Raw genomic sequence first — 72089 nt, 5'->3', positions numbered from 1 at the left:
AAAGACATCTGAGAGCTTTCAAGAGCAAATCCAACATCTGACACAAGCCTCATAAAACACCTTTGGAGTATTCCTGATCATGTCGTGAGAGATATTTTATGTCACCCCATAAAAGCTGCTTCTCGTAGAAAGCTCCTACATAATTTCGATTTCAAGTCATTCAAGACATCGTAACTCATTGATTGATGACTGACTGGGTTCAGGAAGGAGCAAAAGTTTTAGTCAAAAACCAATTACACATTTTTACTGTATTAACATAGAAAAGCGTATTGCAGTAACTCATACACTATCTAAGAGAATGAATTTTAATTAGTTTTCTACTTTTGTCTTGACATCATTCAAAGATTAAACACGTGTATGATTAACTGTAGTAACTTCCATCACGTATTTATCTCTAATGAAAGCTGACAGTGATTGTATGTTTGTGCAAATGACAATATACCCATCATATGTTTGGATTTAAATCATGCTTCCATTTAAACGAAGGAAATAGATGTTCTCTCTTATTAAAACTGAGACCTTCTCAGAATCTTATATCTATGAGTAAGATATTCTTTTTAGATTCTTTTTCAGAACTTCAAAGGAAATCTGTCACTGTGTAATCCCATACGTCAACACAATTTACAGGGAATAAAATCACTGATCATCAACATGTGGGTACCAAGTGTCACCACGCTATTGACACTTATAAAGGAACTACATAATCCATCTCATCATCATGAGGAAGTGATCGAAAGACCAGTGGAAAATTAATCGTCTTGTAGCAGTCAACAAATAAAAACTCTCCAATGAATTTCATCCGATACTGAAACTTCATCGGAGTATGGAATTATCACCTAGTGATCATATAAACTTTGACGCAACATATTGAACTTGGTGAAACCTGGTGGTGCAATGAGTTTCAAGAATCATCCAAGTGAGTACCAGTTTTTTTTTTAATATCACTTGTCATTTCGTGATTAGGATTTGTACAGTAACCGCAAGTCACATATTTATCACAGTATGTTTCCATTCAGATTTAATTAGAGATGGGAATTTATTACTTTTAAAAATCTTTTCCAAAATTTTAGTTTGTGATAGTTCTTTCTATGGGTGATATGCATATAAGTGAGATATTACTCTTTACTCAAGATTTTGAGATTAATCTCAAGGTTGTATGCATAAAATGCGAAACACTGTGACGTCATTTGAGTATAATCTCACAAGGGAACCTTCCGAAAATGATAGTTGCAGTGAAAGATGTGACCTATGCCAATTGAAAGAGCTGTAACAGAGATGCTCATTCCCAAAAAATTAGCTGCCCATAGCAATAGGTTCAAGCAGTGGCGGCGGTTGGACGTTAAAAGTGAGGGGGCAAGACATGATCTGAATATTTGTATATAAATGTTAGTTTTCCTGCTTGTTTCTAACATTTTGTTTGACGAAAGGTTGTATAGCTAATAGGATACTATATTTTCAGTTAAAATACCGTATATCGTATATAATAGTTTATTAAGTAAATTGAGAAGAACAACGCAAGTAGATACTAGCCCTTTGTACTCTTAAACAACGAAAGTGTAAGAAGAGATTTGATTCCTTGCTCATGAACATCTTAAAATTCTGTCTGGAAAATTGTGTGATCAGATTATTTAATAAATTTGCAAAACAAATAAATAGAAAGGATAATATTAATCATAGTAATGAATAATGATGCTTGTTTTGCAAAAGTTATAATGAAACTGAGGATTAATGAAAAACTTAATATTTAATTCCACACATGATATTAAATGTATGTTATTACTCTTAGAAAATGAAAGACAGTAAATACTACAAGCATATGCTACGACATTTAAAGAAATATTTACTTTTGCAACTTCTTGAAATATGTTCGTCGCCATTAGGTGCAGATTTCACTTTCTTGGAACACATCAAAACACAACAATACTTACAATCCACACTTCAGTTATACAAAATTAACTTAAAACCTAGAATTATGTTCAATTTATTAAATTTTATTGTATATACACTCGCATCCTTAAACACAACACTTCACTCGTATATTACACTACAAAACAATGGAAAAGGTAGAAGTTGTTTCTTATCACGCTCTTTTTAATCGATATTCCTTACTTTAGAAAGAAGAAAAGACATTTTAGGAACTGTCAATTTTTGTGCAATTAAAGAATAACTTGTGAAATAGGCCCTACTTTTTTGCATAATGTTCTTTCGATTAGCTTCAAAGCGGCTCACTAACATATCGAGCCCTTGTAAGAAGAAATGAAAGTATGCTGAAATTGTGCTCCAATAGGTTATATGGCAGCATTTTTTCCTATTAATCAGTAACACATACAAAATCGTTACATTTCCAAATGAAACTATATACATTAATTGGTTAGTTAAAAAAAGTGCGGGGGCAACTGCCCCCCTTTGCCCCCCCTAATCGCCGCCCATGGGTTCAAGAAATATAAGAGGTGGAAGTTCGGGAAACAGCAAGGTTGGACAAGGGGGGGAAAGTGCTAATTCCGCAAAAAAAAGGGGGGGCACGGCAAAATAAAATGCTGACAAGTGATATAGAAAGAGACTTGCCACAATAGGGAACAAATGAAGGCCACAAGTGGGGTTAACAGTGTTGCCAACTGCAATGAAAAGTACATGTTTTGCAAAGAGCATTATATGAAGTGAGTGCAATATTCAGTGTCAATCTGTCATGTAGAACATAAGATATGACGTGTATAATCAGTGGTGCAATCTAAGAAAAGAGAATAGAAAAAACAGAAGTACGAAAAATACGGAAAAGACGAAGTTGGCCATAATGCGGCACATTTGATCACGAGCTGTGCATATTGGAATGAACAAAACAAGAAGCACCAACTATGCAGGAAACCGACGTACCTAGAGTCGAAAAGAAAAACGAGTTCCAAAGTTGGCAGCACTGGCCATGAAACTCCAGACAATTCTAATATAGTTAGGCCACTCGCTTCACAAAAAGAAAATTCCGGCAACAGGCATTAGCCTTCGTATCATTTGTACATGTTCGTCCACATTGTATGTGAAATTGTTCGATGAGACAATGGTCCAAACAGAAGATATATTTGCAGTGAGCACAGCGGAATACTGCCAATCCGTCATACATGGTACAATGATCGCCTGCGAATGTTTCGAAACAGTACTCTAGAGGTGTCGGAACCTTTGGTGGTCTTTATATCACGTATCCACACCTGTAGAAAGCAAACATAATCAAAGGATTGATCTGCTGTGTGTTGCTGTCTGCAGTACTATCACCGCCTATATGATATATCCAGAGTGTCCCACCTAACTCTGCGACTGAAATAGTTTCAAAGCAAAAAAATGTGACACATCCAGTTGTGCAGGAATGTACCCACGTCATCGGGCAACAAACTTCTGTGAGACGCAAGTGCCCCCAAGTCCCCCAACATAGGGTCCCAGGGGCCAACTTCAAAATTTTAAATAGCACTATCGATTGAATTATATTTCTTTCGATAAATCTTGGAATATGCAACAATGCATATCAGAAATATTTACTATATGGGATTTCAAAATGGCCGCCAAAAATATCTGCTCGGTGACAAGAACAACGTGCATTTTTAAACCCGTGCTTCATATATCAAATGTTTCTTATAGACGGTGTTGTATCTATCCAGAGAAATATCATCCGCCCCCTGTTCCCATTTGAAATGTTGCGGTTAACCACTCGAGCCTTATGATAGGGGCTCTGGGGGACTTGCTTCTTACAAAGTTTTCTTGGTCCTCAAAATGAGTACATTGTTGTGCAATTGGATTTGCAACGTCTCTTTTCGCTTCGCAGCAATTTGAGATCACAATGTTCGATGCCAAGTTAAGACACAACATATATTTGTGGCGGCCATTTTGAAAAACATGCTTCATATGGCAAATGTTTCCTATAGGTGATGTTGCACATTCCATGGTCTATCGAGAGAGGTACCACTCGGTCCCTGTTGCCATTTGAAAGTTTGAAGTTGGCTCCTGGGGCCCTATGATGGGGATCCTGGGGGCACTTGCTTCTCACAGACTTTTATCCCCTCCTGACATTGGTACATTCCTGCACAACTGGATCCGTCACATTTTTGTTCGTTTCGCAAATCTTTCAGGTCACAAAGTTTGGTGGGACACCCTGTATATTCACACATACGACCCAACCATGACATAACGTTCACTACTTCTATTATCGGTTGTTGGCTCAACCTAACCATTTCATGTTCCCCGATTTGACATTGCCTCAATCATTCTAGCATTGATGCATTCTGAGTGATGCCTGTTTCCGGAATTTTCTTTTTGTGAAGCGAGTGGCCTAACTATATTAGAATTGTCTGAATATTCATGGCCAGTGTTGCCAACTTTGGAACTCGTTTCTCTTTTCGACTCTAGGTACGTCGGTTTCCTGCATAGTTGGTGCTTCTTGTTTTGTTCATTCCAATATGCACAGCTCGTGATCAAATGTGGCGCATTATGGCCAACTCCGTCTTTTCCGTATTTTTCGTACTTCTGTTTTTTCTATTTTCTTTTGTTAGATTGTACCACTGATTATACACGTCATATCTTACGTTCTACATGACAGATTGACACTGAATATTGCACTCACTTCATATAATGCTCTTTGCAAAACATGTACTTTTCATTGCAGTTGGCAACACTGTTAACCCCACTGGTGGCTTCATTTGTTCCCTATTGTGGTAAGTCTCTTTCTATACATCACTTGTCAGCATTGTATTTTGCCGTGACTTTTTTTTTTTTTTTTTTGGAATTAGCACTTTTCCCCCTTGTCCAACCTTGCTGTTTCCCGAACTTCCACCCCTTACATTTCTTGAACCTATTGCTTTGGGCAGCTAATTTTTTGGGAACGCTCATCTCTGTTACAGCTCTTTCAATTGGCATAGGTCACATCTTTCACTGCGACTATCATTTTCGGAAGGTTCCCTTGTCAGACATCTGAGTAAGTGCTCGAAACTTATGAATCATACTGTGATTTCTCATTTTTCCTATGCATAAAGTTAAGCATAATTTCAACTAGCTGAGATTAATCTACAAATTTCGTGAACCACCTCAATACCAGTCTCACTTGCCTCACAGTGTGAGAATGGATCAAAATGGTTAAATTTATGGATGTGGAGCCAAGAAGAAAAGTGTATAACGTTTGAGAGACTGTGATGAGTAGGACTATAAACGTCTATATATATCTCAAGAACAAAATTTACAATGAATGGCCCCACCATTTTCTTGCGGATGTACTGGAAACCAGAGGTGGGGCTCTGAATAATGATAAGATGATGAGTTGTAAGTACTGTACAACGTTTGTTGCAGATAATGAAAGCTGGAGCAGCTGGAGAAACAGCGCAGTGCCTACAATGGAAAAACTTATCATGTTACATTCTCAATGATACAATTTATAACATTCTTATTCGTACACCTGAATTTTGGAGAAAAAATGTAACATAAGTGTACTTTACGTTTATTATTTTTATATCTACTATGTGTATATGAGTAAAGGAGGTTTTGCTCATAAATTTCAATTTAAAAACTGATCCAAAATAGTTTTAAAAACTATCCAATAGTAATAATTAAAGAAAATCACCACGTTTTCATGCACCATTTCTATTCGTACATTAATATGATGTGTTCTTGTTAATCGTAAATAATATTATCATTCACAAGTATTCTTCGTTTTGTATTGAAGCAGGGTAGTGTAGGTGACTGTTGTTAGTGGTAGGTGCTGCGTGTGCTTTCCTTCGAACACCACGGATGGCAAGCAGAAGGAGCTGAGTTACAACCTAAAAGAGGTAATTATAAACTTAGCACTGAGAGGAAATTCTTTACGTCAAATAGCACGTACCGTTAATAGCTCGCACCTCCACTGTTCAATACATAGTACAAAAAATTCAGAGAGCAAGGTTCAACGAGGAATTTACCGAGTAAACCAAAGGAACATAAATTAAAAGCACGCGAAGAACATTTCATCCTTCAAAGAGTTCGAGAAAATCCCAAATTAAGTGTCCCCGAACTACGTCCATTAGTGGAAAATGTGTCCAGAAAGCAAATGTGTTACCAAACTGTCCAGCGTGTGTTGTGGAAACATGGGTATAGCGCGAAACAGGCCTTATGTAAGCAAGGAGAATCGCAAGAAGCGCCTTGCATTTACAAAAGAACATCGTGATAAGGATCAAGAATTTTGAGATAGTGTTATGTGGTCCAATGAGATGAAAATAAATCTTTTTGAGTCAGATGGAGTACGTAGGGTATGTAGAAAACCAAATACAGAGAATAATAATATGAACACACTCCCCACAGTTGAACATGGTGGTGGATCACTAATTGTTTAGGCCTGTATGTCATCGAAGAGAGTTGACTCCATCCAGTTTATTGATGGCATTATTGATATAAATGAATATTGCGAAATATTAAAGAACAATGTGAAGCAAAGTGCGCAAGAAATGGGTATACCTCCTGCCTACAGGTTTCAACAGGAGAATGAGAGTAAACACAAGGCTAGACTTAGCATGTCTTTGTTGATTTGGAATGTGCCGAAATTGCTGCAAACTCCACCTCAAAGCCCGGATTTAAACCCTGTTGAACATTTGTGGGCAGATTTGAAAAGGCACGTACGTATATAAACATAGTGTGAAATCAAAAGAGGAACTGAAACGTGTTGCGGAAGCAGGGTGGAATCAAATAAGCCCCGAAAAGTGCAAACACCTTCTAAGCTCGATAAAGACACGGGGCGGTATTCAGAGAGGATTCGTTAATCGAAGGTTAGTCACAGACTAGTTAGTAAGAATACTAACTCTTTACTAAGGAAGGTGCACTTTTTGGTAATCAGAATCAAATGTGAGTACAACTAAAATGATGATTTGCGTATGATTAACTTATATAGCCCTAATGCATCGGGTAAGAAAAGTAAATGTGGCAACTATGGAAAAGTACATCAGCGCATGCGTAGTCTGTAAAAATGAAAATATGAAATACGAAATGTTGTGTCTCACGCTAAACCGTGGGTAAAGGATTAGCCTTTGCTCTAGATTAATTAGTCACATGTGATTAACTTCGTCAAATACGACGTCCTAATCAGAGACTATGAATACAATTTTGATAACCATCCGTTAGTAACTCTGTAGTATAGCTTTAATCAGACTTCAAAAAGATTCTGCATAAGGCCCACGGTGTCTAGCAGTAATTGAGGCAAAGGGATATGGTACAAAATATTAGACCTACCAAGTTTGTGTTTTTCTTATGATTTCTTTATGATATAGTCTATGTACGAATAGAAAAGTTGCACGAAATCTGGGGTTCTCTCATTGTTTTTATTAATTAATATTTAATTTGATACGAATTAATTTTTCTATGTTTTTTTAGTTTGTGAATTCCTAATGTATCCAAATGTGACAATTAGCTAGCACAATATTGTAGTTTAATGGAGAAATTAAACATTTTGTTTGAAAAAAACAATGTGTACGAATAAGAATTTTAAAAATAAATATTTGGTCTAGGAATTAATTCGTGCGATTGGTACGCACATATTGAAGCTGTAGTACAAACACAAAATACATAAATACCTTAAGAAAAATATTGTCCATCGCTAGCCACCACTTTCGCCCATCTGTCAGGCAATGTACGGATTCCGTGGCGAAAGAAGTCCTCATCCTTGGAAGCGATCCAGTCAGAGACCCATGTTTCGATATCTTCTGAAGAAGTAAACCGCTGTCCAATCAAATCGTTGTTCATGCAATCGAACAAGTAGTAGTCCGAAGGAGCAACGTCTGGTGAATACGGCGGGTGGGGTAAAACTTCCCATCCGACATTTTCTAAATAGATTTTGACCGGTTTTGCGACATGTGGGCGAGCGTTATCATGTTGAACAATAAGTTTATCATGTCTGTTCTCCCATTCTGGTCGTGTTCTGGCCAGAGCTTGCTTCAAACGCATTAATTGTCGTCGATAACGTTCTCCATTCATAGTTTCACCCGGTTGCAGCAGCTCATAGTACACCACACCTTTCATATCCCACCATATGCACAGCATAACCTTTGCACAGTGAATATCTCGTTTTGGTTGTGATGGACCTGGTTCACCTGGTTTCACCCAGGCCTTTTTTCGTTTAGGGTTCTCGTAATGGATCCACTTCTCATCACCCGTAATAATTCGATGCAGAAACCCCTTTCTGCTCTGTCGTTGAAGCAGCAATTCGCAAATGGTTTTTCGTCTTTCAACGTCTCTGTCTTTCAATTCATGTGGAACCCAATGTGATATCTTTTGAATCATTCCCATGGCTTTCAAGCGTTTGGAGACTGTTGTTTGATCAACGCCTAATGCTGCTGCAAGTTGTTCCTGCGTTTGACACGAATCCTGCTCGAGCAATGCTGTCAATTCTTCGTCTTGAAATTTTTTTGGCTGTCCAGCTCGCTCTTGGTCTGCCAAGCCGAAATCACCACTTCTAAACCGTGCAAACCACTTCTGACACGTTCGCTCAGCTAGAGCATGGTCACCATACACTTCCACCAAAATACGATGACTTTCAGTCGCACTTTTCTGCATGTTAAAGTAATGCAGCAGGACACCCCGCAAAAACACTTTATCAGGCACAAATTGCGCCATGTTCACTTAACTACAAACTGGTGTTGTTGACGCTTTAATCCACTGCCCTATACTACGAACGATACGCGATGACAGGGGTTTGCAACACATGTGTGGATACACGGAACTGTGGGACGCTCCGTTCGTTGCGCCATCTCTTGTCCACCCGCACGAATTAATTCCTAGACCAAATATAATAAATAAATAAATGATGTTGTAGGGAGAAACCACTTCTTGTTCTTTACCAATTCATAATGGACACTATTTTAGGATCACCGGTGCCCCGTCCACTTCCAATTTCAACATATGCGCTCTAGTATAATCTATCTGTATGATTAGACGTAATTTTTTATGAGGAACAAAATTGCACTTGATCAGTTTTTTCTATTTCTTATAATTTTGGAGCTAGGCCTACTCATTTTTTTCTGCTTGTTTTAAAACTTTGACTTCCGTTCTTTAACCTCTTCTATATGTTTTCAGAAAACAGAAATAGGCAGTTTTTAATCCCAGGAAACCCCTAACACCGTTGCATGAGTTACCATTTCTGTTTTGTTTCCCCATCACAAATGAAATGTGTTCCCTTTTTATGTTTATATATATATAAAATTAAAAGTCACTGTGTTCGTCTTATATCTCTTGAACTGCCCGACCGATCCCGATCAAATGTTCAACATAAATGAGATTCGAGCCTGGGATAGCTTTTATCATTTCACTTTGACGGTGCAACTTAAGGGAGTGGGAGGGGATATATATAAAAATAATCGAAAATGACCGATATTAATATCGAATTTATAGCTTTCGGGGACGATGAGAACAGTGACACTTCCGATGCTGCTTAAACCCAAATTCAGCCCCGTAACTTGGAGGAAATATACAAAAAATGATCGAAAATGACCGATATTAGTTAAATCAAAATTTAGCCCCACAACTTGGGGAGGGAGAGGGGAAGATACATAAAAATTATCGAAAATGACATAAAAATTATCGGTATCGGAAAGCGCTTCAGTAATAGTACAAAGTAGCTGACTAACGGCACATATTACTAATTTTTCTTATTTTAACCCAAGGGAAGCGGGTAATTAACTCTAGTCCAATATTAATTGGCTCCTCAAACTTGAAGTAGAGTTGCGGCTGTATAGTGCTTAGAAGTTGGTTGTCACTGTTTTATGTTGCTGGAATATTCAAACGAAAATAGCCGTAGTGTAATCTCTATTCCAACAGAAAACAAAAATCTTGCTTTTGTGCTGGGTAAATAACGATACTGATTTTAATTTCATTTACATGTTTTCATTTGCTGCACACTTATGATTTCAAGATTTAGAGAAGGAAAGGAAACAAAGATTCCCGTCTTCATTACGTCATTTCTGTGTGAAACGTCATCAAAGCCAAGTTCACATGAGACGGAACTGCATGTCACAGCGAGAACAATTTCATTCCTATTCGTTCTTTTTATGCGTACGAATTACGAGTAAGAACTCACTTGTAGATTAATCTCTACTCACTAGTACTTAGTCATCTTTATGCATATAGCCCTATATCTTTAGAGGCTAATCTCATTTTCAATTTCACACATATTCACCTGTATAATTCTTCACATCCGTCCTTCTTTCCTATCAATGGAATCAGAGGGAGTAATTGCCCCATCAGATTGATATATGTATATATTTTAATCAACAATGTAACACTATTGCAAAAACGTGAAAAATTACTTATTCCTCCTTACAACCTTTCATTCCAAAATTTGAATTAAGGGTAGGTGAAGGGGTAGTCACTCTCTCACACGTAATTTCCCTGGCTGGTCAAAGGATAATTTCTTCTTTCCCAGGGAAATATTTGCTCTCATTTCAAATATAGGCCTATATCTTATATAAACAGTATATATCTGGAACACATTCGCTCTGTCGTAAGAAAGAGAGCCCGATTCGAATTCTGCCTCTCTCCCAAGCAAAACCTAGAATGATGTTACTGATCCCTATGAAAAAGAAATTTGTCGTCTTGGAAATGTTTTTTCAACAACTGTAAACACTGGCAAATTAAAATATTCAAAATATAATAAAATGGCAATTAATATTTATATCTAGACGAAAAATCTGCTGAGCTCGTCAAAGTAAAGAAGAATTTTACCGAGCTGGAAACTGATCTTTTTGTTTTGAAAAACCAGGGATTACTACGGAAACTATGGTTAAATACAGAGATGTGCGTCTACGCGTAAAAAACGATAGTTTACGTTTACGTGTCAACTATGCGTAGACAATGTAAACAATGTAGACTATGTAGAATATGTCAACAACACGTAATTTAATATGGCATCGTGAATAATAAAGGAGAATTCTTTTGTCGTTACCTTGAGAAATTGCGTACAAAATAAAATGCCTAGACCAGCGAATAGTAATTTTCGAATACTTAGTTTCGTCTTGATGAAGGAAAATGAAAAATATTATGCATTTTGTAAAATATGCAAGAAAAAATTGGCAAATACAGCATATTCAAGACTGAAAGCCCACAGGTGAGAATTAGTTTTGTAAATTTCATTATAAAAGCAGTGCTCGAAGTGGAAAATCTAAGGAAGTGGTATGTGCAGAGCAGATTAAATATACAGATTAGATAATTCCCTCTACTTTTTATATGTTAGTCGTTTCCCTAATCTTTCCCTGCACCGAAGCAAAACAACTGAATGAGGAAATATGAACAAACGAGCAACGAAATTCTTCCTTACATTTGATAGTGGTTGTCTACATAGTCTACACGGGAAAAGGTGTAATGTAGATTACGTATAGATTACAGTAGATAATCGCGTAGACGTAAAATTATAGTTTACGGCACATCACTGGTTAAATATAAACATAAAAGCTCTACCTGTTATCGTAGAAATCGTGGTATATGTGGACCAAGAAATAGAAGTCCTCTCTCGAAAATTATTGGCTTCAGAAATTTTAAAAAAAATATTAAAAAACATTATTTAAATTTATTGGATGTATTGTATTAATATTTCTTGTAAGTTTTACGGCATAGTTGATACCTTTTAGCATATACATTTTACCTGACAGATTGCACTTACGCATTTCAGACAGGAACACGAGCCTGGACTTAGCTTCTTTCCAAGTGTAGTAACATTAGAACTTATTAAAATGATAGAAAATGTCAGACTTTGTAAGAGATTTTTACAAAACATATTCAGATTTTCCAAGTTTGATTTCATTAAATCAACGACGATGTCTAATTATCAGGGCATGTGTTTACAGGATGTCTAGGATTGATTTTCTAAAGCATATTACACATAATAATATGATTATTAAACTTCCAAACTATGCTATATATACTGTGTCAGAAGTCTTATAGAACTAATGTCCGTCTATTTTCAGCGTTCCAAGACTTGGTTGCATCTTCTAAAATAACCCTATATTTAAACCGGAAAAGGTTGAAATCAGCCATTTTTGGTTACAGCGTTTTTCGCCGTAGAATGGAAAACGATTCAGCGTCTCAAGACAAGATATCGTGATTATCCACTACACACTATCAAAACAAGTGGTTCAAATTTACTATTACTTCCGGTTTCAACACTGATTTCCATAATTATATACTGATTTCCATACAGAGAGTTTCTAAAAGGAATTAATTTCAAAATAGGAGCATGCTATAATGGTTGTTAAATATAAGAAAACTGAAGCAATCTATTATCGGTATTTTCTGTGAGAAAAAGATATTTTAAACGTGACAGTCAGCCTTTTACATTTCCTCAATAACAAAACAATTAGAAAGATCCCAGTGCCTTACAGAACTCTTCCGCAACATCTACAGAACTTCTGGTGCAAATCGAAAGCATACGTATTTTGAAAATGGTAACGGAAGTGAAATAATTAAACGAAATAATTACAGTGAAATAATTACAGAATACAATAATTAAACGAAAATTGCTTAATAAGAATCCATACTGTTAACAATTGGTTTATTTTGCAAAAATATTATAAATTTGTACAGAATAATCTTTCTCAAACAATGTACATATTAACACACTTTCAGTCTGTTTGTCTTTTACATTTCGATTTCTCGTAGAAATATCTACAAAAGCAGATAAAGGAACCATAAAATCAATTGGTCTTGGTGTTATATAATATATAAGTGTTTTATGAGAAAACACATTTGAGGTATTGAAAGAATCATTGCATATGAGCACTGTAATTTGACGTACGCTAACAAAAAAATTGTATAACATTTAGTTTACCAAAGCATTTACCCTCACATTATTCAGCATAAAAATTCCAAACCTGAGCTTGAAGTTTGTAATACAGACTAAGAATAAATCGTAAAATGTTATTTTATAAACAATTATAGAACTAATCTTGAATTTATGTTTTAGATTAGGTATATGGAAGTTTATACTTCAAAATTGTTTATTTCGAGCTGTTCAATTGTCATATAAAAACATGATACACAGTATTTGTATTGTTTCCACATGGCACGCAAAACAACATTGTTCACATATTTTATATATAAAAAATACTATTACAAATATCAATACTAATTCATAGTCACTGCTGTACTATTGTTTCTTCAAACATCTACTTTATGAGTCATAATATACATTTATTATAGGTATAGGCCAATTCTGTCAGTTTCAAATAAAATAAAATAATGGAGAATAAATCAAAATTGCAAACTGGATTTTGTTTTACTGAAACATTTGAGTTGCATAATATATACATGCATTTTTGCTCAAGTAATAATTTCAGGGTAGAGACAATTTGATTTTCTTCTGAAATATGAATACGTTTTTCAGTTGTATTTAATAGAAAGAATTCTATCTAGCATTACACCGTGTTTCAAACAGAACGACCTGATTTTGGACGATAATAATTACGGAACATGGGACATGCCGGCAAAAAAATGAGTGTCGTTTGAATGGGCGTGGCCTAGAATCCCAGAAAATCGCCGTTAGATGTCAGTCAATGCGTCTTCTCAGTTTACAGTCAGTCAGAAGTAAGATGGCTTCCGCTCAACAGAAGGCGTTTTGTGTGCTGCAGTTTGCAAAGACCGAGTCAGTAATTTCAGTCCAGCGTGCTTTTCGTCGGCATTTTCGCATTGATCCGCCTACACCCAAAAACATTTATCGTCGGCGTTTTGGCGTTGATTCGCCTGCACCCGAAAATATTCGTCATTGGTATCGCCAATTCTACGAAGCAGAATGCTTGTATATGTCCAGGTCGACCTCGCACTTGCAAACTTTATGATGAATTTAGCTATCGCCTGGGTGTTGTTCGTGTTGCTGGTGGTGGACACATAGAACATTTGTAATAGTATAGCTAAAACTTGGAGATTTTGTGAGTATTTTGCAGTTTATCCCATTTTTGTAGTGTTTTTATTAACGCATATAAACTTTTAGATTCAGGTCATTCTTTTTGAAACACCCTGTAAAGTAAATATATTCTGTATTGCTGTGTACTTGCTACATTTAATGAAAATAATGAAATTATAACAAAGTAATTTTAACGAGAATCATTGTTATCAACTTTCAAGATACCACAGTTCTGAAGCATATTGCGCTGTTTCTGAATCAATTATCATTAGTAACAATACATCAATATAATTTAAATTGATTTTCCTCTCATTCTATAAATATACTTGTAGAATTAAAGAACAGAGAGTTTGCTTTTTCTGGGAATTTCAAATACGAAGTTTACTTTACACTTACAGCAAGATCTCTTTAATCCAATACAGCTGATAAAACTCAGGTTACTATTAGCATTTTGAAAATCAATACCTTATCCCTCAACCATTGAATGCGTTAGTTTTTCGAAATCACCTATCAATTAATCTCTTTTTAAAGCAAACGTCTAATATTTTTTTGTTATCGAAAATTATACCTAGAGAAAACTCTAACTTGTTCAAATATTATTATCATCATATTGTTATTCATAACCACGATAACCGCTTAGCATGATACTGAATACCATCAGAGCTTTAGTTTAAATTATTTCTCCCTAAAACCGATAAATGTTATCGGTTAGGTTAGTTGTTTCTTAGATTAAAGAGATCCTAACTGTAGATGTGTTTACATATTTAATAGAAAAGTCTTCGTCCTTTGTATCTCTCGTCTGGATAACAGTTGAGAAGTGGGTCCCCTGTATATCCTGCAGGACAACTACAAACAGCGCCATGATTCCGAACCTCACAACGAGCTCCTGTACCACAAGCATTTCCACAAGGGTTGCGACATTCGTTATTAATACAAGCTCTGCTTGCTGGACACTCCGAATCCGTTTGGCATTCTCCACGGACGCAGCCAGTTAAAGGATCTCCAACATATCCAGGTAAACATGTGCACACGGGTCGTTCTTTTCCTGTATTGTCATGGCCAGGTCGGCATTGTGCGTTGTGTCCACATGGGTTAGGAATGCAAAGATCCTCTGCAAATTATCATATATAAATAAAAATTTTTGAAGAAATGGGATATATTTGGGAACATATACAGAATTTCTTTAAGACATAAATTTATTTGTGTATGCTTTAAAAATACATATTTTATTCATACTGTAAACGTAATAAAATTAAGTTTCGTATATAATAACAATGTTTGTAAATATTCCATTTCTTTTCCACTGTTTTCTAAATATTCTACAAATTACGACTAACATTACAATTTCTCTGTATATCTTTTTTTTTTGGCAATTGTTCCTGTTCACACCTCCTTAAAAGATGTATATTTCGTAATGACCTCATTTTATACCCTCTGCATTACCTGAAAGCTGTTTCTAACGTTATTAATGCTCTCAATGCTAATTCTCTTGATTTCATTAAAATTTGTTGAGTATAATGATTGTTCTGTCTTATTCGAAAATATCTAGGTATCCTCCCCTATCAAAAACGGAAGTATATCAAACAAATGTGAATTTTCTTTCGCTATTTAAGTTCTTTGCTTGCAAAGATGTTAAAGCAAAATACTAAACTGTCCATCCCAGTTATGAGAGAGGACAGTTGCTAGCTTTATAAACATGGGTGAATTAAACTATAAATATTTAATATTAAAAAAAATGTTATAAAATTCTTTAATTAGAATGTATTAAACATGCTACTCAATAAACAAGTTCTAATGTAATTTTGTTTAAATTTTGTTTGTGCCTCAAGACAAAAAAAAATGTTGTATATTCATATCTTTCAAAGTTGTAAATTGTTTTAGTGAATTTTTGATTATGAACATTAAAACTGAAAACTTGTCAATCTATTTGTTTCAGGGATCCTGTTTGTTGTTAAGAAGTGTTTTTAATTCTTAGACACAGAAACAAATGGCGTCATATTCGATTTGGAAACTTAACTCTTGGTATAGGTAGAGCATCTCTACAACAATTTAACCAAATAGTTTTTATGAGTCTACCACAATTTTCGCAAAGAAATAGTGAAATGTCCTCTGATCTGTGAAACATTTTGAAAAGTAATGAAACAGGCAGAGCACTGATTACCAGTAGTAACATTTTCGAACTTTATATTGTTTTTATTCTTTTTAAAGAAAAATTAGTATTTGACATTTACTGACACGTAATTTCTACTGAATGGTTTTAGTTTCATATACATTTAATGTTTTTATGTACCGGAGACAGGCATGTATTGACATTCCAAATTTTATAATGATTTCAAAAGCAAAAAAAACCTTTTTGAATATCTAAATATAAACGCAGTCCAAGAGTAGTTTTGTCAAAATGTAACTGGTACATAGCTAAATGTAACATTCCAAGTTTTGTTTATAAAGAATTTGATTTTAAAAAATATTTCCAACAAAGAAGGATGGTAAAGAATTTAATAATGTAATATTATTAATCAAACGTCTTATTATACGTAGCGAATAATAATGATTGAAATTATTTCCATTTATCATTAAACTAATGTTAATAAATATCTTGAATTCACCACATAATTTGCTAAAAGAACCAAATTTGTTTTAAAATTTTAATTTGATGAGTTGGTATTTATTCGAGTTGCATGTATTTAGCATAAGTTCCTGTTTCTCTTATCAAATATACCTTGGTACAAACATTAACCTATACTCCACACCACCCGAATTGGTGTATGGCCTCAGCCAATAAGCTCGCAGTGCGCTGTTACTTAAGATCAAGGGAGAAACCTAATCATTCATAATTGATTTTGTTCGTATTTGTCGATAACTATAAATGATTAGATTCATCACTGAAGGTTTGGTAACAGCGTACTGCGAGCTTATTAGCTAACGCCATACGCCTTTTCGGGTGACGTGGAGTACAGACATTTACGTACATTAGTAGTGTCTTATAAGTCTTAAACCTCTAGTATTTTGAAAAGAAACTTGAAATCCTAAAACACTTACCTTCTATCTATAAAAGAAACCAATTATTGGAAGAATGGTTTAACTTCTAACATGCATGATCAAACTAAATATTAAAATTATAAAGAGAAAGATATTAGGATAAAGAAAGAAAATATATACTATTAACATTGGGTATCTTTTATTAATATCAGTAAGAAAGGAAACATAATTTAGTTACATAACTGTTTCTGCACTATGGATCATACAAAACATGCATTGAACGTATATAAACTGCATTGTGAAATGTTGTAATGCTTTACATGCATGCATGCATAAATAAATAAATAAATAGAGATTTTTAGTGATATTTGATATACAGCTCTTCAGTAAATTTCTCTTGACTACTTTCTTACATTTATGTTCATCTATAAAATAACAATTTAAATAGAAAATTAAAAAAGTACTTAATATATTTCCTATTCAAGTATATGAACATTCGACCACAATTTGTAAAAGACAACAAAGTTTTGCTTATTAAATTGAGATTTATCAACTTACGTTTCCCAAAAAGTGACAAAAGTTTGAATGCCACGACATATACAAGAAGAAACTGTCACATTCTTCCATTCAATTCATTCAAATTATTTGTACATGTGTCCTTTGCAATTGAAAATCTGCTATGGTAATTATATTATTCTAAATTCCATCTTCAAAAGTTTTAACAGATAGGAGTTAGATGGTAATGCGGATTACCATGTTATTTGAATATCAACATTGACAGTATTTGTAATTCGGTGCAAAATGAATTTCCTCACTTTTTCTCTTAATTTCGAAAAGAACAATTTATAGTAAATTATGGAGAGAGTTATCTAATTTAAGAGAAATCATTTAACTGCAATTGGTCAGTTTGTTTAGATACTATTGGCAGAAGTATTATTAGTCAATTATATTCATATCATTGTTAACAGGTGAACATTAAAATTTTATGATGTTCGATTCTAGTTAGAATTCTCAGTATGTCTAGTATTTTGCTCATAACGATAGCTTGTAGCTATTTTTAACGTTCATATTTGTTATAATACAGAACATTGTTTAATATTAAATTAAATACTGTGAACTATCAATGATAGTGAAGCGAACACTTTCTGTAATATTATGTATAATTTTACCTTCAGTAATGTAATATAATATGATGAAAATATTGTCTTTTAAGAATCAAATCTATCATATATACACAAATAATAAATAAATAAATAAATAGTGTATATTTAAAGCAGAATCCTGAAAATATCATAAAAGCCAGATTTCGAAACAAGTTGAATTAAATTTCACTTTTAATTATCTAAGGACACTCCTTATCTAAGTGTACACAATAGTTAAACCTTCCAACACTATGATAGTTATCAGAACACACCACATTCTGCTTTCGCAAGTAGTATTTACCATAGCAGCGGCCTGCAACGGTATGTTTGTTTTTCCATAATATATGATATTTGAAACAGATGTCATTAAATTTTACAGCTGAATTAACCTCTTTCTGTCCTCAACTTAGTATTTGTACTAACTATTTTAAATATTCAGATGGATTTAAACAGTTCGTGTTATCACATATAGTAGGAGTCTCAAATCATATGAAAATATTAAGGTTTACAAAGGAGGGAAATATAGTTGCAATTGAGTTATCAATATTAGGGATTTTTAGCTGCCTTTGTAGCAACTGCCCTGATGATGATAGGAGAGTAAATTATATGGGTAGTATTTCATATATATCAGAATTAAACTGTTGACACATGCTTCTTTCTAAATCAATGTATGTGGAAATATACCAAAATTACTAAAGAAGATCATAATTGAAATCTACTGCAATTATTTTTATCTTTGTCGCTCACAGAACAAGTGCATCCAAGGATGTTATAAAATACAGGATCTGCCCTACGTATCATGCTATTAACTCAATGAAGCCAAAAAAAACTGAACATCGGTACTACTCTCGTTTCCGCCATGAATGTTGGCTCAAAACATTGCGATCTTATTGGGCGGAGTGGAAGTGGCGAAACTGTGACGTATGGCTTCACAATTTTGTTGTATAGGGAGATCCTCTATTTTATAACATCTTGATTGCATCTTATTTAGCACATATGAAACTATAACTCGCCTAAGCATAAATGAAGATACTTAATTACCAGAACGTAGGTATTATTTTAATCATGCGTCAGTTGAGTTTTTTTTAAAAAATAATGCGTACGATATTTTTATTTCGTGTAAAACTTATATAAATATTTCATGAAATTTATTAATTTTAGATTCGTTGAGTTTTCAATAAAATACAATTCTATAAGGTGCAATTCAAATTCAAGTTTTAACTTGCTGAGAAATGTTAGAAGAATTCAACTTTCCGTTATAGATGTCTTTATGCAATCGGATAACATATAAGTATATCTAGAGGTAATGAGCCATCTTCACTATGAATTTCCTAGATAGATAATAATGTTAAGTATGAAAAGAGTTTCCGCTATCATAAATTAATGCTCACAATGTACCAGTAGATATTTTAAAACTGAAGTTTTAAGATTTGATTGATATTCTGACTAATATGTTTTTGTTTAAAAACGTTCATGTCATATTTTCTAATCACAATGTTTTACCTTTAATTATATTACTCTAATTACTTGTAATAGGTATGATTTTTTTTTGCTTGCACCTTTGATTACGAATTTTTTTCATCAAAACTTAAATGTCCTGATTCAGTTGTTTTCTCAGTGACTTGACTTTGTTCTGATTTACTCCTTCTCGTTGCACAGCCTTGAGGATTTATTAAGCAAGATAATGCAGAAGTAATTGCAGGCCTTATGTCGTTAATAATCAATGCCTTCAGCCTCTTCCCAATAACGTCAACAAGCTTATAAAACATTTCGTAGCCTTTGGTTAATTCGAAAAGATCAATTGCTCATTTCCGCTCTGAAAAGCATTAGTGTATTAATTTTAGCTCTCATGAATTTGCGAAGATTTCATATCTTCCTTGTTATCTTTCCGCAATGCAAATTAACAAATGAATATTTCAACCTTCAAGATATGCGCCCCCTATTGAGCGCTAACTCAACGTTTACCCCTACATCTGCAGCTACCTGACCATATCTGTTGTCACTGTCGTAATATTGCCCATAGTCAAAGGGCCACTTACGTTTCTCGAAAGGTCTGCAACGGTCGAACGGATGCCCCGTGTAGCCCTTAGGACAACTGCAAATTGCTTTGTGATTTTGGACTCGACATTCAGCTCCAATACCGCATGCGTTAGCACAAGGATCAGTGCATTTGAAGGCGAAGCAAGCGCGACTTGCAGGACAATCGCTATGTTGAGTGCATTCAGGATAGCATCGAGAGTATGGGTTTCCTATGTAGTCTTTGGGGCAGGAGCAGACGGCACGGTGATTCTGGACATCACAATTGGCGTTTTCACCACAAGCATCAGTGCATGGGTTTCTGCATTTGAAGTCTATGCAAGCCTGGAAAATATATTTATGGATATATGCTTTAACTGTATTTAACTGTACTTCCTACATTTTTGGTTTTAATAGATGATTCAATTATGAAAGTAAATAAATATAAAATACCTTTTACCACCATTTTATCTGGTTTCTTGATACTACAAACTCCGTGCTATACTTAGGTAAATAATTGAGATTATCTAATACAAATCTCGTCTTATCCGCTTAAAGTGACTTTTCTGGAAACAGTTAAACTCCTACAATACAAACAATGGTTTAAAAGAGTCCTGTATTTGGCAGTCGTTTTTCGAATTAACTGGCAATAGGATTATACAAAAGAGCTGAAAGACTATCAATTTTATGCATATTTCACTTTTTCAATTTTGAATAAGGTAAGATTTGTAAATGATAAGATTCAGTTCTTTCAGGAATTTAGTAGTTTTAGAAATTTTACTAATGTGCCAAATTTATACCTCTAAATCATGATTAGATACATGTGACAATATCTGACTTTGAGATCTTACAGTACTTGGGCAAAAAATTCTCAAAACTTTTCACCACGAAACATCGAAATCTTTCTTAATTAATCGATTATTTATTGGTTTAGGAGCTCTGCTAAAGCCATAAATTGAATTTTCGAGGCTACACCTGGGTCCTGTTTCTCAAAACTAGTCTTGTAATACTAGTATAAAATTTTTCAAAATCAAATATTGTACAATTGTACACATGTGTATATACCATAAAATAATAATAAATTAGATATATTTCATTAATATTTAGGAATAAGTTTTAGTACTATTCTAATATTTGTGCCTCATAATACTATACGACTTATAAAAACATTAGTAGCTTTGAGAAATGGGCCCCAAATGGCAAGTTAATGAATTTATCTTCTATGCTCTTCGTGGAAGAATTCCGAACTGATCAGTAACCTTCAATGTTAATGTTACTCTATATTTTCAGTATGTTTGGAATGTCTTTGAACTTGTCAAATAATTTATGAAGATAACCTACATTATTTTCAATAACAACCAATATCTCTTCATCGCCCTGGTATTCTATTTGACGTTTAACGTACCTTTTGAGTACCGGGGCAAAATGAGAGATCTACATCTTAACATGAAACCTGAATCAAAGTATCCCTATTGGGGATCGAACCAATCATACGGCAATCAGGGATCTCTTCTTCATCTGTAGGGGTACACAACTTGGAAACTTCTACTTTACAAAACGGTAATGACTAAAACTGGTATAAAGCTACCAATGTTTTAAAGAATAGTAAAAGATACTGCACCTGTGAGAAAGAACATTCGGCATCAGATTCGCACTCATGTCTACATCCACTGATGGGATTTCCTTGGTAACCTGGTAGACAAGAGCAAACTGGTTTATCCACATCGACACGGCAATTGGTATTTGGACCACATGGGCTTGGATGGCATAACTCATCTATCAAAAAAAGAATCAAATTTATTATGTCATTGTTGTAAAGTCTTACTTATTCCTTTATATATAGGTTAATGTTCCATATTATATTTTCAATCGAATAATATTTACCTACTAAGAAGGTACAGTGTATCAACTGTTTCCTTCATGAATTTATTTCTATTATGTTGGAAACCATTATTTATAAAATTTGAGAAACTTCTTAACTGGGGCAATTAATAGTTAGATACAATTATTTCGGTGTATATCGACCAGAGTAAGTCAATAATCATGAAATACCGATTTGGCCGAAATTGAGATAAGAACAGCAGGTACATCATATGACCATGGGATATTAACTGAGAAATACACAAAGTCGTCTCAATAATATTGTAAGGCTCAATACCCTTACGGGTAAGCAGCCCTTATAAACACATGCTTCATTCACAACACGTGCTATTGTGTACAAATATTGTCACAGACGATGGAAGGAGAATACCAGGAAGTCACGAAGTTGGTTCGGAAGGAAACCGAAGATAGACAACCCTCTCCTCAGAGGACACCCATAAAAGAGGACCACAAGTGGACAGGAGCATCAGTCTACAGCTGATCATTAACCTACCAACATTTTTCTCCTGGCACCGCAATGGGCTATGGAGATTCCCCCTAAACCTTATCTCTGGAGGCTGCAGTGAACGAAAGGAGATATCCTACAACCTTATTTCTCCCGGGGTTGCAGTGAGCTACGGAGAAATCGTATAACTGTCTCCCGAGATCGCAGTGGACAAAGGAGACTCTTTATAATCGCCTACTCCGGAAGCTGCAATGAGCGAAGGGGTTCTTATTATAACTTAAGACTAATTGAACTGTATTTCCGAAGCCACTATTGTGTGCTAAGGATACACTGCACTTTGAAAACATTTTTGTATATTACAAAGACTTTGTATGTGAATCATTATATAGATTAATTTTTACAATAAATAGATGAACAACTTAACCATGGTCTGTTTCATTAGACTCTACCGAAAACATTGCAATATTGATATATTGTCATACGGTTTTTAGCTAAACAGAAAATTGTGGTCTCCTCAAAACCAATTTTTCAGCAGATATTGTTTCTTATCTTTGGACAGCTTAACATCGAGCTCAACAAAATTATGTTTGACGGTAAATTGTCATGCATATTGTTTCGAGGAAATTGGGAAAGGTGAAATTTTATGGAGCTATAAAGCACATCATTTGTTACCGTCAATATTTACAGTGAATGTTTAATGAAGGAAGTATTAATGGGAATTAGAGATTTCGAGATTGGAGGGCAGATCATTAACAAGATTAGGTATGCGAATGATACGGTTATTACAGCTAGAGCCGAAGAAAGACTATAGGAGATGACCGACAAAATAGTTGACAGTGGGAAACTATACGGAATGGAAGTCAACATTGAAAATCGAAAATTACAAACATTGAAAAATATCCCGCGAAAACGTGCTCTTACGGGTCAGTGTAGAACAAAGAGAACTTGAAGAGGTAAATTATTTCAAGTATCTGGGAAGTATTTTGACGAGAGGCACTTACTGTACCAAAGAGATTAGACAAGATTGCCATAGAAAAAAAAGCATTCAACAAGATAAGTTTACTCTTAACTCCCAGGCTTAATATTGGACTAAGAAAGAAGTTGGTATATATGGAGCATGGACTATATGGTTCAGAGACTTGAACATCACGGAAGTTAGAGAGGAAATATTTAAATAGCTTCGAAATGTGGTGTTGGAGGAAGATCGAGAAAATAAAATCGACAGAGACAGTAACAAATGGAGATGTTTTGAAATGGATAAGAGAGAAGAGGACACTTCTAGCGACCATCCGTCATAGGAAGGTCAATTGGATTGGACATATCTTGCGAAGAAATTGTCTTCTTCATACCAGTATTGAAGGAAAGCGAGGAATAGTAAGAAGTGCACAATTGATCGATGATTTGAAGAATAAAGAAAATATTGGGATTTAATAGAGGAAGCTGAAGGTCTTGAAACGTGGAAGAAACATTTCCAGACCCAAACCCAAAATTAAGAAGAAAAAACTCATTAGTCCCAAGACCTGCAAAAAGGCAGAATACTTAATAATAATAATTTCTTATTCTGTTAAAACATATTATTTATTTATTTATTTACTTTATATGTAAAAAAAAGAAAGTATGGTTATTTTCCTTTCCTAACTATAGAACACACGCTTTTAACACTGACACACGTATTCCTTGTAAGAAATTCAGAAATTATACAATAAGCTTACATTTAAAAAATCAGCCCATAACATTAAATTTATTAAATATGTATTTAGGATTAAAATAGAAATGTAATTTCGTATCTGATGTTCATATTCAGCAGGCTGACTTACTTGGATCGAATCTTCTGCAGGAGCTGAATGGATCTCCAACATATCCATTTGGACAACGGCAGACAGCCACATGATCCCGTACATCACAATCAGCGTTGAGACCACATACTCCGGTGCAGGGACTCACACAGTGGTAGTCTTTACAAGCTCTGTTTGATGGACAATCCGCATGATCTGGAAGATATTAATGGGAACTATAAATTGTGTTTTCTCTCAATTATAAGTCTACGCAACTTTATTAAAAATCAATGATATTCTGACTTGAAAAATCCATAATGAATTTCTGTATACACATTTAAAAGGTGATATACTCCCCACTGAAAATAACACTTCTCACTTGAGAAACTTCTCACTTAAAATAGGTTAAGACTTTAGGTAAAACTAGAAATATATTAGCAATATTTAAGAAAATCGTATGTAAATATTACTCTTCAAATTTACATGCATAATTATGGAAATTCCTATAGAAATACTATGGCTATCCGTCCATTCGCCTATCGACAGTTTTCAAAGTGAAAACTAGAAGTAACGAGAAATTGTTTCCTGTTATGGATGCAGAGCCCTAAGAACATTTTCTATCTTCTTCCTTATCCTTGCATTGCATCCGGAAGTAGTAGTAGAGATTTACTTATTTAGGGTTTTTCAACATTGATGTTCATACAACAAAAACGATACGAAACAGAGAAGAAAACATTCTTTGTTGACGTTCATATGAATCCCAAGAAAAGTTTCCAACCCCGCTCGTACCATTCGTTGAAATCGGAAGTGAAAGCAATCCATTTTCAATTTGATTCGCATGAAATAAAGTCAGAACGATACAACGATCAATATCTTACCTCTTTGCTCTATGGTGATTAATACTGAGAACCAGGACCGTGCCGTGGGGGGGCGAGCGGGGCGACGACCCCAGGCGCCGAAGTAAGGGGGGCGAAAAATTCGGGAGAAAAAGGAAAAAGATAGGAAAAATACTTGGAATATATGTATGGAGGTACCATCGTATACTCTCGCCCCGGTCGCTGGTTTTCCAGAGCACGGCCCTCTGAAAACCTTAAATTGTTGACTTCTATCACCTCTGACATCAATAGATTGATAAAGGCAAGGAAAAAATCTGTTCTTGTATTGATCCTCATATAACAAAAACTAAATGAAATAACGAGAAACATTTTTACCTATGAACTCGATATTCTAAACATTGATTTCTATAAATCCACTATGACTTCCGGTTTCAATATTGTGGACTTAAAATGTAAAAATAAAAATGAAAAATCTAATTTTATCAAAATATTTATGTTTATTTTACGCACGTACATTTCTTAGTTTTTTATCCGATTTTAATTGTCCAGACAAGCTGCAAAAAATAATATTACGTCTATATGTGAATGATGTTGTTTGTCTCCTTATTAATTTTCGTATTATTTAAGACTGTGTATGCAATAAATTGTAACAAACTGTAGAAACTTCTGAATTACTTATGCTAATAAAGGTATTTCTCTAAAAGTAACATTTTTCTGCACATATCGAGAGTTTTAAAATTGAAACACCACAGGCAATACTTTTCCACGTTTCAGTAATATCTCTTCCGTGGTACATAAACTAAAAACTGCCTACTTTCAGTCCGCAACGTTAATTCTGAATTCAACCTATCCTATGAGAAGTAATACTGTTACCATCTATCCTCATTCTAAGTTGCACTGGATAAGTAGTGAATCCAGTGGACTTAGCGTTTAGTTTCATTCATTGATATACAAGGACGAACCGTTCCCAGGTTCACAAGAGAGAAGCAATCTATATCATCAACAGTAGGTTAATAGGGAGAAATATTCCTTGTATACACAAATTCGCTACATTACACTGAACACTAATAAATGTTCAATAAAAGACCATTAAACTCAGATATAAACATAATTTTGTGTCGAGAAATTCATTTCTGAAAAAACTAAGATTACCAGTACGAGATTGGCAAACTAAGTATGTCTTTATGGCACTGAATATTATAATTGTGGATCTCCTCTTCATCCCTATAACAGCGCTATTAAGGCGTGTTGTCCATATTGATAACCATAGAACAAAAACGAAACAAGAAGTGGTTTTTGATATGCATTACATTTTCTCCCAAATCTCTATTATTACACGATATAGTAGGGATCTACTGCTTCTCACTTTAATGCTGGCTCCGTATAGGGCAAAAAGAATAAGTGAAAGCAAAAGAAAAAAATGGTTATTTCAACTGGATTCAATACTTCAAAAGTACGAGATTCATTCTAGTATTTATTACAGTACATCGAAAGCAGGTTAACACTTTAAATATAGTACCTCATCTTGGATATCTGCGGCCAACTTCCTGTCAGTTTCTCGAATCCACATCGATACCGCGTCTTGTCCTTAGAGATAAAGAAGCCAGTTACTGCTGTTTCCTCCTCTTCCTGATTGGTCAAACATTGTGATTTCAGAAATGCGCCATTTGCAGTAACAGGTCGTAATCCGAAGAGGTAAGATCAGCACTATATGTCAGGCATGACATCAGTTCGATGCTATCGACTTTCTGAATTTTCTGTAGCGTTCTCCGAGCCGAGTATAGTTTTACGTTATCTTATCGTGACCGGGCATGCTTTCGGTTCACCAATGTAAGACACGTTTGGCGTAGTGCGGCAGACTTCCGCTCCAACTGTTTAGAATGAAGGTCTGTATTGGTGGTCCGACTATTAGGGTCGAAATCGTAGTGAATTACCCGCTCGTAATTCCTTGACAACTGGTTCTGGTGGTTGGTCCTTACTCAACCACTGTTTTTGGACACTCAGATCTCGGAAAAGCGCACGGAGTTATTTAGCATTGTTAATTTGTAATATTTTCTGAACAAAATGTTACTTACCTTGACATTCCCCACGGCGACAGTTGGTGTAGGGATCTCCTTGATGACCAGGCAAGCAGGAACAGACAGGTCGACCAGCCGCCTGACGACATTGAGCATTAATACCACAGGGGTTCGGGAGGCAAGGGTCATCGTTGCTAATACGAGAGACAAGGATGCTCGTATCAGGATAATAGTTGTTGGTGATAACAGAAGGCTCAGGTCTGCAGGAGGAATATGGATCACCTCTGTATCCAGCTGGACATGAACAAATGGCCCTGTGGTTCCTTATTTGGCAGTTTGCTCTATATCCACAGGGACTGGGAGAACAGGAAGACACACATTTGTTGCCAAGGCATCGATGGCTACTTGGACACTCAGAATCGCTGCAAGAAAAAAGATCAATGATTGATTATAACACCAGATGCTAAAATAATATATTTAGTAGTTAGATCTAGCAGATTGCAAATTAATTTGAAAGAGGTCCCAAATAAATCAAAATATTAGATTATTAGTTTTTATTAAGAGTCTTTCCCAAAATATCTCAAAATTGATTACCTAATTCATTATATTTCCTATGTGATCATTTTAGCAACCAGAACTCCATTATATTAACTATCTGTTCGTTTACCAACCAGAATTCCATTATATTACCTACGGTATTTGATCGTGTGTCACCTGTCTGGAGATAAAAGCAATCTCAATAATTACTTGATGAATTACCATCAATTTTTAACCATGATATAGAGATTCAAAAGTTAGGGACCGACTCCATTGATGGAGGTGATCCATCCATTTGATACGAAGGTATACCACCCATGTATTCCGATACCCAGTTTTTACAAATGAATAGCCTCCTTGGTAATATGCAACCCAACTGTACCTATACGTAAGGCTGGTTGCAGATAAATCAGTTACTTTCAATATTCTAACCAAACTTCTTCATGTGGTGTACACGTAATGCTGGTATATGTTTAAGATTTCTAAACTATGATATCTACATAGAAAGGGCCCGTCCATCCGTCTGTCTGCAGGCATTAGAGCAGAAATGGTAAAAGGTGTTACATATGTTACAAAGGTTAATGTCATGGTACCAAAAAAGGCTTTTTTGAAACTGCCTCCGATTGGCTCTTTATAATTTGCAAGTTTACCTTAATTTCACAATATGCAGCGAAACTTGCTTTTTTATATATAAGAGCGCATATGTATGTAATTTCTCGTCATTGAATAGATATCGGGATGCGTCATTACTTTATATTCCATCACATCAAATAACTACTTCAAGAATTCATTTACTCGTACAAATATCGTCGTAAGACAGTGATACGGAGATCTCAGCAAATACAAGAAGCTTGATTCTCTTTGGCACAATTAAAATACTGTTGAAATCTCGTTCAAAAAATCTTGACAGTGAAAATAAGTATAAACTAAATTATATTCTGTAGTTATGTCAATCCATGATAGTGTTTAAGTGTGTCTATAAGATGGTGTGGGTTTATTCAAATACGTCGGTGGATACACATGACATTTTGTAATCCCAAATGTTTATTATTCTACACTTTATTATGTATATTATAAAAGTAACATACATGATGCAAGATAAATTGCTAGCTGAGTGAAAGGTAAGATAGGCACTAACTCTGTCATATAAATAAAAATATAGAAACAGTGACAGAATATTTACATGATGAACTTACAAAAAATAACTTACTAACATGAAATCTATGTATATAAAATAAAATTATATTTTTAAGAAAATATATTTTCTGTAGGTCTATAAAACCCAGAAGTTTAATGTCGTATTAATAAAAGCTCTCCACTGACTTCTGTCCTTAGCCAACTGGATCCAGTTTCTACTTTGTATTCTTATTTCTGCGAGATCTATTCTTAATATTGTTCTGTGTTTCTAGTTAAAATTTTGAAAGTATTCCTACTTTCTTCCATTCTGGCTACATGGCCTGCCCACCTGAGCCTCCTAAAATTAATAATCTTTACAAGATTAGGTAAACGGCATTAACTATGCAGTTTCTCGTTATGAAGTTTCTGCCATTCCTCATTCCCGTCTTTCCTCTTGCGTGCGAATACTCCTGTCAGGATTTTATTTTCAAATACCTTTACCTAGTTTGCGTTTCTCCATCGGTGCAAGCAACCATACAGCACAACAGGCATAATTATCGTTTTGTATGTTTTACGTTTCAATTCTTCCACAAAATTCACGAAAACAAAAATGTTTGGAGTGAACAATAACACAAACTTCCTTTTTTTTTTTTCAGTCTACATTCAATTTCTTCGTGGATATGGTTTTCATGTCTTAATGTTGATCCTAGATATTTGAAAGTATCCACTTTGTCGAAAGTAATACTTGAATTTTTAACTTATTCATAGTTTGGAGTATTCCGGTCACGGAGAATTTCAATTTATTTAGTTTTCGCTGCATTTCCCCTGCAAGCATTTAATAAAATTTCCAGATTTCTTTCTATTGTCCTCATATCATTTTCTATCAGATTGACATCATAAACCATTACTTGGTGAGATTGTAATAACTTTGGTACGTACAATATCTAGTGATCGACAGCATCAGGAATAAAATGCTGTAAACGCCATAATCTGTAGCCTATATGCTTTGTGAAATAATATTTTCGACAAACTGAAACTTTCAAATATTTAATATTAACAGAAAAAATATATATTCACGAAGAATTTATCTACATTATTAATTTATTGACAAAGAGTAATGTTTGATTAGAATTCAAGACATTACAAAATTGCTTATATTAGAAAAAGGAACTCAACACAAGCATGTAGATAAATTTAACAATGTAAGACAATTTAACAATATATTTGTAGAAACATAGACTATGAGAACAATAACATTGGAAATTGACAACACCTGCGGAACAATTGTTGCGATATATAAAAGAATAAGCAAATTAACATAATTACAAGAAAAACATATATAGGTTAATTTAAAATGATTAACAATTGTCAAGAAACTTTAAAACAACAGCACTTTTAAATTTTCGCCGAGATGATTACAGAAAAAAAGATCTGCTCCAGTTCCTTACCAGAGGGTAGCGTTCCCAAAACTGTTGCAACGTTCCCTCTTTGTACTGCCATACTGATGCGTTGACGAAGAAATTAAATGTCAAATAGAAACAGACAATTCATGTCATTATTTAGTTCAAAGTCTCTTGTCGTCGCGAGTTCTGTCGAGAAATTTGAAGCTTAAAATATATAAAACGATAATCATGCCTGTTGTTCTGTATTGCTGCGAAACATGGTCTCTTATTCTGAAGGAAGGACGTAGACTGAAAATGTTTGAGATCTTGAGACGAATATTCGGATTCAAGAGGAACGGAAACGGTAAATGGTGGAAACTTCATAACGAAGAACTACATAATTTATACATACCATTTACCAAACATTGTTAGGATTATCAAATCTAGGAGGTTCAGGTGGGCAGGTCATGTAGCCAGAATGGAAGAAAGTAGGAACACTCCAATCGAAAAACGATCATTAGGAAGACCTAGGCACAAATGGGAGGACAATAATAAGATGGGTCTCGCTGGATTCACTTGGCCAAAGAAGAAGTCAATAGAGATATGTTCTGAACACGGTATTCAATCTCCGGGCTCCATACCATAGAGTTAGTTAGTTATGAGCTTTGTCTGTCGTATGTTTTGAATGACATTAACAACAGAATGACAAAAACTATACGACTGATACATATTTAACTTACTATTCACACTGGGGTCCACAACCAACGATAGTATTTGGTTTGGGGAAATATCCTGGCAGGCAGCGGCAAACGGCAGCCCCTGATGAGCTAACACTGCATTCGGTTCTTGGTCCACAAGGACTTGGATGGCATGGATTTGAATATGCTATAGAAGAAAATTTAAAAACAAATCATTTTAAAATGTAAACAATACATAGTAAAATACGTAAAGATTGATATAATAGTAATTAGACGGGGGGTCCCAGTAAATGGGCCAATCCCAAGAAATGAGGAGTCCAAATCGTTGGGAGACCCCTGAAAAAAGTATCCTTTTTAAAAAAGTTTATTTCATTCAATTGTGATTTATTCAAGTTTAAAATTCCCGCTGAACTTGTCTACGGTCCCAAGAAATCAATGGATGGCCCGGAACATAGCTTCAAATTAGTATTGTTCGTCATGTGAATACTCAAAGTTATAAATGAAATTCATGTATACTCGTAAAAAAAAATGCTCCAATATGGGAGCGAATATTCAATAGCAAACATAAAACGTAAGACAAAAGAATCGTATTCCCTTTAAAAGAATAGTTCTTTTTTTACACTTTTATTATATTTCTCAAAGCAGCCACGACTCGTCAGACCAGATCGTCAGAAAGATAAAACTCAGAACAGTTTAGTTTCATTTCCTCATTATTTTGAGTTTCGTATGCTGTATTTATTATATTATTATTGATATTTGTGAAATAAATTCTGCATAAGGTACCATTTCAGTAAATTTTGTAATAGTAAACTAGCAGAAATACTAATTCTTGTCAAGGGAAGAATCAAAGTTTACGGAAAATAGTTGAAAATTATGTTTGATCCTCCTTTTCCCCTTTAAGATACGTATTTCATTAAAGAGCTTCTTCCTGGCTAAGCGGTTAACATACGTGCCTTTGGCGTGGGACACACAGGTTCGATTCCCGGCGGGAGCTAGTGTGGTTCAGATTCCACGTTACTCAATAGGTCCAAGTCTGATGTAACATCGCTGCTGAACGGGACGTTAAACTCAACTCAACGTATTTCATAAATTTCAAAGAAGCGAAATCATAAAATTTTAGCTCGACACATTTTGTTATGTTAAAAAATGAGCTTCAAACGATTCAGCCAATTTCTGACATTGATTATTTTATGAATACGAAATCAGTAAATAAAATATTATATAAATTGTCCTCTTTTTTCCCTTCCTCCCCATTCCCTAGAAGTGGAATTTTGATAAAAGCTGAGACAATTATTTCTTGTTCCTAATAAAAGGTTGACATTCCGAGTTTCATCTCCCTAACTAGAGAGTCTCCTAACATTCTATTATTCATGAATAATTTTTGCATCTTTTACACCCTTTAGGGTATGTATTTTGATCAAATTGAAATTATGAAAACATCACCCCAACCAGGGCTCCCAACAAATGAACACAGAACATAGTTAAAACGATATTTAGAGATCGTGGTTACGTGGTTAGCGTACACGTCTTTGACGGAGACGCAGGTTTGATTCCCGATAGGATTTCATGTGATTTGAATCCCATGTGATGGTGCAGGTCCTCAGTGCTGAAAAAATCAACCAACTATCACAAACAAGTTAATTTCAAGCAGTTCAATCGTTTCCTCTTACAAAATTAGAAATTGAAATATTAATTTTAAAAAAAATGTCCGTTTCACCCTTAGAATCGGAGTTTTCGAAAACATTAAGATACATTGTCGCCAGGTCCGTATCCAGGGGGGTCTAGGGGGCCGGGCCCCCTAAATTTTTGCTGGCCCCCTCTAAAATATTCACGGTAAGCTTGCAAATGAACTATAATATAGTGATGAAATATAATATTGTTGGATCACCCCTTCCTACATTTTTGGGCTGGCTACCGGTCTGGTTGTCACCCATTTTTAATGAAAAGTTTGTACACCAAGTTTCATCTCCCTAAATTGACAAGCTCGTAACATATTATATTATATTTCTGACATACACTCGAAACGCCACCGTTAGGTTATCCACCTAATCAAAATGGCATGAGGAAAAAAAAAACACCTCGAAGACAGTGCTAAACGGTTGAAATATTTTCCCACTAAGTGATTACATAAACATCTTTTTCATTTTATGTATATTAATATGTTTAGCGTACAGAACAAATTAAGAGGACCTATATTGTCTTCTATGTCATTGAAAGTGCGAGCTTGCTGATGAAAATAATTTTCTTGAACGAATTAATTTCGTTGGTTATCATTGTCCAATAACATTCCCCCTAACAACGCTTGATAATATTTAGGCAACGAAAACTGAAAAAAAATCATTAGAAAATCACTTCACCAAAATATTAATAGGATCGAATCCTGCGACCTATGATCAATTTTTTTTTATCCTTTTCTTTTAATAAAAACGTAACAATAGGTTTTTGAATTAAACTTACATTGTGAGTTGACTCCTTTCTGAAGTACTGTGACTACAAATAACGTCCAGCATAATCTTAGGGGCCCCATAGCGCTGGTCGACCCTGAAAAAAGAAAAGGAAAAAATCAGTTCTAGTGATATACATATGCAGAACACATAAATTCGAGTGCCACACTAGCCTCTTTTCATAAGCAAGTGTTGAAATTAGATTACTTTGTCTATAATTATAATAATTTATTAAACATGCCTTCTTTGAATAAACCACATCTATTCTACCACATAGAAATATGAACAAGCAGAATATTCGCTACTGTTCGGACACCAATTCCCATTGGTGTGGTGTGTGTGGGGAACCGGTGTTGTGGTTCGTTTATCAATAGTATCTTAACAGCAATCGAGTATCGTCGAATGTTGGAAGATATCTTGGCATCTCTCTTATCTGAAGATAGAACCCTGTTTTCTACCAGCACGATGCTACCTGTCCACATTATGGAAATTGTGTTATTGAATATTTGGATGCGTAGTTTCCCAACTCGTGGATCGGTAGATGTGGTGCTATTGAATGGCCGCCATGTTCCTCTGATCTCATTCCCCTAGATTTTTATCTTTGAGGACATCTCAAGTCCATTGTATATTCAGTGACAATTTGGGATATTTACCATCTAAAGGAATGCATGCTGAAGCTTACCTAAGAGCACTTTGAACAAGGATTTGGATGAATGGGAAAAAAGAATGGCTTTGACTATTCAAGGGAATGAACAATACATCGAACACATCTTTTAATGGAAATAATCTGTAGTATGTGACTGACGTTGTGAACCCCCAAAAGAAATAGTCATAACTTCGTTATGGTAAGTGAGAAAGCAAAAATAACAACATTGAATTCCTGAGAAAATTTTAGATGAGAATAAGATTTCGGAACATATTATTTCCATTTAAGAAAATAAAAGTGAATTCAAAATCGCTTATTTCAAGATGGCGGGCTAAAAATTCTCTCCCACTTAATACTACTAACCTACAGTGTTGCTTTGGCAACTCTTTTAAAATTCTGCCTTTTATTTGGGTGTTTGCACACTTTTGAACCACCCTGTATACTCTTCGTATGTATATATATCTGTATATATAACTTGGTAAGCTACTTTATCTACATTTAGAACATAAACTGTTTTAAATCACTGTGGAGTTCATGTAGGTAGATTAATTTCATAGCATGACACTGAGCAACATACAAAAAAAAAAAAAAAAAAAAACTTTTAGAAATTATTTAGTTGTTTATACATATTCATAACCAAAACATTTTCACCACAATGAAAAAAAAAAATGAAAAGTGTACTGGAGATGGCAAATGTACTGTAGGAGTAAAAGTGCCTTCTGCGTTCGTAGGCACGAATATGTGTTGGTGTTTATATGGATCCGTGTGGGTGACGAGAAAATTGCCAAAGTTGATGTTTTAAACACTTTCTGTCTTATGAATTATGACCTAAACAGGGGAAAGTATCTCTTCGTAGGCCGAAAAGAAAGTATACGTTTAAAGAGACTTCAATATTTTCTTATTGTGAAAATAAATACAAAGTTTAAACAACCTTCTAATTATTCCAATCTGTGGTTTAAACTTGGAGTAAGAGAAACGAAAAATACATTTATTGCTTTGAATTCGAATTAGAAATTAAATTTCTGGACATTTGGGATCAATGACCTTTTAAGCCAGTCACGAGCAGAGTAAATCTGTCTTCAACATTCGAGGGGACGGGTAAGACCATTCCCATAATCTTTTTTTTTTTCTTTCTTTCTTTTAAGTGATATTCAAAATATTTCTGAAGTTGAAAAATGATGCTGTGGAGGATCAGGGTAGCAGAGTTGTCTTCAACATTGGGAGGCAGGCAGATTTTAAGCTTATTCTGGGGGATATCAATATCATCTCACTTTCCTTTGTGGCAATTGGACACAAATAATCACATTTCTCTCCCCAAATCACATTTCAAATCGGATTATTGGGGGAGAGAGTCCCCCAGTTCCAAGATTGGAAGTGACATGACCCCTTGATCCTCCGGGATTTGCGTCAGTGCCAGTAATAATATGAAAAATGACGTCCCTCGGTAATCATACTACCCGGGAAAGTAGGGAGAGAAGAAAGGAATACAAAAGAAAAGATTTTTTATGTTAGGTACCATCCAGGCATTTGCCTGGTGTGAATGAGGAAAAGCAAGGAAAAGCCTCACTCAGGGTAGCTGGCCTGAAAAGGTTTTTACACCTTTTATGACCCGTATGTCCACCAAGAATCGAACCTGGAACGGCTCGCACCAAAAGCAATCGGGTAGCGTTAGCCACACTTATTGCTTTAGTTTCGGATTAGTAAACATTCAGTAGGATGCTTATAGCGATGTTAAGATTCGGAAAATTCATTATTGAATAAGAATGAACATTCGAATACATTCGGACACTTGATAGAATAATTATTCGAATATCGAAAACGAATAACACCAGAAAAAATATTAAAAAACCCTATATTCGAATAATTTTAACAGAATTGGTGCCGAATTCCGTTGAATCAGCCATTTAACATTGTTCTATGAAATCATATGCATAAAAAATTGAATAGAAGCGTCAGTACACATCAAACTCTACATGCAGAGGAAATTACCTAACCTGCTTGCATAACTAACTAATTACCTCTATGCACAATGGAACTCGAAGGTTCAATGCCATATTCTCCACTGACTTCTATCCTTAGACAACTGGATTCAGTTTCTACTTTGTACTCTTTCCTTCCATCTGCGCCTAGATCTTCCTAATTGTCGTTTTCTGATTGGAATTTCTGTTAAGAATTTAAAAGCGTCCCTACTTAATTTCATTCTCCCTACATGACTTGCCCACCTGAGCCTCCTACACTTGATGGCTGTAATAATGTTTGGTAAACCGTATAAATTATGTAGTTCCTCGTTATGAAGTTTCCGCCATTCTCCATTCCCATTCCTCTTGGGTCCGAATATTCATCTCAGGATCTTGTTCTGTTCTTCCCTCAGAGTAAGCGATTATGTTTCACAACCATACAGAACAACAGACATGATTATCGTTTTATATATATATATATATTAACCTGCTTGTATATTCACGATTAATCATAGTGCAGTTCATGTTCCGCAATAGAGCTCTCTTCTGGCTATATGGATACCATACATTCCTTCGGCACAGGCGACGCTAGTTTGATTCTCGGTGGTTCGGATCCCACGTTAAGCTGTAGGTGCACATCTCACACAGTCTCGCTGCTAAAAGGGACACTAAACTCAAACTCAATATGTTCCGCCATCTTGATATCCGAACAATCGTAGAAAGAAGTTTTAACGTTGATGTATGGCAGACCAATATGGCGAGGCTTTTCAAATCAAATACCTTCTCTTTTACCACACGTCTCCAGTCGAAAAGCCCTCTTTCGCTTGAGTAACAAAATTAGTTGGTGAATTTGTATGTATTGTTTTAAATGAATCAAAATATTGCAAATCATTGGTGTAGCTTGGACAGCCTAAAATCAAGACGAAATATAAAACAAAGGTGTGTGCAGCCATCAAATTTTGTTAATAGATGGGTCAATGAAATGTACTTTTGTCAGAAATTACGGTATCATTTGTTTACAATGGGTTCCAAAGAAAAGTGCTGCGCATGGAGGAGCTTATAGGGCTTTGTTCCGTGTTGACCTACAAATATTATAATGAAAGAAATAACTACAATTTTGGTCTAATTTCCCGAAAATATAAATAGATCAAAAATAAGAATGGTAGGGAAATGCATTAAATGAAAATAATTGTGGATGACATACTGTTCTGTGTTTCCTTTATTTAGCAGCTATTGTTTGTAACCTTGCACCTTCATGTCACGGGAAATGCCGGAATTACTTGAAATCCATTAAATTTAATCTCAATATTCAAACGTTTATCGTTGCGATTCCTTCACATTGCATTAGCAGGAGGATTCCAATTAGAATATTAAATCACGGTACAGGGTACCTAATATTTTTCATATCTTGGTAGACACCTTCCACTGGCGTCTCTGGTATGTAAAATTTGGAGGGGACATCAAAGAAAGTGACTTAAATGGTACTACCTAACTCAACCTCTTTATTATCTTCGATTCTATTTGTTACCTTTCTTCGTACCTTCTTGGACTCCCTAAAGTTACATCAAAAAACACTGTTATAATCATTTCACAACCTGGATATTATATTCCAAATAAATCAAATATAATTATTTAGGGAGCAGGAAAATTCGGTGTAGGAAATTTCGGCGTAGGAAAATTCGGTGTAAGAAAATTCGGTGTAGGAAAATTTGGTGTACAGAAAATTCGATGTACAGAAAACTCGGTGTGGGGAATGTTAGGTGTAAAGAAAGATTCGTTGTAGTAGGCCGTAGGATTTATTAAATACTCAACTTTGAGGATAAATGAGTGTATTAGTTTGAAGTTCAAATTTTGTGTAGAACGTACTTTTACTGTCTACTATCATTTTTATTGTTTACTGTCTACTTTATATTGCTTTATATTGAATTGTGTTCCTGAAATTATTGGAATTATAGATTTCGAGGGATTTTAACATTTTATGGCCCTTACATGACGAGAAATTTGTCCTCCAACCAGACACTTTAGTCCTCAAAGTCCTCCAATCAGACACTTTAGTTTGTTTACCTTAAGGCAAACAAACTAAAGTGTCTGATTGGAGGAGAAGTCAACTATTTGTACAACTATTATCTGATAAAACCATCCTGCTTTATATTGCCCTTTCCACTAAGACTTTTTTGATCAATATATTTTTGCATCTTACATATGTATATACAGAGTGATTCTTTGAAAACTCACGGATTTCATTTGGCTCTAGAATTTCTAACTGAAGTCAGATTTTCATGCGGTTTGCTGCAAATCATCAAGGAGGGATGGGAGATTTATGGGACTATGTTTACTGGTTTAAATTCATCCGGGGTAATATAGAGCAGGCCGCAAGAAAAACAGCAAATATTCGCCATTGTACGTTATAGTTCGAATGAGATGTTGGATATTTGAAGTGAAATCACATGTTGAATAGGGATTTTTTAGGTGACTTAGAGTCGGTACCTGACATCTTTCACAACATCCGCCAGCGAGGTCCGATGCTTCTCTGTCTTCCTCAGAAGCGCTCCTGTTTCCTGCAATTTATTCACTAACGACCATATTATGTTCCTGTCTGGGGCAAAACGTGAGGCACAGTTGCGTGCAAATGCCCTTTGCGTAGCAACAATAGACCCCGTTCTCCAAAAACTTTTTAACGATAAAATCATGTTGCTCCAAAGAGTACATTATTGTAACTGTGTCCTGATCATATTGGTACAGTAGCACAGCATAATTCTCAATACAACGGCCCAGTTTCTTGTTTCTTATTGACCGTCGCGAGATTGCCATCTAACGAAAAAACTCAAATCTCCACACCGCACCTCACCTAATTTCAATTCGATACAGTGGTGATACAGTTTGCTGTTTTTCTAGAGGCGTGGCCGATATTACCCCAAATGAATTTAAACCATAAATTTCCCAACGTTCCTTGATCATTTGCCACAAATCGCATGAAAAGCGGACTTCAGTTAGAAATTCTAGACCCAAATGAAATCCGTGAGTTTTAAAAGAATCACCTTGTATGTGTTCTATGATGTACTATAGGAAAGGTGTTTTTAGTTGTTCCTATAACTATTCTCTGAACTTATAATTGTTTTATTTCTGACAAAAAGTGTCAGCTTCATTGTGTGATGAAAAGTAGTTTATAGTAATACCCCACGAAAGACATGCAAGAGGTAGTGGACTAAAGGCCCCCCCCCCCAAAAAAAAATGTTTTTCTTGAAATAGGAAATAACATTTTATTCGTTACATTTTATGGTTTTCGTTTTCACAATATGAAGTGTCGTAAATTATTGTAAAGTGGTAATATTCCGTATGTATTACACCGAATCTACCTTACACCTAAATTTCCCCACACCGAGATTTCCGTACACCGAATTTTCCTACACCGAGTTTTCTTACACCGAATTTTCCTACACCGAAATTTCCTACACCGAATTTTCCTAGACCCAATTATTTATATGTTATTCTATCGTTAGTAAATTAATTAAATTAGAATGAAATATTGAATATTTTGTACTTCAAAATATTGGGGAGACGCTTCCCCCTCGTCCCCCCACCAGAGATGCCCATGACACCTTTGTCTAGTTCTCTAATATAGCTAGAACTCGAAACCTGAAAAGAAGAAGAAGAAATTATCACGGCATCTGATACAAGGGCATTGACCGCCTGACATTTTAAATACAATTTTTCTCCCATCGCCAGCAATGTTGATCAATTTACGTAAAATTTATGAGAGATGAAGCAAGAATCTTGGATTCATTCCAGATGCATGTTGAAATGAGATAATTTGATGGGTTGAATAGGATTACCAACCATTAGTTTAAAATACGTGCAAAATATGGGATAGAAACTATATGTTCCTTCATTTTTATGAGCTTATGTATTTTATAGGGAAATGTTATGAGTTTTTGTATGCAGTATTCGAAACAAGAAGAGGTCCTTCGGTGAAGAAAAGTACTCAACATAAGTAATTTAATGATACGTAAATTGAAATGTTGAGGCCTGAAAAAAAGAAGACAAGGCAAGGTACAGGTATAACATCTTTTTTGAACCATGTTTCATGAAAAGAAGGATTTGAACTCGGATTCCATACTTTTCTGTGCGAAAAATAATTTGTTTCTCCAAAGGCGGAAATTTCACTACTTCACCAAGTAATGCATGTATTGAATGTTTTAATTTTTTAATAATAATATTAATATTTATTTCAGTACCGGTAACAGTTTATTAGCAAAAATACAGCACATTGTGCGGTAACAAAGCACTACATTATGATACTATAATAATAAGAAAACGGTAAAAGGAGGAAAACCAAGGATCTTATAAAATAGAGGATCTGCCCTTACAACAAAATCTTGAAGCCATACGTCACAGTTTTGCCACCCCTACTCTGTCCACTACGCCCAATAAGATCGCAATGTTTTGAGCCAACAATCATGGCGGAAACGAAAGTAACCAATCAGACGAGGCCGAAAACGAGAGTAGCCAATCAGTCTTGCCGACGCTCGCTTGTTTTTTGGCTTCATTAATTTAATAGGATGAAGATACATATAGGTAAATCCTCTATATACAAGCAATTTTATATACAGATACATATAGGCAATTTTATAACATTCTTGAGGAAAACTAATATAAAACATAATGTACCTAGGTAGATAAAAGTCAATCTAGCGAAAATAATTTATTGTCAACGCTTAAAAATTGTCAAACTATTTATCTAAAACAAACAAAGAAAAGGTAAGAACAGCAGTCTTAAAATTAGATTTTACCTTAATGTTGCTAAAGTTATTGGTTAAGAACAATCACCATTTATTATTAATTAATTGTTTAATACAGTGAGGGTAAATTTATACCTATACTTAAAGAATCTGTCAATCTTTTTAAAATTTCAGATTTCCAATTCAGAGGAACTAAAATTGTGCTGTTTCTTATACTATGATTTGGTACTTTAAAACCTATGTTTCGTAAACAGTATTCGCTGCATTATAGACATTATCTAGTATCTTTTGGATACGTACTTTATCAAAATGTTTTCTTCTATTCATAAGACTCTCCAAACCCCAATAATCATTCCAATATTCATAGCCATATGAATAGTAACTCAGTTTCATCTTAAAACGTAGCAGTCGAATAAAACATTTTTGGACAGATTCTATCTTGTTTATAAAAGTTTTAGAAACACTGTTCTTCATTACCGACCCAAATTCTAAATTTGATCTTACAAATAATTTATATAAATAATAATAATAATAATGAAAATCTCAATTATCCCAAAGCAGTTTACGCTTTGTTTAACTATATTGTTAAGAATTTTATGACCTAGTGACCTAAAAATATTAATTTGTTTTTGGACAAAGTTTGAAGTTGATTTAATTATTGTGAGTATTATTGATCCCTACAAAATACATTGGAAAAATTGGAGATACGTGCTGCTAGCTATTGGAGATAATTGAACCATTTAACTCACATTATATGATTTGTAAATGTCATGTAATGTCTTGTACTACTAGTGTACAAGAGATTTTGAAAGTTAAAATTTTGAGAATTGTATTTATTATAAAATTATGGGAAATTATGACTTGTAATAAATACTTGTAGAATTTGAAAATTCTGTAAAACAGGCTTCAGAATGGGCTGCTGACAGCTCGAATTTTCATGTTTACGTAGTGATTGCAGATTAAGTTTTAACATACTGACAGTTTTTTTTTCTTTTATGGGAAAGTATCTTCAAGTAAATATTGTCAGCTGACCATTAAGTGTGAAAATTTGTGCACGGTCACTCTGTGTTAATATTCGTGGGATGCTATCGTTTGTCAAGGTCATATAACATCTGATTGTTCTGTACATGAAGATTCCCTCAGAGATTCTTTAATCCCTCACAAAAGATGTCTGTCAAGTAGATTAATTGCGGCACTTATGCCAGATGGACTTCGGAAAAAAACATCCTGGTTGCGCCTCCTCCGTGATCACGTTTCTGGGAATCTGAAGGGCATGCGAGATGCTGCTCCATCCCACCCTTCAAATCTCTTTTATTTTAAATCATTAAATATCAGAAGAGGGACGCGTCGCTTGTTGATGAGATAGAAGAGGAAAAAAGTGGATTTCTCCATATAGGTTAATAGGTTAGGGAAGTAGGGAGGTTCCAGCGTCCCTGAGGAAAAAGAACAGTTGGACGTCAAGAAACATATTAATGTGTAGGACAGCCAGAATCTCTCTCTCTCTCGTGTATACTGTATGTGTTGTATGCGAATGTAGGTGTATTTTGGAAATTAACCAAACGGCGTCTCATCCTTCGCAGCAGAATAAATGATGGACCCGAAGAGGGTGCGGTCAAGAAGATCCTAGGGTGGAGTCCTTATTTCTTTTGGTTTAGAAAAAAATATTTATAACCTTGTGCTTCCAGATTTGTAGGGAGGATGGATATACATGGCGATTTGGCCTTGAATGTCCCAAAATTATTCTGCCAAAATCTTATTCTGGCTGTTCCTGTTTAAAAGTGAACGGAGGATGGAATACGAAATGAAGCCCTGGAACCGTTCTTTTGCAGCAGACAAAGTCTTCTTTTGTTTCGTTACCGTTGTTGAAATCAGTTCTACTGTTGTATATACATATATACCTACTTAATGCTTTCTGTAATTGTTTCACCTCAGCTGGCACAACTTATGACGTATGTAAGAGAGTATTTCCACATCCAAACAGGTTCTATATTGGTTAACTTTCTTTTTGTTTCAAGGAAGAGCAAGTTTATAATTAATTTTAAGAATTAAACTAGCATATCATAGGAAAGGAAAAACGAAAATATTTACTTGTACTTTTATGGAACCTACAATCTTCAAATCTCTAGCATTTAAAAAAAATAGATAAGTGGGTGTTAGCAGTTCTAAAATACGCTTAGTAAATCTCATTGGATCGGATCGGATTTGATTTTTAGTTAGCGTTTCTTTCAGCAGCGAGGACATAAGACATATGGACCTACTGATTAACGTGGAATCCGAACCACATACCCTCCGACCGGGAATCGAATCCGAGTCTTCCAAGCAAAAGGCGCGTACGCTAACCGCTTAGCCACGAGGGAGCTCATAAATCTAATTCCAATAATAATAATAATAATAATAATAATAATAATAATAATAATAATAATAATAATAATAATAATAATAATACATTCCAGCAGATGAAAGCGGAAGATTTATATCCACAAGTGAAATATTTTAGTTTAACGATCCTCGATTATACCCTTTAGGCTAAGGAAAACGATGATTAAGACAAGAGAATAATGATTGAAAAACTGGTAGAATGATAAAGTGGGAGAAAACGGGAGTACCTCGAGAAAATCCAAGGATACGATGTTGTCCACCACAAACTTACTTGGCCGGGTATCGAACCAGGGCCCCCAAGCACCAGAGGTAAGCACACTATCACTGAGCCACCATACTCCCCACTTATATCCACCGACAAAAGACTTCATGCAGGAATAAATGCAAAATACTACTAAAACGCATCACAATATTAGAGGAATGTAGAAAATATCAATTATACACAGAAACATTATAAGATATCTCAGATGGAATGCATTGACAACATAAACTGAGTACGGGTACAAGGAAAGATATTACGACTGGCAAAAATCATATGTCAAGAAATTGGGATGATACAATGTGTGATAAGAGATGTACTAACTGAAAACCATACTAGCAATAGACGAACAAAAGAATTGCTGATAGCTAAAGTAACCGACAAACACATATATCATTATAGGACAGATTTCACAGTAAAACAACGAAAAAGATTAGGTAGACCTAATAGACAACACAATAAACCTGGAGAAAGCATATAGAGAAATAAGTGAGTGTCATTTCATAGTGTGAAACTACAGTAGACTTCCGAACTGTGGAAATTCAATATTAAAACAGACTTTGACGTGGGAGACCCTGGTTCGATTCCCAGCGGGAGATCTTATGGTTCGGTTTCCACGTTAATCAGTAGGTCCACACCTCATATAGCCTCGCTGCTGAACGGGAAGTTAAACTTAACTCAATACTCAATTTAAGTAGTACATCTACAACTACTGGTTGCATTAAATTAATAAAATAAAAAATAAAACCTATTTCTCGGACGCTTAATCCATGTCAAAAATCCATTACTCCTTATGCCTTACTGCTTTTTTTATCTATGATGACAAAGGTTGAAACCAGAAATCGTTAATTTGAACGAATTTCGAATTGAATAAACGGTTAAAGGAGGAGATAGAACCTACTCTTGGGACGCTGAATTGATTGCAAAAAATTGTATCTCCATATCTCATACCGTTTCTCTTCTACGGAAATCAGCGGAAGTAGCAGTAAATTTGAAGCACTTCCTGTTTTGGTAGTGTTGCGGGTTATGATTGTATGCTCTCTTGAAACCCTGAATCGATTTAAAAAGTAGCTTGTCTCTATACATATATACCTGTTCTATGGCGATAAAGGTTGAAACCGGAAATGGTTAATTTAAGCCACTTTCGGTTTAAATAGGAGTTAACGGAGTATTTGCAACCTATTCTTGGGACAGTTGATCAATTGCAAAACGTGCATCTCCATAAATCTTACCGTTTATCCTGTATGAAACTTAGTATTGAAAGCGGGGTTGATAAAGTGTTGGTAAAGTGTTGCAGGTTGTGACGATCCTCTCTTCAGGCATTCAATTTGAACCACTTCCGGTTCAAGTAGAGGGTTAATGAAGAAAGATGGAATGTAAGTTTATTGTGACACGACGAAGTCTTTTGCTCCAAAATAAGTGTGCAAGGGAGGACGCTGAGGTTTCACCTGGCGTGATTCGTGCCACTTAGACGTTATGTTGATTCCCTGCGCTGTTAGGTGTAGTTTCACAATAAACTTACATGCTCATGTTGCAGGTTTTTTGCTGCGGACTGTACAATAAATCAATTGCAGAAAGCTACATTTCAACATCTCTTACCGTTTTTGTTCTGTGAAAATTAGTATTGAAATAATATTAAATGTGAGCCATTTCCGGCTTTGGTAGAGGGTTTGTTAAAATAGTCACGGTACGTTGTTTTAAGGCGCTAAATCGGTTGCAAAAAAAAAAAAAAAAAAAAAAACGATTCTTACTATATGTTGCCGTTCTCGTTCTGTGGTGATAAACGCTGAAACCGGAAATAACTGATTTGAATCACTTCCGCTTTGAATAGAGATATAACGGAGAAAATGGAATCTATTCTTGAGATGCTGAATCGATTGCAGAAAAAACGCTCGATATCGATTACTGTTTTGGTTTTGGTCAGGGGGTAAAAGTGAGGGGAACGCGAGAGGCGCCGTTATCTCGTTTCCAAAAACTATCTATGGCGTTCCCCCACTTCCTAAAAAAATTACAATATGCAAAGATAGGCACGGGGAACGGTGTGACGTCCCCTTACCTTTTCAGATCCACTTTTACCCTTGGTTCTCATACGTGTCGACAGAGAGACAGACAAAGTTTTCCTGTAAGATTTCCGGCACTTATGTATAGCATAGTTTGGAAGTCTAAAAATAGAGAAGTACAAACAACTACCCAGAAGATAAAAGAACAATAGAAAACTAAACATGTGAAAACAATACCAATAGTAATATCGGATTCCAGAGTAGTCATAAGGCATTGGAAAAATGAACATCAAACAACTGAAATTGAAGAAAAAAGACATAAAGAATGTACTGTGTTGATTGATTAGTTAAAGCAGCGTTTCCCAACCTTTTTCAACTTGCGGCACACTACAGCTGTAACTTGAATTCTCGCGGCACACTCATATAGATATTATTTGTAAATATAAAATACCGTGGTAAGTATTTTCTGTGATTACTGATCTTCTCACAGAGGAGAAAGCTCGTTCACTGGTTTTCCCCCATCTTAAAGCATTATGCATTTCCACCATGGCATTATGCTTATTTTTCATTAATTTAAAAATTGAAAACAATTGCAATGTGATAGAGGAATCAGTTTTTTTTTAAAAAAAAACATATTCTCTTTCGAAAATTGTATCTGACCTTTCACTAAAAAGGAAAATCACTAAATAACGAACAAACAAATAAATCTTTTTTAACTTTTAAAACACAAATGTAGTTAATTTGTATGTATGTTTGCTTTTCGAAAGGATTGAATATTTTAAAATTTCAAGTTACGAAATAGTCTGCAACAATAAAGAAGCAATAATGATAACAAATACTTTTTTCAACATCAAAAATGTACAGAACAGTAACACAGTACGAAACTTAAAATTGTAGGTTCATAGTAGAGGTTCATAATAATATGAAATACATATAGACGTTTTCCCCTTTGTCTTGCAATTTGATTGCTATAGAATTAATAATTTTGTTTCGATTTCCTCGCGGCACACCAGCAGCCCATTCGCGGCACACCGGTTGGGAAACGCTGAGTTAAAGTTTAATGGAATGTCAGCAGCGAGGCTATTTATCACCGTCACAAAAAGATAGTGACGAACGTACTACCCGACACACGCAAAATTGTAAAGAACTTCATTAAACTCTAGCGTAAAGAGAAAAAACACTTGGATGGTCCATATGTATATTACTGTTACCTCAGAGGAAAGTAAAGAAAAATAGAAATCTTTCAATTTAATGTCTGACGATTATACTTCTTAGGCTAAGGGAGACGGGTGATTAAGGCAAGTGAATAATGATTATGAAATAATTGGTTGGATGAGAAAAGTGGGAGGAAACGGGAGTATCCCGAGAAAATGGACGAACATCACATTGTCCAGCACAAACTTACTTGGTCGGAGAACGAATCAGGGATCCCCACGCATCAGAGGTAAGCTTACTACCACTGAGCCATTCTGCCCCTTAGAGAAAAACAGAGAATTAATAATATAACTATATTACGAAACTAACTGGTCTGATTTTGAATGTAGGGAGTCTGAATAATACACACAACACACAATATACATACTTTATCCAAAAGTACTAATGTCACGATTCCGAAGGAGGTTTGAAATCTACTAAAAACCTATGCTGATTAAATTCTAATTATGATTGAAGGAGTTTATAGCACAGCAATAAATAGATATGCGTATATCACGTAGCTATTAAACTCACCGATTATGAATTCAGCCTAACTCGTAAAACTAAAAATATGTCTTACTTTTACACCTTATATATGTAAAAAAGGTAATTAGCCACAATAGAATGCATCTATATAGACATTTTCAAATAAGTATAATTGAAAGGGATTTGCTGCTGCCAGTAGCCAATCAGAAGAAAAATATCTTAGCTGTTGTATGTAAATACGATTGTACAGTTATCCTGTATCACATAACTTAGTGTCTGATGAAGCTAAAGAGTTAGTTGGTGAACCTGTAACACGTGTTGAATTTTAATGAAAATATATAGTTTTGCTCAGCAAATAATTAGTTTGTATTTAATGTAAAAAAGTTTTAAAAACATGGCAAATTTGATAAAGGTATTAGGCACATCCTGTATTTAAATAAATAAACCAATTATTGTTAGCTTTAATGAGTTTCAAACAGTTAATTGAGAACGCCTGTGTATCAGGCAACTGCTCATACGTATCGAATTCCAAGGATATAATACAAACTCGATTGTACGAATTTAGTCGATTACATTTTATGTTTAGCAACCAGAAGAAAGAAATACTCTTTCATTATTCAAGGTGAGATTGGTGATGATATACTTTCTTATAATTCAAGGTTATCTTTACGTTTGGTCCATCACTGTTTCATCCTACACGTCTTTTGTGCTTCTAAACCTCCAACATATGTTATTCTCACTACTTTTTTTTTTTCTAACAATATTTCCAATTCTGATTTACACACCCAAATATTCTTACTTACGCTTCCCAACATTTGTTTGAATTTTAGTGAGAAGCTTAAAAGACAATTAGCCTAATCCCGTAAAAATAAAGAAGTGAGTCATATAATCAGGAATGCTCATTCCCTAAGTACGTGATACCACCCCTAAGTTTTTAGGGTTGCTAGTGTGCTTCTGTTATTCAACTCACGTGAAGGGAGAACAATCAATATTGTGAGAGTTGATTTTACATGAGAGGGTCGTGGTTTGACTCCCGGTTAATGGTAGTTCCTGTCCTGAATAACCTCAGCTTTGCATAAGGATAATAAACAGAAATTACGTCAAGATGAAATGTCCTTGCTCTTAAGTTCTTCTAACATGTGTTGGCCCCCCAAAACAACAAATTACTGTACTTCTAAACTTTGTTAGGGATTCACATCTCCAATAACCATTTCTCCCTCATGATCCAGTCTTGATTAAAAATATCGACTTGTATAAATTATGCATTTTTTAACGTTAGTTGCTTATTGGTTTTCCTGTTTATTTTTAGACATCCCTAAAATTTCAGTGACGCGTATTTGTCATGATTCACCGCATCTCTTGTGAGTACTCCTAACATGGTATCGATAAAATACTAGTATTAACTGAACTAATACAGTAAACTCTCAATTCACGAACTTAATTGGTTCCGTAACCCCTGTACAGCTTTCATAGATCCTCTGTGTAGAAATCTCCCGCCTGAGATTTCAGGCAATCGAAAATTGAGGTCTTCAGAACTTCACTGCCATGGAACGTTGAGAGGCAAGCAACCTTTTAAGGTGGAAGGAAAAAAAGAAATAAATACAAAAATGAATAAGGGCAAAGTCGGGACTGTATGCAGAGTGATTAAAATGTTCCCACTGCCAGAGAAATTTTTGAGTTGTCTCAACAGCACGCGCAGATGTGTATGAACGGGCGTTATGACGAATCAGAAGAATTCCAGAACGTAACATTCGTCTTCCTCGGTTTTGAATGACACTATGCAGATTAGACAGTGTTTGGCAATATGTTTGTGACATCAACTGCAATTTTTGTTTTAAATTGAGAAATCGGATCACAGGTCGAATCGGATCGAACCACCTCACATTTGGCTAGATTTTCAATGATGAAAGTCATTTCAACTTACTATTACTCGTATGTACGCAACTTCACGCTGATAGTTATATCTCTGTTGCAAGCACAGAATACTACAATACTTCCACCCAGCTTCTTCAATGTTGTCAGTTCCAAGTCTTAAAAAATCGGTCGTTTTTTTTCACTTGCGACAAGTAGAACAAAAAAAAAACATTTTTTACTGCTATTAGTAATATTTTTCTTCTTTCTCTTAGGAGCCACAATGAGGGCTAAAATAACATAACTGCCGAAAGAACAAAATAAAAGTTCCGAAAACACTATTCCGGCAAATACTGTTTACGGTAAACACACAAAAGCACTGCTGAGTGCGTGAGATTGTAAGTACAGGCGTGTATGCGTACGTTCGTACTCTGAAATATCGTTCTTATGGGCGAGGGAAAAATTGGTCACAAAACTTATTCTTAAACAGACTTGTTCAAGGAGAAAGGGGCTCGTGAACTAAGGGTTCTCTGTAATTGTTTCATGGTTTTTTCTTTAGACCAGAAATATTGGAGTACAGTTTATAACGTTTAATTTGTTTTGCATTCAAATCTCTGAGTAAAATGAAAGTTCTTGAAAACAACCAGTGGCGTATTTAGGGGGGGGGCTTCCGGGCTTAAGCCCCCCCCCCGAAATCTTACTATAGTAAAGTATATGAAATATCTTGCAAATTTTCACATTTTCAGGCAAAGCCCCCCCGAAAGTTAGCAAAGCCCCTCCCGAAACAAAATCGTAAATACGCCACTGAAAACAACTAAAAGTTCACTTAATATAATTTTCTAAGTATTAAGACTTATCACAAATTTAATATCAGAAAGAGGGGGAAAGAGGTCAAGAGCTTATTAGAGATTCTTAAAGCGTCAAGTTAATTCAAGCAACATTTTATGATTAAGAAATAGAGAGAAAATGAAAATATAACGTACTTATTGCAAATTTCAAGTGGTCATGCAATGAATCATGAAGCGGTAATTAGCTTGGAAATATGTTTTAAAATATAGTAGCATTAGTGATCTGTGAAACCTACGGGATTGAAACATCAAAGCCATGTGCGCACGCACAGGCGCGCTCTCTGATCCCGAGAATTACTTGAATATTTAGAAAATATTGTGATGAAAATATGTTTCCTATTTTCATATTTAATGGTTTACGTGTATGTTCGCTATTATCATTATAACATTCAGTTACTATTCTTTTGAAATATAATGAACAATTACTGCTTAACGTAACTTAAAAGTTATAAGTAGTATGTGTGTAAAGAGTATATGCATCACTGTCAGGAAAAACAACCAGCCAATTAACAGTGTATTTCGCTAAACAATGAGATATGCTTTCGCCATTATTATTTAACTTTGTCCTGGAATACGCTATGAGGAAAATCAAAGACAGTAACCAGGGTATAAAGCTGAATGTTATTCACCAGGTTATGACGTATGCTGATGATGTAAATTTAATAAGGGATGATATGAGAACAATAGAAAGAAATGCAAAGGTCTTATTAAATGCTTGCAGGGACATAAGTTTAGAAACTAAATACATGGAAGTTCGTCGGGATCGTAATACTGCATTATTATGGATGCATTAAAACATTAAATAATACTTTTGATCAAGTGGATACTTTCAAATATCTAGGATCAGTATTAACAAACCAAAATCATATAATTCACGAAGAAATTAAATGCCGACTAAAAGCAGGGTATTCGTGTTAGTATTCAGTTCAAGATTTTTTTTTGTCGTCGAGAATTCTATCGAGGAATTTGAAGCTTAGAATTTATAAAAATATGCCTGTTGTCCTGTATAGTTGCAAAACGTGGTCGCTTACTCTAAGGGAAGAACGTAGACTGAAAGTATTTGAGAACAAGATCCTGAGACGAATATTCGAACCTAAGAGAATGGGGAATTGCGGAAACTTCATAACGAGGAACTGCATAACTTATACCTTTCACCAAGCATTGTTAGTCATCAAGTGTAGGAGTCTTAGGTGGACAGATTATGAATGGAAGAAAGTAGAAACGCTTTCAAAGTTTTAACTGGAAATCCAATCGATAAACGACCGTTAGGAAGACCTAGGCGCAGATGGGAGGACAATATTAGGATGGATCTCGCAGAAATAGGAGTACGAAGTTGAAACTGAATCCAATTGGCTAAGAATAGAAGTCAATGGAGATCTCTTGTGAACAATGCTGTATTGAACCTCCGTGTTCCATAGGCCCTAAAATTAGTTAGTTATACAATAAAGAAATAAATAACAACTTATTGCAGCAAAATAAAAATTTTCAACTATTGTTGACAATGTACGATATAATTTATACGCCCATAAAAGTTTATTTTTTAAAATTTTCTTGAAAACTACACACAAGAGTTTATTCTGCAACATCTTATGTTGTTGAGTTCTTTATGTTCTTTTGCCTGACATGTCTTTGAGTCTATATTTGGATAATATTTTAATTAAACAAAAACAAAATTTAAGCGTTGATGACAATTTTAAGCAATATCTCATTAACCTTAATATAAACTGTCATATTGCTGGTATGGTTCATCATATTACAGGATGAACTTTTTAGGTTTACAAACATTTTTTTAAAATCAATATTATCGATGCCTGCTTTTTTCGCTTTTTTGTTAAATAGCACTGTATGTACACGAAATCACAAAATATAACTTTTAATATTTTGCACAACACACTGGCGTCTCTAGCATGTAAAATTGGGGGGGGGGGAGAAAAAAGAGATTTAAATGGTACTACCTAACCCAAGCTATTTATTATCTTCGATTCCATTTGTTACTTTCACGGACCCCCTAAGAACTCCGAACTCTGTTATAATCGTTTCACAGCCTGAATAATTATATTCCAAATACAGTCGTTAGTAAATAAATTAAATTAAAATAAAATATGGAATATTTTGTACTTCAAAATGTAGAGGGGACGCGTCCCCTTGTCCCCCCCGCCAGAGACGCCCATAGCACAACACATAAAAACTTTTCATGGTTATAGTGTTATGAATATACTTCATACATTACTATGCTACTACGCTATGAATCCGCCCATGTCTTGTTTAGAACTTTGGAATACATTCAAATTATGCTCAATTGCCAAAATCATTCCATTCACGTCTGTCTACCAACTACCATATTCATTAGCTACCCACAATTGATAAAGTTACGACCCTTTTTTTAGTGACACATATTACCAGTGCATAGACTTCAACACATTGTAAACCGCGTATAAGAAACGCATTCCTCTTATACAAATTAGTTATAAAGTGTGTAATTACTGACGTCAAACGATATCTGATTGCGAAAGAATTGCTGTTATTATAATTTAGATGTTTTTGGGCGTCTTTCCAAAATGTACTTTTTAAAAGTTTCACTTTTCTGTTGGTGGATCTGTATAGGCCTACGCAAGGGTTTTGTTGTTGACGGCAGATCTTGTATAATCAATCTTGTTAAGCCCACAAATTACGTATTCACTCTGCTTAAACATTTAATACCTTGACAAGCCTCTAAAACCTGTTTTACATTCCTCAAGTTATTTTCAAAATTCTTACAAGAAGCGAGAAAAATTTTCGTTAAAGCATAGGATTTTTTTTTTTTTTTTTTTTTGTAACAATCTTCAACTACATACAACATGACTGAGGATCATTAAATTGACGCCAACATATTCTTTCTTTAAGGAAAGAAAGTTAATAAAACTAATTTTATTTAAATTATTTAGTCGTAGATATTTCAGTCATGTAGCAACTGGTAAAGATGCTTTGCGTTCTCCCCTTATTTTGCACTGGACTTGACCCTTTCATTATGACCCTTCGACGCCCTTGTTAACACGAGTCAATTCTTGAGGATGGTCTATTCTAAACTTACTGACCTTCATAAATTCATTTTTTTTTTTTTTTTGTTTACTTTGAAAGTGCAATAAAAATCCCACAACACAACGTCTCTGACAATCATAGTCTTGTTCGTAGAGCTAGTAAAAAAAGAGGTTTCCGACAAACCTGCATGTAAGAATTCTTTTATTATTTTCTAACGAATTAGTTAATTATGATTATGATTATTATTATTAGATATTCTGCCTTTTGCCAGGTCCTGGAACTAATCAGTTAGTTTTTTTTTTTTTTTTTTTTTTTTTTTTTTTTAAGTATTAGGTTTGAACCTGAAAATGTTTTTTCACGTTTCTCGATTCCTCATTTAACTCCCAATATTTTCGTCCATTTTTCAAATCATCAAACAGTTCTGTTCTTCTTCCTGTTCCTCGCATTTCTTCCATCTTTTCCTTTAGGATGGTATGAAGAAGACAATTCCTTCGCAAGATGTGTCCAATCCAATTGGCCTTTCTACGAAGGATGCTGGCTAAAAGCGTCCTCTTCTCTCCTATCCGTTTTAAAACATCTTCGTTTGTTACTCTCTAAATCTATTTATCTTCTCCATCTTCCTCCAATACCATATTTCGAAGCTCTCTAAATATTTCTTGTCTAACTTCCGTAATGTCCAAGTCTCTGAATGTATATTAATTATGGAACTAATACATAGATAAACACTTTTTTTCAACTACCCTACTTTGACGGACTAATTGAATGTTTGCCACACGTAATCTCCGGTTCCAGTTCCTGTGTGGTGTCAATTTCCGATGTCGTCACAGTATTCAGAGGATGTTGGAGTTAAGTTAAGAGGTAGTAAACCTAATCTAGCAAACCAGGAAAGACAAGGTTAAGGGAATGTTGTGTAGATTTACAAAAAAAAAAAAAAAAAAAAAATCAAAATTTGACGGCATTAACTACTTTTTACCAGGCCTTGGTTTCTTCCGTAGTGGAATAAAGTAAATCTTACTGCACTCATAACAAAATAACTGATATTTTATTTCTTCATAGAATAGTAAAGGGTAAGTGAAACTGTCACTATCTACTTTCCACACTTAATTTCCGAGTATCTATTCGCATTACACGCAACACAAGACTATTCTATGTTCCAAATCCAAGACTTGCAGCTACGATGGTCCAGTGGTATCAGCTACCTCGTGGCTAATGGTTCGTGTACGCGCTTCTGGCGTGGGATATCCGGGTTCGATTTCCATCGGCAGCGTATGTGGATCGTCTCCCAAGTTAAGCAAAAATTCAAAGTCGGTCGGTGAAGCGTTGGGATGACTATTATGAGGTGAAGCCCATTGGGGGTCCGAATCTCTTAACTACAAATATTTAATTATCTTACTTAAGGAATACTTTATGACTGGTTCTTTCTTTTCCCAGCATGCACATACGGTAGAATCGGCTTCCTTTTGCACTTCGCTTTTATTTTTATTGAAGTTTTTCGTGTTTTCTTTCTTATCTTGTTCTTTTCAAATGTTATTCACGTATTTTTGTGTCCATTTTTCATGTATCTTCAAATTCCTGTTAAGTTAATTTGAAACATTCAAAAAAAAAAAAAAAAAAAGTTCACAAATATAGTGAAATACAATGTATACAGATTATTATCGAAGTGATGGCGTAATGTCAAGGAGAATCTCTGACGAGGAAAAGTCCATGTTCTGATTCATGGAGGAAACTCTTAAACAAAAGAAGTAAAACGAGATTCTTAAACCTTATTCTTGAACTAAATTACTTTCAAGGCAAAACTGAATGATTTAATGATGTCATTTTCGTCCAATAGTTTTGTTTACGCTTTGCTTGGCTGTATAAAGACTCAACACCTTCACATTGTTGAGTAGTACATCACTAAAGTCTATGACGTAATTTTGGAATTACAGATGTATTATGAAGCAACAAGAAACACTACCTGTTGATCAGTCTTATGTCTTAACTTTTCTGTGGCACGGTATTTCGAAAATAGTAAAATAGACTCTAAACTACAACCAACAGAATGAAAATATATACAGGGTGTTTCAAAACAACGCCGACAACGTTTGGAAGGTGATTCCTGACACCAAGATAAGACAAAAAGTATAGACCAACTTGGGTTCACAAATGCATCCTTTCCGTGTCATAGGCTGCCGAAAACATGAAGAAATGAACTTTAAAGGTCCATAGCTCCAATACTATGGGACCTACCGTAGTCGGGTCAAGACTTCACTTGGGAACTAACATGTGCGTTATCCAAAAATACATCGCAACAATGTTTATAGAGACAGTTTGGCTACGGGCATATAATTTGAATTAGTCACCACTTACTTCTACAAAAATTGTTACGGAAGTACCGCAGGATTCTGAAACATGGATATTTGGATAGCGCACATGTTAGTTTCTAAGTGAAGTCTTGACCCGACTACGGTAGCTCGCATAATATTGGAGCTATTGACCTTTAAATTCATTTATCTTCCTGTTTTCGGCAGCCTATAACTACGAAATGACGAATTTCTGCACCCAGGTTGATCTATACTTTTTGTCTTATCTTAGTGTCAGGAATCATCTCCCAAACATTGTTGGTGTTATTTTGAAACACCCTATGTATATACAGCTTTACATAAAACAACATTCCAAATGAACAATCACCTCCCGTAGGTCGGTGTTGTTTTGAAACACCCTGTATATATAGATTTAAATAAAACAATATTCCAAATGAATATAACGATTATCACAAACAGATGATAAAAGTACAGAATTAACTTGAGCTTACCAAGTCAACTATCTATGTATAGAGAATGCGAAGTATAGCCACAAATCTGTCGTAACCTTGACCACAGCTGTTTTCTACTTACAACTCAGAGTAGATAAAAATAAAAGAAAATGCAAAGGGATAAATGCAGTAGTTGACTTCTTTGTTCTAAGTTCGTTGATACTTCAGACGGGAAATAAAAAGAAGCACGATCATGTCATAACTTGCAGAAGTCGCAACCTAAAACCGGTTTCTCCTTTTATCCATAATCTAAATATGGTTGACAGTTTATTCCTGACTTTATAGTTTCCTTTCTCCATTTTAAAGATTGTTCATTCAACTTATAATCAAGTGTTTAACTTATTCTTTTTCTTTCTTTCTTTCTTTCTTTTTTTTTTTTTTTTAATGTGAGTTAAAAATGGTAATGTACATACTGTATTCAGGGCATGATTTGTCATGTCTAAATATGTGTTCATGAGTTGTGATAGTCAATGTCAAACAATGTAAATATAGGTCTACTAATAATTAATGTGGTTTTCTCATAGTTCTATGTATTGGCATACCCAATATCACCACGAAATATAACAATAAGTCCGGGCTTTTTACATTTGTTATCGTCCGCTCTGTCATAACTACTTACAAGGGAACATCTTATATTGTTAGTAGCATTGCCCAATCAAACAATGCGCAATCGATAGAGAAATGACGAAAAGTGAGAAATCTCAAGTTTTACGGGCCGACACCCAGAAACACAGGAGATACAGAGGAAGGAAGAATCTAGAATCATGTGAAGATAGCAATGCAAAAGATACACTGAAACAGAGAGAAGTTCAAAAAGATTAAAGTAATCAAAATAACATTTACACAACAGTAGAGTAAGCAAACACTGTACCCACAGACATGCTCAATAATATCATATGTAATGCAGTGTTGCTAACTAAGCACAAAATGAAGTTTTCTTAAGTTGCACGGAACACAAATTATAACATCTAGCAAATCTAATTATGAGTAGAACCATACCGGTAAAGTCTTGATGTACAGTGTTGCCAATATTTCAAGATAGGCCTATATGAATCTCGGATGTAGAAGAGTACATACAGTACACGATTCGAAGTAGTTGAAACTAAAATATGAGACCACAAACAAGAATAATATAATCACTGAAGTACAAAAATAACGGATGAATCACAGTGGCGAAGAATTTCTGCCAAAATAAAATGTCAGAATAGTACCAAAACACAGCACATGAGCTGATTGATCCATTCCCTTGAATGACCAAGTGGTCCGCAGGCTCACTGCTGGTGCACATGTTTGATTTCATATCCTCAAACGTCGGCAACACTGCTTTACATATGATGTTATTGAGCATGTCTGTGGGTACAATGTTTGCTTACTATACTGTTGTGTAAATGTCATTTTGATTACTTTAATCATTTTGAAGTTATTTCTGTTTCACTGAATCTTTTGCATTCCTATCTTCAGATAATTCTAGATCCTTCTTTCCTCTACATCTCCTGTGTTTCTGAGTGTCGGCCCGTAAAACTTTGGATTTCTCATTTTTTTTTCACTCATCTATCGTTTCCGCATTGTTTGATTGGGCATTGTTACTATCAATATAAGATGTTCCCTTGTGAGTGCTTATAAACACTGGCGGCTCGTTATGCAACCTGTGGTGCATACGGCATAACTAAGTTTGGTAGTATATTCATAAGGATACCAAGTGGCCAATTTGCATTGAGACTACTTATACATATACGACCCAACTTACAGTTATGTAGTGTGCCTAACTAATTGCATATCAACGAGCCGCCATTGCTCATAAACAGTACACGCACTATCTAAAATCAAAAATATTTAAGTTTGTAGGACCGAAGTTCATTTCTAAACTTAAAGCCACTTCATGAAGAGCATCATATAAGTGAAAAAGCTTACATTATCCATACAAAGATAGGACAGATAAACAATGGTAATACGTGAATTAATATATATATATATATATATATATATATATATATATATATATATATATATATATATATATATATATATATATATTTATAAGCATTGGTAATACGTGAATTAATATATATTACCAAGTATTTACTACCTAGAACCTATTTCTCAAAGCAACAAGTCGTTTTACATATGTTTTTCACAAGTCGTAAAATATCATGAACAGAATAATAATAACAGTCATTTAAAAATACTAAATCTGATACCTATTGTCATGATTTCATGATATTGTATATAAATTTTACAACATTTGATATTGAAAAATGTTACACTTGTATTACAAGACTGGTAATTTTGAGAAATCGTTCCTTGTTACAAGTATTTACTAATTGTGTCCTACCAATAGAAACAATTGAAGGGGCAGAAACTATAGAATCCCGAAAAAAAACACGAACATAATCCACAAACATGTTCCGTTGACGCCCAAACTCACAATCTGGAATCAAACCATGATTAAGGCACGTATTTTCACCACAGGAACCTCGAGTTTAATTTTCGGTGAGGGATTCATGTGATTCGGATATTACATTAAGCTGTAAATATGATTCTCATATAATATTGATGCTGCAAAGGGACATTAACAGCCAATGAACTAACAAACACGAGAAGTGGGGATCCGTCACACCACGGACTTAGTTAACGCCCTCCGCTTCTTGAATAAATGTTTATTAAACTTTTCAGCCATTCATTTATTTTTTCTTTTTCTTTTCCTTTTATTTAACCTTCATCTCAATTGCAAAGTTTAAAGTAGGCCTACGTAGCTAAGCATTGACCAATAGCACAGAGAAAGATTAAGACTTCATAATGCTTCTGGTAGATAGCTTGGGCCTTATGCAGAGTCGTTTTGACGTATGATTACCATCATACTTAAGGCCTAACTACTGCAGGGAACATATGTTAGTAGAACGCTTTAGTACTGCACTAATCAGACTTCAGAACGACTCTGCATAAGGCCCCTTGTCTTTTGTTTTGAGAGAATGATGCGAAGTTGAAGTTGGCAGTTTTGGTAGATACCGTTGTTTTTTACTGTATATAATCCTGTATAAAACAAGATGCAAACAATGCACACTTTCCGTGACTATTGATATTGCAAAGAAATAATTATCTACTTCTTTCAGGTCAGTAACATTTAGCACACAATCCAGTACTTGAACAATGCGCCAGTACAGTGTCAGTGTTGCCACATCATTTGCTCGAGATCTCAAAATGTATCTGAGGATGTATCATGGGAAGTATGGTGTCTCGTATGGTTGAGTTCTACGGATTATGGTGAATATAACGTGGTGAGAATGGAAAGTATTGATATTAGAGGATTTTGACAAAAATATGAAGTTGTCATGGATGAAAGTAGAACTGGAAATCTTGAATAAGTTCTTGCGGTTAGGAGAAGCCATGTTCCACGTCGGTGAGTTTGTTATTCAACCGGGGGTACGCAAAAATGTTTCTGGGGGGTACGTAATCCAACATTTATTGAATAATCATAGTTGGAGAAAATTTTTCTTTTCCAATGGACGATTTTCGACATGACTTCTCGAGCGTCTAATATTTCCAAGTAATCGGTTATCATTTATTGCATACAGTCTCAGATCTTTTTTCTACACGTATGAATTCATTTTTTTACACCTCTGTAAATCATCCCAAGGCTTTGGAAACTTGACAAAAAGAATACCCCAGTCATGTAGTTTGTAGTCTTTATAATAATATCTTAAGTCCATATACAAAGATCGTAAGCGTATCTCATTTTGGGAAAAATATAGGTCTATACAACTGCACATTCAACAACCCATTGACGTTTGAGCTGGCTTCAATGTTTGTTCAAGCAGCTGATTGCCTACCCACAATTCTTTGCGCCATCCGAAATTAATCGAAATTAATTTCCCATGTTAATTTTTTCGGATGTGCACTTTTAGCCCCCTATAAATAGTCTTTTGGTTGGCACACTGATTTTCCTTTTGTTGGGCATCTATTTGTCCCCCTTTATAATCAACAGAACATGTGTATTAAATTTAATAAGTTCATTTCGATTTAATTTCTTTCAAACAGCTTCAGGGGTACATGATTGGATGACAAACTGTGTCCAGGGGTACGGGCGAAAAAAAATGTTGAATAGCACTGGGTTACTCAACAAGCAGTTGGAAGAGAAAGTGTGTGCCAAAAAAACACATAATCCGGACACATTGGAAGCTATGATTAGGGAGGAGTGTGTGAAAGTAACAGATGATATGTTACAAAAACTGTTAAGAACGTTTGCACCCATTACAAAAAGATGTCCCTGATGCTCGTACATATGTTGTTAAATTGAAATGACTAGGGATATGCTTGAGAGTATGGTGACAGAATTCCGCAGGAAAGAGAGGAAGGGAATGGAGACGATAATTGAAGGACGATATCAAAACAGAAAAATCATACGGGAAGACGAAAACATTAGCGGAAGACAGTAGAGCATGGAACCATTTAGTTGCGGCAAGTGACCTGCCATTACCTATGATGATGATGGCACAATAATGGCGGAATCCCTATCATAATGATGATGATCATTGTTTATTCTACAAGTGACTCCAATTCTATAGCGTCATTAGTAACAGAATCATTCTATGTAAATAAGGATGTAATTACGGACCTCCCTATATATTAAATTTCTTAAGCAACTTGGAAATAAAAATATAAATTTAATAAATACTGTAACGTACAAAATACTTAATTGCTAAATTCGAAGTTACATTATCAATTATCAAATGAAATTGAGTTATTCACGATGTATAAAAATATTTCCTTGGAAATAATAAATTGTAACCAATACATTTTTCAAAAGTCATTCCAAATTTACATATTTCTCTTTTGTGAAATTAATTTTGTAACCAGAAATTTTGTTTTAGTTTCCAGTGATACTACTTGCTTGACTTACGCCACTAAATCATAGTAATAAGTCAATCTAATCTACGAGCAATAATCTTTCAGTTTAACGATTATGCCCTTTAAGCTAAGGGAGACTATGACTAAAGGAAGTGAATGATGATGGAAGCATTGGGGAAATGAGAAAGTTAGAGGAAACCAAAATTTCCCCCCAAAAAAACCTACAGACACAAGCAATAATGCTTGTATTGTGGTGCAATGCGCAGTATACAGAGTTTTTTTTTTTCGCGATATACATTTACTTTGGTTCAATCTACTTAGATCCTAGAGGAACTGATATCAAATATAGAGTAAAATAAGGAAGTGACGAACACATAAGAATGACACAAAATTGTACAACTATTTTGTGGCTTTTAAAGTTCAAGCTTTTACCACACAATTTGGGGTCCCTTCTGTTTGAACTAAACGTGAGATTCTTTTCTTTTTCTTTATAAGGCAGATCAATAATAAAAAGATGGAGATGCTAGTGTTAAGAAGGGTAACTGTCATCTTGATCGGGTTAAATTCAGAGATAATACGATTGAATTCTGAACATTTGTTTCTGCGGTGATAAATTTAAGGTTGCATAAACTATAAGGTTAAGTTTCAAATAAGAAATTAATGATTAAATAATTAAGCTAGGTTAATTAAAAGTACTACTCACCGTGCTATTCCTTTGCAATGAAAAGGTCTTGCACTTAGAAATAAGAGAGAGTCTGCCGCTCTCCTGTTCCTGACTCACCAAAACAAAAACTAACTTCTCCTTCCGTCCTCACTGAAAGATATATAGTTATGCTAATAAAATTTACAAATGGATTCCTCTTCTTTTAAGAATACAGAAAGAAAAAGCAATACGTCAGAGTATGAGGTGTGGTTCCCCTTCTCTGTTGTTTTACAATTCGCTTCTCCCCAAGGTCGCCGTACAAATGGTTCTTCTCCTTTTGGAGACCATCCGCTGTCTTGTTGTCGACTGAAGTGGTCCGAAGGCACTGTCTCCTAATATAGCAAAACAGCCTATTAGAATTCTTAACTAATCGTTACAGAAACTAGATGACGAGGGGAGCGGGATTTTAACATCGGCCCACGACGATAGTTTTCGTGACACACCTCTTCCCCATAGATATATGTTATGTTATAAAGCAGTTAAGTACTGGTCGCCCTGCTACGCGATGAAGGAAGTAAATCCTTGAACGAAAATAAACGTTACCAACAAAGTTGATAGAAATTTTAACTTTGAGAATTTTTTTTAATGGAAGCCACAGAAAGGACTAGCTAAATAGTTGATATGTTCTTGATTCGAATTTCGGACTCTTGAGTTCGAATCCCGCGGTCAACTTTCTCAATTGTTTTCCGCGTGGTTTGTCAATCTTTGCTTATAAAATGGACCAGTCAACATGGACACCGATTCTGGAAGGCCTAGGGGAGCTATGCACTCAATTTATTGTTTCCTCCACTCCAGGATCTTCACATTTTTGCTTGAATCTTTTCTTGAACATATGGCAACGAAACATACATTCTACATGATATTCCACGACACCCCCCCCCCCGCCAAAGTTACACAGAAATCGGTGTCTCTTCCAATCAAGTATTTTCGTCATTTCTGCACTGAAAGCGAAAGAGATCAATTGCAAAAATCACATTTTAAACAATACCTCTGCTACCCATGTAGTACACAGACATTCCTTAAACATCCAAGAGAAGTCAGTTTTAGGATATCGAGATCTCCATAGGACTCATGTCAACATAATGTGGAAATCGATATGTCACCTTATTCCTTGAAACGGAATTTCCCATGGGACATTTCTGGGCTCTTTCAAAGATGATTTTTGAACATTCAAATACTCTCCCATGACAAATACATTCCATGGAAATCTTAGGTAAATCCCGTGAATATTTCCGTTATCCTTAAAGTTTCTATTGAGACAGGCATATCCCATTAAAATTCAAGGTAAATCCTGTGGATATTTCCATTATCCTTAAAGTTTCTATTGTGAGAGGCATATCCCATTAAAATTCAAAGTAAATCCTGTGGATACTTCAATCACCCTTAAAGTTTCTATTGTGACAGGCATATCCCATTAAAATTCAAGGTAAATCCTGTGGATATTTCAATCACCCTTAAAGTTTCTATTATGACAGGTATATTCCATTAAAATCCAATGTCAATCCTGTAAAATAAATAAAACTTAACTCTTGAACCAAGAGACCGATCTCGATCGAATTTGCCACATAGATGAGGTTCGGGGCTGGAATGATCATTTCACTTTAACGGTGCATTTTAGGGGAGAGAGAGAGGGAGGAAGGTATTTAAAAATAATCGAAAATAACCGATATTAGTGCCGAATTCATAGTTTTTGAGGTCACTGAGATGAACAGTAACACTTCCGATACTGTTTAAATCCAAATTCAGCCTCCTAACTTGGAGAGGGATATATATATATATATATATATATATATATATATATATATATATATATATATATATATATATATATATATATATATATATATTGAAATGTATTCTCCCGATGCGAAGAACGGGTTTTGCTAGTTACTAATAAATGTACGATTATATTTCTATTTAATGATAATAATAACAATAATAATAATAATAACAAGTTGATTGTATTAAACATTTATATTAATATTGTCATATAATTTCTCAGAAGAATAATTTGGTGTGACATAATGAGTCATTTATAAGTAGAGATGCAAGGGCTCGGAAAAAAACCGGCTTTTTTGAAAAAAACTCGGTTTTTCTGCTTCGCTTTTTTGCTTGGGAAATTTTGGGCTTTTTTGAAAATTTTGCTTTAAATTGATAAAGCAGACTTTGTTTTGCTTCTCTACAACATATAAAAACTCATTTAAATAGTGGTTGATGCAGATAATAATATGTAACATCGAAAATAAACCATAAATTTCAAAAAGATTTTTTTAAAATTCTTAACATATTAACATTATGAATTCCAAAGGATTAACCAATATATGTAATAATATTTTAACTTCTTATATACAATAAGTACTTTAAAAAATGATACACAAACAACGCAAAATTGTATGTAATATTTTTACTTCAAAATATCACACACCCTCTTTTTGAAGCAAAATAAAGAAAAACATGAGAGAAATCTGCACATCAAGAGCTTCGTTTCGGGTGGTTCTGTACATTCTTGAAATTTTTAAATCAAGTTTTAAAACTTTCATATACATTGTATGAATATTTCGAACAACTTTTTCACTGATTGATCACATACGTAATAATCTGTTACCACCTATCAGGTGCTTCGGATCTGCAAAATCGGTAAAGCTACAAATTCTGTAATGCACTGACTGCTCCTTAAGCTTGTTCAGAATCGGGAAAGTATTGAATTTTCTGTTCATGGATCATATACGTAATAGACGGTTCATCTGAGCGTATGGTTTCCTAGGCTGTAGAATATATAACCACCATCACGGTTTACCCAATGCTGAAGGTTTCTGAATTTTTAACAAGAAAATTCAACATATAAGTTACGAAACTTTTTTTTATAAAAAGAAAAACTATGGAATACGTTTAAAAAGACTGGAAGAATCAATCACTGTTCCAATTCACAAGAAAGACGACAAAATTGATTGTAATACTTATCGAGACATTTCTCTTAACATTCTATTAATGAGATTGACCCCATACGCAGACGAAATTATTGGAGATTATCAGTGTGAATTTACTCGAAATCGACCAGATATTTACCATTCGACAAATAATCGAAAAGAAATGGGCATATATTACCCAGTACATCAACTGTTTATTGATTTTAGAAAGGCTTACAACTCGGTAAGGAGGGAAAAATTGTACAACATTCTTACAGAATTTGGAATACCGAAAAAGCTAGATTTATTAAGTGTTTAAATGAATTCCAGAATAAAGTCCGAGTAGAAAAAACGCAAGCTTCCACGTCGAGATTGGCCTGAAACAAGGATATGCGTTATCGCCGTTATTATTCAGCTTTGTTCCGGAGTACGCTATAAGAAAAATCAAAGATAGGAATCAGGGCCTAGAGTTGGATGATATTCACCAGGTTATGATGTATGTTGATGATGTAAATCGAAAGAAATGCAGAGGCCTTATTAAACGCTTGCAGGGAGATGAGTATGCAGAGAAATCTAAATACAAGGAAATTCACAAGGATCGTAATACGGCAAATTATGAATGCGTTAAAATATCATTTAATACTTTCGACACAGTGGATACTTTCAAATATCTTGGATCAGTATTACCAGGCCAAAATCATACCCAAATTAAATGTCGACTAAAATCAGGAAATTCTTGTTATTATTCAGTTCAAAATACTTTGTCGTCGCGAAATATGTCAAGGAATTTAAAGCTTAAAATATATAAAATGATAATCATGCCTGTTATGCTTTAGGTTGTGAAACATGGCCGCTTACGCTGAGGGAAGAACGCAGACTGAAATTATTTGAGAATAAAATTCTGAGACAAATATTTGGACCCAAGAGGAACGGGAATGGGGAATGGCGGAAACTTCATAACGAGGAACTACATAATTTATACGGTTTACCAAACATCGTTAGAGTCATCAAGTCTAGGAGGCTCAGGTGAGCAGGTTATGTAGCCAGAATGGAAGAAAATGGGAACGTTTTCAAAGTTTTAATTGGATATCCAATCGGAAAACGTCCATTAGGAAAACCTAGGCTCAGATGGGAGGACAATATTAAGATGGATCTAGCAGAAATAGGAATACAGAGTAGAAATTGGTTTGAATTGGATAAGGACAGAAGTCAATGGAGAGCTTTTTTGGCCACAGAGAAAGAGAGAAAGAGAATACATTTAAGTTAAGCACAACTGCACAACAAACATGGGTGAGTGGTTAGCTTTCTCGCTTCTATCGTGAAGTCCGGGATTCAATCCCGCATTCGACCATGTTGACAAAAGTTTTTCTTAATTCCATCTGTGAATGTAGAGATAGTGCGTCTACTTTGAGTCCTGGCCGACTTACTTTCTGATTATCAGTATAAAATGGTCTTCAAGGTTGTATCTGGAAGATTGTAGCTGAATATACAAACGAAACGAAATATTTGTTATGCCGTACTCATAAACTTAAGCTCCTCTTAAATAAAAGTTAGAAATTTTTAGAAAAACCAAACATTATTCAGAAAAAAATCCCTTCCAAATATTTTTCTAAATTCGATACTGATTATTTCTATCAAATGGTATTCAAGGTTGTGTCCGGAAGATTATTGTTAAATCATTGCACAGCTACAATATAACGGAAATGTGGAAGTACGCTCTGACAAACATATTGAAAAATGTACGCTCTGATGGATATATTGAAAAACATAAGTTTAATTATGTGCTAGAAGCTAGAGTACTAAGCTCTAAGAAATGAAACACGGATGACTAAAAAGAAATGATCTAGAGAAGAATAAAATGTCGATAATTCAGAAGTTAAAATCAAGTTAAATAGCTTCTAAAATTGCCCTCAAATACTACGTACTTTATGTTTACTTTAATTCATAAGCCATGTGCTCCATCCATCATGATGGTGAATTCCAGAGCGAAATATGGCATTCAGGTCATGGAATCTTTTTTAACTTTAGAGTATACTATAAGAAAGCTATTTAAACAGAAAAATCATGAAAATAAAAAAAGCCAAAATTTCCAAAATTCTCGTTTTTTTTCCAAAAAAGCCGGCTTTTTATGTGCAAAAAACCATCGATTCAAACAAGCCGGCTTTTTTGCATCTCTATGGATAAGTGATACTGTGCCGCAAATAGAAAAAGGTTGGGGAATACTGTCCTATTCTATCAATATTGAACATTTTATTACAAAGCTCTCGAGGATCGTCTTTCCTATTCTATCAATGAAAAGTGACAGTGTAACGGAATTAAGGAAGTTTACACTCTCACTTATCATTGATTTCAAACCCAAGCAGTGAGCATGATTGGGAAGCATGAAAAAATTATAGTACCATATATTTAAAAAAAAAAATGGAATATTTTATTCACGAAAGCTATCGTGGGACATATTTTTTTTTAACACTTTAACCGAAACATGAGTCTCTGAGACCCAGTGATAAATTTTAAAACGCAATGTTGGCAACCCTGATTGCTCATGAAAGTTTAAATTTATTTGGCCCTTTTATTATAAAAGACCTTAAATACATTTGAAAGTAAATATAATACAAAATTGACTAATGGGTCTCTGAGACTTTGTGTGTCTCATAACGTTCCTAAAACTCATGTTTCGGTTTTAATTAGAAAGAGGGTAAATTCATTCTTTATTCTCCACCGATGTTAAGTTAATGGAGTAGAAATCATTAAGAAACCTGAAAGGAACTGTGCGCCATTTTGCTTTGAAGTGAAATAAGTTTTTAAATGAAAATTATCATGCAGATATTGTCTAAATAGCGGGGAGGGGAGTTAATCCAGTTTCATTTCTGACAGACTCTAAAACGAACCAGTGGGGATTATTGATAAGCCCCAGAGAAAATATGGGCCATATTAAATTAAAATTGAATAATTTTGGTGAAAGATATAGGTACAATATTTTCATATCATATTTAAATAAGAAAACTTCGAAATTTGGGAAATTTACTCCTTTGTGCTCGTTTGTCCTTGCCTGATTGAGCTGCAGACAATGAGCTCCTAATAGTGTAAATTCGTATTATGTAACTAAAAAAACTTTATTAATGTGTTCAACTATAACTAGTCACTGTAAATGTAATTAATCTTAAATTGTGACTTAAAGTAAGTTTCCTCTATCTACCAAAGTATTGCGTTATGTTGGTTGTGAATATTGCATTATCCTCTCATATTAGTAAACAAAAGCACATGCTTCGGAACAAGCAGCTGCTAGCAGATAATGGACGCCGTCACCGAGAGAACACGAAGAGATACGAAGAAGACCCCTTCAACCGCTCCACAGAATCCGCCTTCAAAGACTGGCTATGAAAACAGAAATCTCAAGGCAGAACACATCCGTTGTTTACTGGTCATATCCTTACACTAGAGACCTGCACGGGCCGGGCTTGGGCGGGCCGACTCTGCTATTTGTTTGGGCCGGGCCGGGCTTGGGCGGGCCGACACTGTTATTTCTTTGGGCCGGGCCGGACTTGGGCTGGGGCCGATCAATTGCAATTCTTTAATAATTATTGACTTTCGTTAAACGATAATTGGAATAAAACCAAACGTTGAAGTAGTGTGTCCGTGAAAAATGTTACAAAGAATAAAATAGCTATTTACAGTTTGTGTTGCTTAGCGGTTTCACTATAGAGGATTGCAGGCATTATGCGGTAAATTAAGCTCTGACCTTGACCTTCACTGAACTCAAAATATAACAAGAAGGGGTGGGAATGTTTTCCCTGTCGCTAAACAATATTGCCATCTTCACTTTATGCTAAAAATCAATTAAGTTAGATTTTTGTTGCAGGGAATGGAGATTTTGTTCTCTCGATGACAAGCAAAGTTGTAGGAGACAATAGTACCATTCGGGAGGCAAGCGTCAGGTTGTGAACCAGAGTTTAGAAAATGCTTCTAAGGGTTAGGTCAAATTTAGTACTAAATTTTGAGAAAGATTGGGGCTCGAGCTATTTTTTTAAAAAAATTATCGGGCCGGGGTCGGGCCGAAAAGTTTTAAAATTTATCGGGCCCGGGCCGGGCTTGGGCCAAGAATTTTAAAAACTTATCGGGCCGGGCCGGGCCGGGCTCGGGCCGAAAATCTCCAAAACTTTTCGTGCCCGGGCTGGGCCGGGCCTAGGTACGTTCGGGCTGGATTGGGCTCGGGCCGAAAAACTCGGCCCGTGCAGGTCTCTACCTTACACATCTCCGTCCTGCATCGGGCAGGAGATACTACCCTACCTCTGAACTACCCTACTGACGGGCAAGAATTTCTTCTTTCAAACCAGCTGCTACGGGCAAGGTCGTTCTTAAGGGTCTTCACTACAGCGAAATTAAACTACCGCTAATTTTAGAGTTTTTCTGTAATATCTTCAAAACAAATAAAAATATTCAAAAAGCAGAAACCTAGTCAACTAGACAATACGATTTTGCATGTAATACCTTTACCAGAATTCATCTATATGTTTTTGGTATACCGCTACTTACAGAACCCGCAAAAAATGCTAAATCTATCTTCAGTTCCAAATCGGAAACAGATAGGTGAGTGGTGATAACGGTATCACATGCAAAATCGTATTGTCTAGTTCACTACGTTTCTGCTTTTCGAATATTTTTATTTGTTTTGAACATATTGCAGAAATACTCTAAAATTAGCAGTGGTTTAATTTCACTGTAGTGAAGACCCTTAACCGACAAACCTTAAACCTCCGAGCTGAAACGGGTAGGAGATCCAATTATAGAGGAAAGAACTATAAGAGAATTACTTATTTGTAAATCCTGTATATAAATTGTATAACGTCTTTTATAATAAACGGTGAAGGAAAACCCGTGTACCGTTATTCTACTGAATATTACAATATGATATATTTTTTGTTTTTAATTAGTGGTTAATACTTAAAGTATTGGAGCATCTCCCTGAAGGGTTAGTCCTTTGTTTAGAATTATTTATGGTATGTATGCAATATTTCACCACCGGCAACGAAAAAAAAAAAGAATGATTTCACAATTTCGTAGTTGTAAATGTTAATAATCTAGTATAGAATTTCCCTCTTTAGTACAGAAATTCCCTAGTCACCATTTTAGGCTAGACAAAAATTTTCATCTCGCCTAAAATGGCGGAAGTTCTTATCTTGGAGAAATCAGTGCCTGATAAGCTATTAGGCGAGATGGGAGGACACCGCTAAGAGGTAGTAATTGATAATAGTAATGATTAAGGATCTGAGCAAAAACTTCGCAATTTAAAATAAAAATAGGAGAGAACTTTTCAAATATGAATAAAGTAGAAGTAGTCCTATGTAAAAAAAAAAATAAATAAATAAACAATATTCTCCATCTTACTGTAAGTTTTGAATAATTTCCATAAATAATATTTTATTTTATGGTTTATTACTGTTCACTCTTTGAATTACATATATATGAGGGCACTAAAATCTTTTAAGTGCTTAGACCCTTAAGGATCTTAATTCGGTCCTGGGAAAACTAGATCGTTGATTAGTATTATAAGTGGCTTCCTTTCTTCATGGTTAGTAGTTAAATGAAATAGAAAAAAAACATGGCACGAATTCTAACAATTTTAGACATAATAGCCTTACCATTAAGTCAAGCTTTAATCTTAAACATCCTTCAATTAAAGGTTTAACAATTTACATATCTTCTTGCAAGATTTTAACTGAAGAACGGTTTCAGCATTTTTCAAATTCCCTCAAATCAAAGTCACAATTGACAGGTAGAGTCTATGATGACGTCTGTATCTATAGCATTAGTTTGAAAACCTTCGTCTGAAGATATTTTTACTAAACATAGGATTTTTATGAAACTTAAAATTCATGAAATATGCTGCAACAATGCTGTAAAATGCGTTAAAATATATGCACTTCATATGCACTAACAAAGCAATAAAGAAAACCATTTTCAAACATGCAGCAAAATTGTGACAAAGTTTTGTAGGTGAAATATACCATCGAAAGTGTATTTTATCTTTTAGGGACTTTCCTTCAGAATTTATTTGTATAGTATTTACAGTTTACATATTTTTTAGTTTCAGTTTGTGACGTTTGTAGCCAGAAAATGGCCTCTTAACATCAACAGATGATACTGTACAATATTTATAGAGGGAGCAAGTTTAGTATCTATATTTTCTGCTAAGTTGAAATTAAACCGTTGAAGGTATTTTTCCATTCCTTCAATTGTTTCCTAGTCAGAGTTTCTGGCAATAACATCCGTCATTTTTTTTCCCTACAGAGCGACCGAATTTACCACTAGCCTGTGACAAACATCTTGGCATTTCAGCTAAACGAATAAAACGCAATCTCTGGCGCGACGTTGCAAGTGGTAAAGGGGTGTGTCTATGACTAAGCAGATGAACTACAGCGCGATCAGGTGGCAGGGGATAGACGTGGATGTGTACAAAATAAACATGGCAATGCCGTTGGCCTCTCATTTGCTAGCAATATTTAAAGGGAACTTGGAGCGCCGCCTTCAAATGCCAAGATGTTTGTCAGGCTGTTGAGAACTAAGCATTCAATGAGCATCATTCCTCGCGTCTCTTGCTTTTGAATTGATTTCGACGCGATATTGGAATGAGTCTTTATCATTACCAGATTTCTCTTAACGTTTTGGCAATTGTAAGCGTTAATACTCCGCTGATCGGTTGTTAACATTATTGGTTCTCCATAAACTAGTCATTCTTCCATCTTAAGCAAAAAGCCATTCTGTTGCATAAACATTTAAATGTATTGAAAACGTAAACTAAAACTGGATTTATTGCAAGCTATATGCATATCGTCACGTGAGAACCAGAGGAACGTAACTCCAAAAATGCTGTTTTCTTTTTCTTCATGTTTGAACATAATTTTGAAAGCCCCACTTGGTGTAAATGGAACGTAACACCATCTGTTCTCCTTGTCGATCATCTGTTGTAATGTAGCTCAATTACCATCTTATTAAAAACACACGTTTCTAACAAAATAATGTTTTTGTTCTCTCGCCTGTAAACCTACGAAAATGGAGTTACGTCCGTCTTGTTCTCATGCGACGATATGTTGAATATGTTCTTAAGCATTAATATGCGTATGTGTATTAACCTTTGAAACATGCACTTACATGCATTATAATACTTTAAATTCAAGCTGTATTATTGTTGTGAGAAACCTTTACAAAATTTAACAGAAATGCATATAACTAACAAAATATGCACACAAAAATCCTCACATGTATAATTATTCCCTAAGAAGCAAAAGATTAACAGCTATAGGATGAATCAAGCATTACTTTATTTTCAGTACGTTAACCTAAAATGTACTCGAGTTATTTTGTTCCATAGTCCATTTTGTTATGATTATTTTCGGCAACATACCTGAACAAAGAGAAGCAATGTTACTTTATCTAGTGGTACCCCCCCCCCCGTCATGTCCATGACGCACCCCCTTCAATTGTCTATCCGTAGGTGTTCTTCCATGAAAAAAAAAATCTTATCGATTAATTTTTACACCCCCTCAAACATATTTATATAGATTTTAACCCCCCCAAATACTTCAATGACGCAGTTTGCGACATAGCCCCCCTTTGTGGGCACCCCTGCTTTATCTTGGATACTTTATCGGACTTTTTCCGCCTTGTGCATGCGTACCTGGAACACTTTTTTCTTAGAACAGTCGTATATGTGTACCAAGTTTACCTCACACATATAAGTAAATAGGTCTCTTATTCATCCATATCTCCAGAAAATTTTCTTAACACTTTTCTTTTGGTAAATGTTTACCGCTTCCATGCAGCTAATACTTCACCGTATATATGAGTTTAAACATACGTTTATCTTTTTCTTTACTCGAGGTTATGGTTTCTTGTTATTTTGATAACCACAATAAGTATGACAAGGCGTGGATTTTCTTTTCATTGCATTTACATTGAGTAACAGCGTGAAGAATTCCCTAACCATGATGCAAGAGATGCGGTGGTTAACCAAGTCCTGTAGTTTAGATATACAGGATTGCAATGCTCTGTCTGATGAAATAGAAAAAAATAAATAAATAAAGACTGGATAAGGTAATGCGAAATATTCTGCAGAAAAATGTGTGAAGTCAGAGTGAAGAGATCTTGTAGTCTACATGTTCCTTACTGCAGGGCTGCACCCACAGGGAACCAAAGGTTCCGGACCCCCCCCCCCCAAACTTCCTAACTCAACATACAGTTGTACATTTTTTCAATAAAACTATAATTATTTAACAGAGAAATTATGAAAATTTGATCTTACACTTCATCTGTACTTTTTC

At 34.9% G+C, this 72089-nt stretch overlaps 1 protein-coding gene across 1 annotated transcript; it reads right to left on the bottom strand.

The window, feature by feature from the left end:
* Positions 1 to 12515: 12515 nt before the first annotated feature.
* LOC145692733 (uncharacterized) lies at positions 12516 to 61178 on the bottom strand. The gene is made up of 8 exons (XM_081768165.1): positions 60866 to 61178; positions 33159 to 33242; positions 30744 to 30888; positions 27026 to 27390; positions 24157 to 24330; positions 21635 to 21789; positions 20037 to 20358; positions 12516 to 14987 (listed from the first exon to the last, which is right to left on the bottom strand). The coding sequence occupies exons 2-8, from the start codon at positions 33226 to 33228 to the stop codon at positions 14641 to 14643; spliced, it is 1578 nt and encodes a 525-aa protein (XP_081624291.1). The 5' UTR covers positions 33229 to 33242; positions 60866 to 61178; the 3' UTR covers positions 12516 to 14640.
* Positions 61179 to 72089: the final 10911 nt, after the last annotated feature.

Source organism: Thermobia domestica, chromosome 8 (assembly GCF_964235325.1).
Source record: "Thermobia domestica chromosome 8, izTheDome1.hap1.1, whole genome shotgun sequence".
Taxonomy (NCBI): domain Eukaryota; kingdom Metazoa; phylum Arthropoda; class Insecta; order Zygentoma; family Lepismatidae; genus Thermobia; species Thermobia domestica.
Note: the sequence above shows the minus strand (reverse complement) of the source record. Positions and strands in the feature narration are given on the sequence as shown.

What these genes read in the sequence shown, in the direction of transcription:
- LOC145692733 (XM_081768165.1), bottom strand. Translation starts at nt 33,228, where the DNA reads ATGGGGCCCCTAAGATTATGCTGGACGTTATTTGTAGTCACAGTACTT. An exon ending in CTGCAGAAGATTCGATCCAA is followed by an intron (nt 21,790 to 24,156) that starts GTAAGTCAGCCT and finishes TTTTTTTGATAG; the next exon opens with ATGAGTTATGCCATCCAAGC. An exon ending in CCGAATGTTCTTTCTCACAG is followed by an intron (nt 20,359 to 21,634) that starts GTGCAGTATCTT and finishes TATATTTTCCAG; the next exon opens with GCTTGCATAGACTTCAAATG.